The sequence below is a fragment of the Mytilus californianus genome, unplaced genomic scaffold (genome assembly GCF_021869535.1).
Source record: "Mytilus californianus isolate M0D057914Y unplaced genomic scaffold, xbMytCali1.0.p SCAF_8, whole genome shotgun sequence".
NCBI classification, from domain to species: domain Eukaryota; kingdom Metazoa; phylum Mollusca; class Bivalvia; order Mytilida; family Mytilidae; genus Mytilus; species Mytilus californianus.
Genome location: NW_026262734.1, coordinates 26,178,339 through 26,239,180, shown reverse-complemented (window position 1 = coordinate 26,239,180; position 60,842 = coordinate 26,178,339). Strand labels below are relative to the sequence as shown.

General features: G+C 32.3%; 2 protein-coding genes and 1 long non-coding RNA gene across 5 annotated transcripts; 2 read left to right on the top strand and 1 right to left on the bottom strand.

Annotated features, from left to right (window-relative positions):
• Positions 1–439: 439 nt before the first annotated feature.
• On the bottom strand, positions 440–31,197 carry LOC127711923 (inositol polyphosphate 5-phosphatase K-like). Of its 2 annotated transcripts, XM_052218082.1 has the most exons (12): positions 31,007–31,197; positions 26,679–26,783; positions 21,498–21,588; positions 16,965–17,081; positions 15,758–15,865; positions 15,153–15,220; positions 13,129–13,240; positions 12,000–12,109; positions 9,125–9,287; positions 4,122–4,283; positions 3,220–3,402; positions 440–2,030 (listed from the first exon to the last, which is right to left on the bottom strand). In XM_052218082.1, the coding sequence occupies exons 1-12, from the start codon at positions 31,045–31,047 to the stop codon at positions 2,019–2,021; spliced, it is 1,272 nt and encodes a 423-aa protein (XP_052074042.1). In that variant the 5' UTR covers positions 31,048–31,197; the 3' UTR covers positions 440–2,018. The 2 variants fall into 2 exon arrangements, with proteins under 2 accessions (XP_052074042.1, XP_052074043.1); XM_052218083.1 differs by lacking the exons at positions 21,498–21,588; positions 26,679–26,783; positions 31,007–31,197 and adding an exon at positions 21,228–21,307.
• A 22-nt stretch (positions 31,198–31,219) lies between these two features.
• On the top strand, positions 31,220–49,969 carry LOC127711924 (RPA-interacting protein B-like). Of its 2 annotated transcripts, none has more exons than XM_052218085.1 (8): positions 31,220–31,285; positions 34,599–34,692; positions 39,412–39,588; positions 40,123–40,204; positions 41,066–41,177; positions 45,816–45,879; positions 48,611–48,743; positions 49,665–49,969. In XM_052218085.1, exons 2-8 carry the CDS (start codon positions 34,609–34,611, stop codon positions 49,670–49,672), a joined length of 660 nt encoding a protein of 219 aa, XP_052074045.1. In that variant the 5' UTR covers positions 31,220–31,285; positions 34,599–34,608; the 3' UTR covers positions 49,673–49,969. The 2 variants fall into 2 exon arrangements, with proteins under 2 accessions (XP_052074045.1, XP_052074044.1); XM_052218084.1 differs by having other exon boundaries at positions 48,611–48,748.
• A 1,160-nt stretch (positions 49,970–51,129) lies between these two features.
• Positions 51,130–53,760, top strand: LOC127711928 (uncharacterized). The gene is made up of 2 exons (XR_007986914.1): positions 51,130–51,912; positions 52,566–53,760. It is a non-coding gene; the product is annotated as an uncharacterized LOC127711928 (long non-coding RNA).
• The last annotated feature ends 7,082 nt before the right edge of the window (positions 53,761–60,842 follow it).

Here is a 60,842-nt window from a genome sequence, read left to right as displayed (position 1 = left end):
TCCGATCAAAATAAATCTTTCTTATGCAAATAATTAAATAATTAAAGTTGCACTCTGGGATATGGCAATGAAGGTTCTCTGAGAAGTTCATTTTTATTCTCTAATTGTGGAGATTTGAGTTAAAAAACAAATGAAGTTCTTGATATGAAATTTACAGTGGATAAATGAGTGGATAAAAGGATCATTGTTTTAACAAGGCAAATAAGTTTAATAATTGAATTTTAAAAATTTTGAAACTTTAAAAAATCTAAAATTCTTATTTGAATTATTTTCAAATTATGAGATATAATAGAAAGATTGCACTTAAATATATAAAAAAAGAAAGGCATTTAATATTATAAGATAATAAAATTAATTGAACTTGGCTCATGAAAAGAACAAAAAGGCAAATGAAAATATATAAAATGCAAAAAATCAAAACATAACAGGAAAGACCCCTCCCTCCCCCCTAAATCATAAAAGCAATAGATCTATTATTGAAAGTGTTGAGAAATTTTCTTCGAACCTCTTGAAAAAGAAGAGAGGGTTGAGAATTAACATTTAAGAATGGTTTCTAACAGTTTCATCACATTCACAACACCATCATTAAATGTTTAGTTCACATAATTGTGGCCACTTATATATACTGTAAATTAAGAATGTTTGTGTGCCTGTAGTATTGCTTATGTTCAACAATGGACACTAATGTCAGATTTATTATTGCGATTTCAGAAAATACTGCATACATATAATGTTATTGAAATTTAAAATGAGAATTTTATTTTTGGTAATCATATCCTATAGCAACTATCATAATAATAAATACACTTAGCTGACTTAGCTTGATATTAACATTCATTATTTTACTTTTTCATTTTGTAAAGAAGGAAAATATGGGACAAAACTCTACGCTAAATTCGGCAGTGATAATTTTACATTTTGCTTAAATGGGCTAAAAATTTGGCACTAAAATGAGTTACACTTTGGTGCTAAAATGTCTCATTATTTTTGGCTTAAATATATTATCAATTTGCTAAATTGACGCCTGTCTTTCAAGGCATATCTAAAAATACTTACTAGTTTAGCCCATTAGAAAGATTTCCATATCAGGTAAATGAAAAATTGCTACCCAGAGAACATTTCTGCAAATTTCTCAAATATATATATGCAAATTAACAAATTGTTACTCAATACAATTTTAAAAATTTGATGTAACCTTATTGAAATTCAGCTGATAAATGACAACTTTGCCTTAATGTTGCAAAAAGTAGGTACCAATAATAGATAACTGCAGATAATAGAAGCCCCCTGATCAGTAAAGCAAAAGTTGTCCAATATCTAATTCCCCTTAAATTGAATAAATCCTATAAAAACAAATCATTGAGCAAGTTTGAGTGGTCTGATTTTGACATGGATTTGTATATAAAAATATTAGTCTAATAAAAAAGTAATATGTATATATAAATATTAATCAGCAGCACTCATTTTAAATCTTCTTTTAAATAGCAGAAACTATTCTAAAATAATTTGTATGTCAACATCTTCCTTAACCCAACATGCATGTTTTCCTAGCATACAGAAAACATATCTAGAGTATACTAATCAACATAAAAGTGACAAAATAGGTTTACAGGAAATAAAGGTATAAATCAACTTAAACAATATCACAGTCTGAACTGCCTTGGTAGAGTATGTGCTTTATACAGTATCAAAGCGAAGCAGCCAAGACTTTTAAAATATGTAAATTCTCAGATCATTAGGGTATAAAAGATAAGAAGATGTGGTATGATTGCCAATGAGACAACTCTCCACCAGAGACCAAATGACACAAATAACAACCAAAAGATATGTATGGCACCAATGAACTATATAAGGGATAATCAATGGAAGATTGCATAAATCAGACACTGATTCACAGAATTATAAAAAAATATTCAAAACATGTCCATTACGTGATGAATATTACTTTCTGGATTATGGAAGTTTTTGTATATATCATTGTACTTTTAAAGCATCAATCTCTTGTAAAATCTGTATGTTCATTTTACTACCTGAAAATACAGAAAATATATTTAAACCTTAAGCATGTCAAGTGAGGAAGGTCATCAAGAGTCTACCTACCAACAGTGAATACATCCAGTATTTTAAAGACGAAATTATATATACATGTAGTCCCTATATGAAAACTAAGAAACTGATCATTACAAAATTTTACTGTTTTAACCACAAGCAATCCTTTTGAAGAAATTAATTATAGCATGTAAAACAAAAATAACATTTTTAAATGACAAGGCATTTATCAAAATAACAAGGTAAAACATTTTTCAGTTTTGTCTGAACATAGTCAGGCTGATAAACAGATAAAAAAAGTATGGGGCTGACAATCTTGTCTCTGGATAATAACCAGGTCGATAGGTTATGTATTAACCTGTACTTCTCTTGTAGCTATGCTTTTGACATTTGTTTTACAAATATTTTGATTGTTTTCTTATATATCTGAACTGATTTTTATTGTGCATTTTTCTCTATATTTTGTTATTCCAATAATCAAGATAAAAAGGGGGAAGGTTAAATACAATGAAATAGTAAATCAGTGCAGGAAACTCATCTTATTTTATTGGTCTTTGAGGTTTCTTAACTTACTTAAGACTCTTGGAGATTTTGAGCAGACCTACAATATTGTCAAACTAGTTTATTGCTGACAATAGACTATTTTCATATTACCGACTTTTGACTCTGGAGTTTATATTTTTTCGACAGGTTACCTTCTCTCTGGTAAGACATCCTGGTACTCAGTCAACCAAGAGCAACGTAAAAAAGCAAAATCAAGCTTTCAATCGGTACAATTTTTTTGAGGAAATAAACTGTTTTATGTTTACAATATAGGACAAAATAATCAGAAACAGTAAAATTTCCCCCCAGAGTGCACAGATTATATGTTTGATTTTACTTCTTTTGGTTGCTCTTACTTGACCTAGTACCAGGATGTCCAACCACAGATTAGGAAACCTGTCGAAAAATTATACAATCCGGAGTCAAAAGTCGGTAATATGAAAAAAGTCTATTGTATGTTGACCTCTAGATGTTACTTTTGGTTGTCATTTTTGTTTTTTTTTGTCTTTATTACAGTAATGTATACACATATCTCTGTTTATATATAAAAATATCCCTCCCTCCACTTCTATCCTGCTCAGGCAAAACAAATCTTCGCCAACTTAAAACACATAACTATGAACTAACCTGAAATACTTCACTAATACCTAGCAATGTATCCTTTTTTTCACTGATGTATAACAGTCTGTATTTTCCAGAATCTAATGATAAGTTATGGAATGTAACAAATGAACAGCCATCTTTGTTCATTTTAGCTCCCTGTATAATATACACATAGGCAATCTGGTCTCGTATACATCTGAAATTTTCCTGTATAAATGTATAAATAATTAAATATACTAAAAGTTATTTCCTTGTTGTAAATTTCCTGTCATTTGATAAAATATAATGTCATTATAACAGTTTTAGACATTTAGAGAACAATAACAAATACATGTCCCTATCATGACTATCATATTTATAGAGAAATAAATTGAAGAACACCAAATTACGAGATGTGTGCAAGGTTATATACTTTCCTTAAAATTCTCATTTTAGAGATAGGTCTCCAAAATAAAAAGATTATTGAAAGATTTGATACTCTTCTGGAAATTTTCAATATTATGAGAAATAAAAATAAAGAACTCCAAATAAAGAGATGGGTAAAAAACATACTTTATTGGAATTTTTTACTAGTAAAAAATCATATACATTTGTATTTCTAAAAGAAAATATTTATTGAATGATAAGTCTTACATTGTAAAATTATGGACAATTTTGAGAAGTTATCTGTAATCTGGTCAAGTAACAACTGAATACTTTATGTGTGGAGAGAATACTTTTAACTAATTTGAGTATTCTTTTATCCATTGTTTAGTCTGAGCATGTATCTTGTAAAATTGGCACGTACGATACCTTAGTCTGAGTTCCTTACAATGGATACAGGATCCCTCCAATTAGCCATTACTAAAGGCTGCTGCCGGAATCAACATTCTAGAGATGCCCAAATGTCATCTTACCTCTCATTCTCTTAATATTTATATACCTACTTTATACAATCCTATCCAATCCCATTTGTCAGGATGGTATTCTAAGTTAGGACTAATCTCAAATTTATAATGAACATCTTCCTCTTGATTACTGGTCCATTTTGTAGATGAAGTTATATGTAGGAATCTGACTGGTAATGGGATGGGTGGAGATGGGTATACCTGAAATAAAATTGTAGATGAAGTTATATGTAGGGATCTGACTGGTAATGGAATGAGAGGAGATGGGTATACCTGAAATAACATTGTAGATGAAGTTATATGTAGGAATCTGACTGGTAATGGAATGAGAGGAGATGGGTATACCTGAAATAACATTGTAGATGAAGTTACTGTATAGCGGGTTATTTTCGCGGGTGTAAAATTTCGCGATTTAGGGGCAACAAAGTATACAAAAAATTTTGGCGGTTTTTATTTGGTTGATTCTTAAATCCCAATTAAATATTTTGGTGAATACTGAAATTGTTGCAGTTAAAAAGTTGTAAAACTTGACAAAGTGTCTATTGTTATGGTTAATTGATTTTTTTTTACCGCAATGACCTCTTATTCATTGATTAAATTCTGATACAGTTAATCATTAAAATACCGCTAACTTAACTATTTGTTACATGTATTCAAACGGCTTGTAAATTTTACGATTGATTAGTTACGAAATTTACCAGACCTTTGATGTACTTACTAATTAGGTTACAAAATTATCATGAGTGTTTACAACTCTTATATAGTTTGACACTAATTAATAAGGGCTATTACCTGATAAGAGTACCTTGCACTCTTATTCTAATTGACACTTATTAATAAGGGTATAGTCATTTTATAAAATACATTTATGTACAATGCCCTTTGGCATTTATCTTGTTAATAATTCGTTATTGACCTGCCGACAGGAAAAAAATAGATCGTTTACAAAATCCTTTAGCCATGTTAACTTCGAAACTACCCAACGTATGCATAAATTTTAGCGGAATTTATTTTCACAATTTTCGTTTATCCGCCAAAATAAGCGAAAATAAACACCCCGCGAAAATAACCCACTATACGGTATACATATAGATGAAGTTATATGTAGGAATCTGACTGGTAATGGGATGAGAGGAGATGGGTATACCTGAAATAACATTGTAGATGAAGTTATATGTAGGAATCTGACTGGTAATGAGATGGGTGGAGATGGGTATACCTGAAATAACATTGTAGATGAAGTTATATGTAGGGATCTGACTGGTAATGGAATGGGAGGATATGGGTATACCTGAAATAACATTGTAGATGAAGTTATATGTAGGAATCTGACTGGTAATGGAAAGAGAGGAGATGGGTATACCTGAAATAACATTGTAGAAGAAGTTATATGTAGGAATCTGACTGGTAATGGATTGAGAGGAGATGGGTATACCTGAAATAACATATAGATGAAGTTATATGTAGGAATCTGACTGGTAATGGGATGAGAGGAGATGGGTATACCTGAAATATCATTGTAGATGAAGTTATATGTAGGAATCTGACTGGTAATGGGATTGGTGGAGATTGGTATACCTGAAATAACATTGTAGATGAAGTTATATGTAGGAATCTGACTGGTAATGGAAAGGGAGGAGATGGGTATACCTGAAATCACATTGTAGATGAAGTTATATGTAGGAATCTGACTGGTAATGGAATGGGAGGATATGGGTATACCTGAAATAACATTGTAGATGAAGTTATATGTAGGAATCTGACTGGTAATGTGATGAGAGGAGATGGGTATACCTGAAATAACATTGTAGATGAAGTTATATGTAGGAATCTGACTGGTAATGGGATGGGTGGAGATGGGTATACCTGAAATAACATTGTAGATGAAGTTATATGTAGGAATCTGACTGGTAATGGGATGAGAGGAGATGGGTATACCTGAAATAACATTGTAGATGAAGTTATATGTAGGAATCTGACTGGTAATGGGATGGGTGGAGATGGGTATACCTGAAATAACATTGTAGATGAAGTTATATGTAGGAATCTGACTGGTAATGGAATGAGAGGATATGGGTATACCTGAAATAACATTGTCGATGAAGTTATATGTAGGGATCTGACTGGTAATGGAATGAGAGGAGATGGGTATACCTGAAATAACATTGTAGATGAAGTTATATGTAGGAATCTGACTGTAATGGGATGAGAGGAGATGGGTATACCTGAAATAACATTGTAGATGAAGTTATATGTAGGAATCTGACTGGTAATGGGATGAGAGGAGATGGGTATACCTGAAATAACATTGTAGATGAAGTTATATGTAGGAATCTGACTGGTAATGGAATGGGCGGAGATGGGTATACCTGAAATAACATTGTAGATGAAGTTATATGTAGAAATCTGACTGGTAATGGAATGGGCGGAGATGGGTATACCTGAAATAACATTGTAGATGAAGTTATATGTAGGAATCTGACTGGTAATGGAATGAGAGGATATGGGTATACCTGAAATAACATTGTAGATGAAGTTATTTGTAGGAATCTGACTGGTAATGGGATGAGAGGAGATGGGTATACCTGAAATAACATTGTAGATGAAGTTATATGTAGGAATCTGACTGGTAATGGGATGAGAGGAGATGGGTATACCTGGAATAACATTGTAGATGAAGTTATATGTAGGAATCTGACTGGTAATGGGATGGGTGGAGATGGGTATACCTGAAATAACATTGTAGATGAAGTTATATGTAGGAATCTGACTGGTAATGGGATGAGAGGAGATGGGTATACCTGAAATAACATTGTAGATGAAGTTATATGTAGGAATCTGACTGGTAATGGAATGAGAGGAGATGGGTATACCTGAAATAACATTGTAGATGAAGTTATATGTAGGAATCTGACTGGTAATGGGATGAGAGGAGATGGGTATACCTGAAATAACATTGTAGATGAAGTTATATGTAGGAATCTGACTGGTAATGGGATGAGAGGAGATGGGTATACCTGAAATAACATTGTAGATGAAGTTATATGTAGGAATCTGACTGATAATGGAAAGGGAGGAGATGGGTATACCTGAAATAACATTGTAGATGAAGTTATATGTAGGAATCTGACTGGTAATGGAATGAGAGGAGATGGGTATACCTGAAATAACATATAGATGAAGTTATATGTAGGAATCTGACTGGTAATGGAATGGGAGGATATGGGTATACCTGAAACAACATTGTAGATGAAGTTATATGTAGGAATCTGACTGGTAATGGAATGAGATGAGATGGGTATACCTGAAATAACATTGTAGATGAAGTTATATGTAGGAATCTGACTGGTAATGGAATGGGAGGAGATGGGTATACCTGAAATAACATTGTAGATGAAGTTATATGTAGGAATCTGACTGGTAATGGGATGAGAGGAGATGGGTATACCTGAAATAACATTGTAGATGAAGTTATATGTAGGAATCTGACTGGTAATGGAATGAGAGGAGATGGGTATACCTGAAATAACATTGTAGATGAAGTTATATGTAGGAATCTGACTGGTAATGGAATGAGAGGAGATGGGTATACCTGAAATAACATTGTAGATGAAGTTATATGTAGGAATCTGACTGGTAATGGAATGGGAGGAGATATGTATACCTGAAATAACATTATAGATGAAGTTATATGTAGGAATCTGACTGGTAATGGAATGAGAGGAGATGGGTATACCTGAAATAACATTGTAGATGAAGTTATATGTAGGAATCTGACTGGTAATGAAATGGGAGGATATGGGTATACCTGAAATAACAAACATTTTACTGTGATTATACATCTATTGATCTTTGTAACCTTTCACAGCATTTCCTATGTTACTGGAAGTTACCTCTGACCAATGAAAGCCAGAAAAATGGTATGGAATCAGCCGAAAAATTTAGTCCAGAAACATCAATATAAACAAATAAACTGTAAACCAACAGTATACATATCACACATTGTTTCATTTTTCAAACTTTTAACAACACATTTTTGTTTCATTTCTACATTTTACATACATTTATAGATAAAATTTACTATCTATGGAAACCATTATGAATTGTGACGTCATATAATATAGTTGAGGTATCTGAAATTAGTACTTCAGGGAAAAAAATTCTTGTATTTATCCTGATGACGGCTTTTAGATCACCGAAACATGTTGATTAAATAAATAATGCCTATGAACTGCTGTGTTGTTATCTGTTATTTGAATCTAGTAATCTTGTTCATCTACTTTTAGCGGGTTTGTGAGTGAACAGAGAATTATTAAAAGAATAATGGAGAACAGGCAATGATTTATTAACACCTTTTAATTTGTGATATTTGTTGATTTCCTAAATTTATATTATCTGTACTTTAATTACTATATGCTATAATAAAGTTGCTTTAGTATTAGATCTACAATTATGTTAATGTTATCATCAAACATCACAGCTTTAAATAATTAAGCTACATGTTTACTAGTCTAAGATTTCAAGAATGTTCACAATTAATATTATAAACACATACATTTTACTGTTTTCACATTTACATATTTTGAATTGCATTCCATGCAGAATAAACTGCTTCATTGCCAAGTACCCATAAAAGGTAAGTTCATGAAAGACAAGTTACCAGTAAATTAACAATTTCAGTGATTCATACAGTAAGTATCATATCTCACTGTTTTATAGTAGTAATATCAATGTTTTCAACTACCATTGCAGGGTTTTGATATTTTGGAGGTATATTTGTACCACAACAATAGCAAAACTTAATGCTCTGTGAAAATAATTAAATTTTGAGCAATAGCAGTGGTTGGGCCAGGATTTTCCAAAAGGTGACCAAGAGAGAAAAACCAACAAAATTTAGCCTATAATGGGGATAGTTTGGGGATAGTGATGGCAGTAAAAAATAAAATGTATTGAAAAAAAAATATTTAGCAATAAGCCCCTTCCCCAAATCCTTTATCTGCCGATTTTTCCTTCCATATATGTGCATACTTTGTGTTACTTACCTGAATTTCAAACAAAGATGATACTGGTTTATGATCACTAAGTTTGTATGACATGTGTGACTCGTATGATAATTGTTTAACATCTAATGCTATATTCTCAAATGAATCTTCATGTACATGCCACAAGATTCTATCACAGTATGCAGGTATTCTCCGTTTGGCACTGTAACATAAAGACAATATATTATAATGCAGAGGTGCATGCCACATATATATCTACCATTGTATATAGATATTGTATGTCACCATTATATACCAAGAATCAATTTTTACATCTGAAGTTAAATAAATATCTATCAGTAGCCTAATAATATATCATTTTTCTACATATTGGCAAAGAAGAGGTATGTACTGATAATCTAAAGGATCGGCAGAGACTTAATAGCTCACTAAGTAATAAACTAGTCCAGCTTTGACCTTAAACCGCGTTATATTATTATATTGAGTGCTAAAAAGAATAAATATTTTAGACTTAATTAAGGGTATATTTCCAGTAGGTCAAACTTTTTAATGCCAATGTTGAAAAGGGTGATCTTTTTGTTTAAAATAGCAGATTTTTGAAAAAAAACTTCATGGATTGAAGCAATCTACTCACATGCACATATTATGTATCAGGATCTAATATGCATTAAGTTTCATGTAAATCAATAACCATGTAAAAGGAATTAAAATGACAAGGTGGGTGCTGGAAAGGACAAAATTTCAACATTAAAAGAGGTATGGGCACAGAAAACTTTGATTGACAAGAACATCCTTCCCTCAAAGTCATACACATCTGCATATTAATATGGAATACAAATAAAACAAGATTTATCATAATATAATAATCTATGCAAGAAGAGGAGTAATGACAGGTTTAGTTCTGAACATGGTTACCGTATTCTCTTATGATAGTGGCCAGTTATCTATTTCTTGCATGAAGAGATATACCTCGTATCACACTGCAGGGAGTGTGATACCAAAAAGTGATACGAAAACTGGGTTTATTTTATTGCCTTATACAGCATCATGAGACAATATTATAACATTTTCATTGGCTATTTGTTAGGTCATTGATACTTTCAAAGATTAGACGTTGTACATTTTGTCCATGGCATCAGACATATCTGATTTCTTGAATAATCTACAAAACACTCACACTTTTCACATGTAAATTTTCTATTTGTAAAATTTTATTACATTCTGAGGCATACAAAAAATTTTAAAATGTCTGATGTTGAAGTTTGATTCCGGCAAAGGACATATGACGACAAACTGGTGCATGTGCAAAAGACTAGATCACCGATTCACAGAAATTTTAATTTAACAAAATAAGAGTGTTGACCATAAGAGAAACAGGTTTAACAGCTCTTTCAAATTGGATATCGCTTGATATCATCTCTCGTTATTTAATTTAGATAGTAATAACAAACTTGCCAAAGGCTCCTTTATTCTTATATTGAAATAAAATAACTTGAGTTGATATCAAGCGATAGTCAATTCTCACTTGTTATGAAACCTATAATTATTTGTTTTTTCAAAGGGGCATAATTCTGGAACTCAATAGATTAGACCATCCAATTCTAATGCATTTTTATATTTTTAAACTGCCAAGAAGTAGCATTCCCAGGTACTTAATGTTGATAAAACACATCAGTCTACTCCACATTTCTTTTTTATTTATAACTAGGCAAAAATATATATGGACTGATTTATAGTACACTTGCTGTTTCTAGAATACACTAGATAACGTAAATAAAACACAAATCCTGGTGATGGTTATTCACATAACTTTCATATTTTTGTGCTAAAAATGGATACATGTCCAACTATTTTGACTTATTACAGGATTTAACTGTTAACACCAATGGTTGCTTTATGTGTAAAGGAAGTACTCAACATTCTGACAAGCTCAATTAAGTTTTTACTTGGATTGGTGTCATGCATTTTTTTTTTCTCTCCTGAATGTTTGTTTTTCTTTGTTTGGTTGCTATTGTTCATGGCATTATCTATCTGTTTTTTCCCTTAATTTCTCCTTTTTTTTTGCAGCTGAAAAGTGTGAAATTAGGATTTTTGGAAAAGTATAAGAAGGTGTTATGGGTGTATGTTTTGTAGTGTACATATATATATAGATTCTACCACTGCATCGAGTGTGATACGATATTTATCCACTCGAGACAGTTAAATTTTCAAATTTAAAATGCGAGGCTCGTCGAGCGTTTTAAATATTTAAAATTTAACTGTCGAGAGTGGATAAATATCGTATTACACGAGATTTGGTTGTGGAATCTGTTTCTCTAATGATTTTCAAACAATACACAGGCAAACTTATTCCTTCTTTTCGAATGATCTGCAAAAAGACGTGTTCTTTCTATGTGACGTCATCAGGCATGGTCGCCTTTTTTCATGCCATCACAATAGGAAATTCAGAGGAAAGCAAGAAAATTCGATGTCATAATCGGATTTTAACCAATGAAGAACTGAGATCAAACGAACCACACGTTGATTAAATTTTTTTTATACAATGGGTGCAGAAAGGGATAAATTGACAAAGAATTAGAGAAATACTTGTATATGCATTTAGGTATTATAACCATAACTGACCACATAACTTTTAAATAAAAATGGATGTTCTATGAAGGCAAATAATTATGACTTTAGAAAACACTGGAAAAACTTTAGAAATATTATTCATCTGGTAAATTCTATGCGAGAGTTTACACATGCTTTTAAGGTTTTAGTTGCCCATGAACATTGCATTTATCCAAAAAAATATATACAACTTAACTGTTTTTGTTTTTCAAAATTATACATATTTAAACACCATTTTGATTATGGTCTGAATACCTGAAAACCTGTATTAATACTATCTAACAGCATGAATATATATAATTACCTTGTGTCATAATTATCTGTTCCAGGATCAAACTTGTAAGTCGGAGGAAATGTTATTTGACCTTCTACAAAGTCTACAAATATCAGATCTTCTTCCATACATTTTAGTAGCTAGAAAGATTTAAATTTATCCAAATAAATATAAATATTACAGTGAAACCTGCTTTAAAGGTCAACTCTATTAAGTAAATACCTGTCATGTCAGGTCAACAAGCTCTTGTCTTGCTGTAGTAATAACTATGCATATGTCTACTTAATTCAGGGGTCACCAGTTATCTTTTGTCTAAGTGAGTGAAGGGTGAATTTTACATACAGCTATGACTGATTAGAAAAAATCTTACTGGTATGATTTTTTAAAAATATATTAGCGGTTGAGATAATTTAAAAAAAGTTTACTTTAGTACAAAAGTCTTAAATAAGAATGAGAGCAAAATAATGCTCTGTATGATTTTTCAACAAAATTTTAAACAATAAACTGTTGACAGAGAGATATGTCCTACTGGTCGGCAGAAAATTCAGAAAAAGACAATCTGATGGACAGCAACATTGCTAATTAATTCAAAGTTGCTGGAACATGACATAGAGGGCAGCACATCAAAATCATTGTCAAACTGAGATGTGAATGTAATGCAACTTTACAGAAAATATCATTGATCTATCACAAGTAGTTCCTTTCAAACTAACTTAAGAAGAAAACTTAACATTGAAAATTGCTAATTAATTCAAAGTTACTTGACCATAACCCAGGGGGCATGGTCTCGAAATAGTCGTCAAACTGATATGTACTGATAGTTATGCAACTTCATAATAAACATTGATGATCTATCACAAGTTGTTCCTATCAAACTGACTTAAGCAGAAAACTTAACAATTTTTTATGCCTTCACCAACCGTAAAACTACACCTATGTCGCGGAAGCTTCCGAGACATACGTAGCTAGGGAGACAAAGACCTTCAGTCAAATAAATTTTTAAACAGAGCATCTCATTGTTTATTTACACATTTGTTGACACTAGAACTCTGAAAATTCAATTATGTTTAAATTCAAACACAGACTGTAAGTTTTACAAATTTGTTTATAAAAGCTGCTTAAATTCACTAAGAATACTGATTAACTACTGTATAATAACCTGATCATACTCCATTAAAGCTTTGTAGTCCCCATATCTGATAGCTCTCTCTACATAAGTACTTGTTACTTTCTGTAGTCGGAAGTTCAAGTCTCCCATAAAAAATATGTAGCTGAAAAAAAAATATATATGACATTAAGAAAACTTATATCAATATATTAAATGTTATTGCTTTATGTCCGGTAGCAAATATTATTGATTAGAAGAGAGAAAAATAATACCTTTATTTCAAACTTTCATGCAGGTGTCTGAAAAATATTAATAATTATGGTAATATAAGGGAAATATATGAAGCATATGTTAGCTTACTTTGCCGATATATAATTATAATTTGTAGATATTACCCCCACAGATGTGTTTTTCAATTCACAGTTGAAGCATAATTAACATCTATCAAAGAATTCTGCTTAAATTTGCCGTTTCAGAATCTAATGCATTCTGGGTAATATTTTCAAAAGCGTACACCAAAACGTTGTGATTGGTTTAAAATGTCCTAAACAATGGAAAATCAACCAATGATGTAACTTTATTTTCATTTTGGTGTACTAACAATGAGTTTATCCATAGTCCTTTATATTCTGAAAAGGCGAATTAGGGCTAGGGGTTGTCTTGAACTTTCAGTGAGGGGAGATTTTTTGCTCCATGTTAAAAACTTCACTTTGACTTTGAGATGAAGAACAGGAATAAAAACGCTGTTCCTTTGATTTTGTTTTTTTTTTTCAAGTGCATGTAGTGATTTGTGTCATGAATTAAATACATAGAGTTAAGCATATTTCTGAAGTTTGCTGAGAAACGTTTTTTTTTAATTTATTTATAAGTGCAAAAACACTAGGTGTACCATTTAACAAGACTGCAAATTCTATCTTGAAACTAGTGATTGTATATGTTAGTACTACTTCAACTTCAATAAAAATTTTTAAAAGTCTAACTTCATATGTCCATTTCATACAACCAACATATAGTACATAGAATTTGGGGTTTTGTTTTGTGAAACAGGTAATAAGTTAAATATCATGTTAAAGAAAAAAACAGAAGAAAAACCATGTTTGTTTCTTTTAATCTTGACCTAGTGCAAGACAGAAAAATCTCAGGATTAAAAAAAATTAAATGTCATGAATTCTGAATTCACGATGAAAGCAGTCTATAAAATTAACAGATTATGTAGTGAATTTAAGCTATATCATCCAATTAAAATTCAAAATCTAATAAGTTAAACTCCGTTTGGTGAACCAACGCCTGTGTGAATCCTTTCGGTAGAGCCCATGAAGTGGATACCTTTGGTATGCCGGGTTGTCAAATAATGCAAATGAATGCAACACTTAAGTAATACTCAAAATTAACAACACTTTAGATGGTCTGCAACTTTATTTGCTATGGTCTACATGTTTCGCCTGCAAGACAGGCGTCATCAGGACAATTTACATACAGAAATTATTTACTGAAGTACCCAAACTGGTATCTTGAATTTGACGTCACAATGTGTGTTGTCAAGGTGAGAGAAACAATGAAAAGTGAAAGTAGCAATAAAAAGTTATAAATAGATAAGATAAATATAGAAAAATAAAGTTTGTTTACAATGTAACTTGAGTTCGTTTTACTGTTATATGATACATGACATTGTTCTAAAGGCTTGGTATCTAAATGGATGAACTTCTCATGGTTCCTACCACTTCGCAAGGCTTCTCTTCCAACCTGGCCATTGTTGGTTGTTACTACTTCCTGGCGCGTCGGTAACAATGGGAAGATTATGATCGCCGCTAATGGAAAATATAATTGTCAGAAATCATTCCCTTGTTAATTATTTGGTATATATATATAGTTTTTTTTATCGTCTGCTGTAGTTATAATCCGTTTACCGGCCTGGTTGTAAATTTCAAGATCCAATAAGGTTCTGTTTAAATAGGTTTTACTGTATAATAATATGCCTCTGACTGGTTGAAGTGTCAAAAACATGTGAAAAGTTTAAGGGGTTCCTTTTTCTAACATAATAACAGACAAACAAGATATGACACAAACTGACTTACTCATGGTCAAGAATATGGTCCACATCTTTATCCCTGAATTTCTGTGTCCTCAAAATAGTATGAAAATCCTTGAAATCAGAAATCATATTATGATAAAATTATCACGAGACGCCCCAGCCTATTTACTTAGCAATATTATTCTGTATCTATCTACAGCGATCAGCGAAACAGATTTTGGCTGATGGAAAATATCTTATTCCGAGTTTTCTTAAAATAAACCCTTTCAAGTAAGCTAAAGGTGGCTCCACTTCTGTCAAAGCTCATGTTATTTAATTCTAGTGATGAGAGTAAAAATTGAAAACCTTGAACAAAGACAGCGACCTTTTTTAACAATTAAAACTTCATTTTAAAAAGTCAAAACAAACTTTAAGCATGCAGCTGACAATTTCCATCCAATTTTGGATGTATAAGATTTTCCAGTTATTGTGTAATCAGAATTAGGCTTCATAATTTTTTTGTAGAAATAAATATATGGGTTACAAAAAGTCAAATTTAAAAAACACTGATACAAATTGATTATGAGTTTTGGTATATTTTTCAGAGATATAAATAAAAGGAGACAGTAAAATGCATTCTTATTTTACTTTTACTAGTACCTATTATACCTCTATTCTTTCACGGACATTATCCATATGTGCTGCCAGATGAGCGTTGACAATGATCATATTTACACCATTTACATCAAATCTTACACTCACTGCACCTTTGTTTCCCTATAGAGATAAATAGATGTGTAGTAAAACATTGTACACATATACACATTTCAAAAAATGTACAACATTTGAGTATTAATATTTTTTACCCACTTGAGGAACATTTGATTTAGCCCATGTTTATGATATACAATCTTAATTGAAACCATGAAGATGGATAAAACCATCATAATTTTATTTTAGATATGTGACATTTTTTCTTAACTGACACTGTTTATAGAGCAACTCTGTACCAATATTAAATTCATTCACGATCAAGTTCATTGTAGGTTTAGTGTGACTGTCCTGAATTCCTGTGAAGGCAAATAATTACAAAAAGGTAAAACATTTAATATATTGTTGCAGATGTAAGCTGCCATATTGGTAAGTTAGATGCATACACAATTCACTCATGTTTATCGTAGGTATCTCTGATTTCATGTCTGAATGCAACCTACAAGACAATCAACCATCAAGGTCTAAATAGCCTATATATCTATATTCAATACCAGATTTGTACTAGCCATACTTTCTAAGACATTTATGAATCTATGTGCTGTACCTAACTGACATCTGAATGTAACTGCCCTTGTTTTCTCTGATACTATATGAGTACCTATGCTAGATCCACCCACATCTTTCTGTGATATCTCTGATACTATATGAGTACCTATGCTAGATCCACCCACATCTTTCTGTGATATCTCTGATACTATATGAGTACCTATGCTAGATCCACCCACATCTTTCTGTGATATCTCTGATACTATATGAGTACCTATGCTAGATCCACCCACATCTTTCTGTGATATCTCTGATACTATATGAGTACCTATGCTAGATCCACCCACATCTTTCTGTGATATCTCTGATACTATATGAGTACCTATGCTAGATCCACCCATGACTTTCTGTGATATCTCTGATACCATGTGAGTACCTATGCTAGATCCACCCATGACTTTCTGTGATATCTCTGATACCATGTGAGTACCTATGCTAGATCCACCCATGACTTTCTGTGATATCTCTGATACCATGTGTACCTACTCACATTCATTCGTCCTTGCCCTGTTTGTCATAGATATCCCTCATACCATGAACCTATACATGTACCTACCCACCATCCACCCATGCCTGCCCTGGATATCTCTGATTCTATATGTGTGAAGCTCAGTATGTCTTCCCTCTTCACAAAGACTACCAGTAAAATAGCTTGCATTCTTACAGATTTAACCTGTTGGAAAAAAAAATATATGTACATTAATGTCATTTGCAAATTTTAGAAAAGGTTGGTTTCATTCATAAATAGTGAGTGCCTTCAAATAATTATTTGACATAAAATAAATGGGGAATGTGTCCATGGGACACAGATGATGCCCCCACTTGCATATAACATTATAAAGGGACATAACTCAAGAATGGTAAAAGTGACGCTTCCCAAATATGTACTTGATCTGAGTTTCGTGGTAATAGGCAAACTCAAAGTAGAGAATGGAAACAAAAAAATCAACAATTTTCCTTTTGTAAAGGAGCACAACTCTAGAACGGTAAAAGTGACACCACTAGAATTCAAAATTGATCTGTGTTTTGTGGTAATAAGCATTGTGTATAAGATTCATAACATTTGGTTGAGGCAAACTTAAGTTAAAGAATGGAAACAAAAAATTCAGCAATTTTTCAAGTTGTAAAGGGGCATAACTCTAGAAAGGTAAAAGTGACGCCACCCAAATTCAAACTAGATCTGTGTTTTGTGGTAATAAGCATTTTAAATAAGTTTCATAACATTTGCTTGAGGCAAACTAAAGTTAGAGAACAGAAACCAATTTTTGGGCGTACGGACGAACATACAGACGGACAAGAGTAAAACTTAATGCCCCTCTGCTACGGCAGGGGCATAAAAAATACTGTCACTAAAAATAGGTTAACCACTGACATTAAGAAAGTCTTAACCAGTCATTCCAAGGTCCCATTGGACAATGCCAAATGACTGGTAAAATTGCTTTTTGTCCATTAAAGGTTGTTGCTCAAGTGAACTAAATGTCCAGTAAATATTCAGAATTTTTTATATGAAAAATAACAAAATGACTGGTAAAAATGGTCTTCAGTCAAGTGAAATCCCTATATTAACTGGACGGAATGTCTGGTGAGGTTTGAAAGACTTTGGGAAACACTGCTAAACCTATATTAGAAAATACAGCTGAAAGACCTACCCGGTAATAACTCCTGCAGGCATGTTAGCGAGAATTATAATAAAATGTTTTATTCAGTTTCGATTTTAATAACTTACCCTTAAATGGTCCGTGTAACACTTATCAATTCAAAATTTTAAAAAGTTTTCAAATTTTAGGTTTTTTTTGGAATTTTGATCAAAGTTTTAAAATATGAAAAATTCCAAATTTTTGAAAAATTTTGAAATTTTGAAATTTTAACCAAATAATTAAAGTTTAAAACTCAAAAAATCATTTTAAAATTTGATAGTTTAGATATTTGATCAAACTTTAAAAGTACTAAACTTAACGTGCAGTTTTGATAATTTGGCTTTTTGAAAGTTAGATTTTTTAGATTTTTGATTAAGATATATTAAAAATAGAAAACAGGCGAAAAAGGAACGTACGTATCATTATTGCGTTTGGGGTACCTGTAAAGTGTGAAACGAACAAGAATGAAAAGAAACAAAACAAAATGAAATGAAGAGTTTCTGTTACTTAAATGTTATCTATTTAACACTGCTACCCGCTATACATGCTGAATTTAAGAGTAATATCAGATATTAGTAGCTTGGAGCCAGGATAATGTTGAAAGGTAGAACGTTAACATCCAACTCAGCATGCTGGTCTTGTAAAAGCTGAATACATTCATTCCATATAAACATATAACATAAATATTATTTTCAGCCTGCATATTTATGTAATAGTTGCCGCTGTACATTAAGTGCCCATCTATTCATGTGTCATGTGTGTCGGCATTTTGATAAATGCGTGTCGTCAGTTTAATATATGAGCAACACCATGTTAATTTTTTTATTGATTCAGTTGTGAGGAAGTTTTGATAATGAAATATGTTTTTGTGTTGTCATTATAATTGTCTTCTTCCCTAGACAACGGTTACAATCAAGTCCCCTCCTCTCCAAGGGACTGGATCATAACCCTTGACTAGCAAAGATGTAAAATTGTATATACCTTGTTTTTTCTCTCTTGGAGGGGGCTTGCAAATGCTTAAAATTCAATATATTTTGAAGTAAAAAAAGAACACTGTTTAAAAAAATGGCAATCTATTTAAATTGGGTTTTTTTTTGTCATATTTACTTTTTGATTTATTATTTTAGCATAATTTAGGTTGTTGGTTGTCTCATTTTATCATGTCATGTAACACAGTAAGTAAAGTGTCCGGCTGAGATCGTGTCTTTTGGGTGAATCAGTCAACCTCTTTGGAGTGAAATCAAATGCGACTAGATCGATTTACTTCTATTTCGCAAGTATGATAGTTTTATTCATGACTGTTCATCTTCTTCTGAATACTATATATATTTATATTAAGCCCAAACAATGCACAATTTACATGAATTTCACTCAAAATTCAGCGTTTTACATTTGGCAAGGGTTTTAATGCCGGTCAGGACAGGACCTTAGTGAGAATATTTCTATTTCCGATTCCCAAATAGATTACCATTTAGATTGGTCACTTCAACTTACTCATATGTTTATCGTTGATATGAAATTTTAAAAATCATTTCAAATTATAATTTCAAAATGCTGACACCTACATATGGATAGATGGGTGCTTAATGTTCAGCGGCAACTATTACATAAATATGCAGGCTGAAAATAATGTTTATGTTATATGTCTATACGGTATGAATGTATTCAGCTTTTACAAGACCAGCACGCTGAGTTGGATGTTAACGTTCTACCTTTTAATATTATTCTAGCTCCAAACTACTAATATTTGATCTAATTCTTAAATTCAGCATGTATAGCAGATATCAGTGTAAAATAGATAAAAACAACATCCCACTTTCCAGGCTAGCACAATGTTCATTGCGACACCATGTATTCAGTATTCCTACAGTACCAATACTTAGAACTGAAATCAACGATAAAAGGAATATATGATCGTCATGCAATCGATAAAAAATGAAAACAACACGTCTAAGAATTGCCTACGTCCAAAGCGCTTTTCTGGATTTACCTTCACCAGGAACGCTCAAAAGCCGTATATTTGAAGGCCAATGATTTATAAGAACCGAAATAGTTGATTAAAGGTTAAAGATGATCATTCAAAATGTACCTTCAATAATCTCATCTGCCGACATGATTGCAGATAGTAAGAAGTCGTAAAGCAAAACAAAACAATCTGAAATCAAATTTGAGGGAATACACTTGTATTGAACCATTTTATTGCTTAAGGTACAGTAGAAAATATATACTCAACCCTACTATACTATTTGGCTTACTGCGGGTTGGTCAGTTTTCACTGTTACTCCTATATGATGGGCGCTTGGAAAACCAAATAGTTCTGAATTTTCTGAAACTCTAAGCTTATGTTAGAGATTTTTAAAATTAAATCAATCTGTTTGATGCAGTTTTAAATAGGTTTAAAAATTGGTTTTTTTTTCAATAGATCCAAAACCTTAAAAATTTCAGGATACTGTTATCTCATGTGATGTCCAATTTGTTTAAAGAAAAACGACTTCTTCTTCCAATTATTCTTTTTGCAATTAAAAATAATTTGGTATATTTCGTGCTATTTACTCCTAAGAATGATCATAATCAGAGCAGTGTTTTTATGTTTTAAAATGAATTCTCTGCTTTCGAGAAATATTCATTTTGTTATTCAATTTTTCACCACTTACAACTGTCTGCCTCTTGTTTTATTTTATACATTAACATTTAAGTAACAGACACTGTTCATTTCATTTTGTTTCGTTTCTTTTCGTTTTGTTCGTTTCGTTCCGCTTTTATTCCTTTTCGCACTTTACAGGTACCCCAAAAGCGATAATGATACATATGTTCTCTTTTCACCCGGTTTGTATTGTTTTCAATATCTTAATCAAAAATAAAAAAAATCAAACTTTCAAAAAGCGAAATAATCAAAACTGCACGTTAAGTTTAGTACTTTCAAAGTTTGATCAAATATCTAAACTATCAAATTAGAAATGATTTTTAGAGTTTTAAAATTTTAATTATTTGGTGAAAATTTCAAAATTTAAAAATTTTAAAAAAATTTGGGAATTTTGATATTTTAAAACTATCAAAATTCAAAAAAAATAAAATTTGAAAACTTTTTTAAATTTTGAATTGATAAGTGTTACAAGGACCTTAAATATACCTTATCAGAGAGAATTTTTGTGAGATGTTTTGTCCAGTCATTGTAAACCTACCCTGAAATATCCCTTTTCAGAAAGAATTTCTGTGAGACGTTTTGTCCAGACTCCAGTCATTGTAAACCTACCCTGAAATACCCCCTATCAGAGAGAATTTCTGTAAGATGTTTTGTCCAGTCATTGTAAACCTACCCTGAAATTTCCCCTATCAGTGAGAATTTCTGTGAGATGTTTTGTCCAGACTCCAGTCATTGTAAACCTACCCTGAAATACCCCCTATCAGAGAGAATTTCTGTAAGATGTTTTGTCCAGTCATTGTAAACCTACCCTGAAATATCCCCTATCAGTGAGAATTTCTGTGAGATGTTTTGTCCAGTCATTGTAAACATGGTCATCACCCCCTGTCATTTCCTGTAACCTGAAACAAAGAGGTCAATCATTCAGCTCCAAGCAAAGATAGATGCTGGTTTTTTATTTTTTATATCATTTGGTGTTTGGAATAGTTGTTCCAATGCATATGCATGTATCTTGCCTCACTGGAAATATTTGCTTTGGAAATGCACAGAATTGCTGAGCTTGCTTTTAAGCAACTGATGTTTATATAGTTTAATACCCTTACACTTGAAAGGAAAACTAGAGGCTCTCAAGAGCCTGTGTCGCTCACCTGTATTTACTGATGCTTTGGAAATCATGTAAAATAAGGTTAAAATCATAATTAATAGTATTAGATATTAGATATTATAATGATATCTAAGATAAAAACAAAAAACTGAAAAATTTCTGTAAAATTACTAACTCAGGGGCAGCAACCCAAAAACAGGTTGTTGGATTCGTCTGAAAATTTCAGGGCAGATAAATCTAAATCTGATGAACAGATTTGCTCTAAATGCTTTAGTTTCAGAGATATAAACCAATCAAAGAGCTGAAAGCTCTGAGGAAAAATGACGCCACTGTCTCTAATATTGTGATATATTTTATGCAAGTCTTGATTTTCACATACCGTAATTAGTTTAACATTCCAACATGTCTCATAAGCATATAATTGATATTCGTATATGTGTGTGTTATGTGAAGATGACAACTGGCTGTTTTTTTAGTACAAATGTATAGGTCAAGACTACCTGAATGATCTACAGTATCCAATGACTACTGGCTGTTTTTTTCTATAAATAAATAGGTCAAGACTACCACAATGATCTACAATATCCAATGACTACTGGCTGTTCTTTTGTACTAATAAATAGGTCAAGACTATTTGAATGATCTACAATATCCAATGACTACTGGCTGTTCTTTTGTACATATAAATAAAGACTACTTGAATGATCTAAAGTATTCTAAGTAATGTGATTTTTGTCTTGCAATTACATTTTTCTAAATCAAGAATATAGACTACTAGTATCCTTTTCAAACCAAATGATTATGAAGAGCCTGTTGTTATCAAGCTCTTATACCCCACATACTCATTAAATAAGTTACTAGTGACCTAGTTATTTCTGTTACTTGAAGCAAATTATATTTCTGTAGATTTAGACAATAGTATAATATTGTTTTACTAGTTTTATTTCACCTTGAAGATTAGACAAATAGGGATACTCCTTTGATTTTTTATTTCATGTCAGTCAGGTCGCTTTATATGAAACTTGAAACCACTTCTCTGCCATATTGTTATTTCATAACAACTCTGCCCTTGACCATATTGACCCATGTAATTGATATTCATTCTTTAACCATATATCATAGTCAGTTAGTTTTTGATTTTGCACTCCCACACCACCTTTCAGGTCAAATGTCTGTCTCCATTTAAGTTAATGACATTGAACAATCATGGTATTAAACACAATTCCAATAGTGATAATGCTGTTCTAGTAGGTCACCATATATTCAACTCGGGTAGCATTCCAGTTATTGAAATTTGTGTCAGATTAGAACAATGATCTAGACCTTTAGGAATGGATCTTACAATTTAATATGGAGCCATAGTATGGGACCCCTACACGGTAACAAAAAAAAACAAGCTTGAAAAGATACAACGTCAAGCGGCAAAATCTATCACCAGAAATTACAAGTCAAGAGAGGATGGACGGGATACGTCTCTAAAATGCTTGCCTAACTGGAACTACAACAAGATCTCCAGACAAGATGAACAAGGAGTTGAAGCCAGAAGTTAATATTTATGTAAAAAGTAGTTGAGGGGCTGATTCCCGCTATTGAACCATACTGTCATTCTATAATATTATTGCGCAAGTATTTCTGTATTGTCCTTGTTATTGGTCCATGTCTTGGTGTATTGGTCTGAGGCGAAGCCGAAGGCCAATACTGCTGGCCGAGGACCAACAATAAGGCCAATACAGAAATACATGTAACAGTATCTTTATTAATTAACTACAGTGTTACAATATTTTTTTATTTCATTTCACAAGAGATAAACATTTTTACCTTGAAGTGGAACTATCCAAATCTCAGTTTCTTTTTATAAGATGCAATATCTAATGATTTGGTGCCGTTTCCATGCATCTTCAGCCTTTTCTCATCTGATGAATTTTTCTACCCTTTCCAGTCACTATAAAGTGTTACAACTTTAATTTAGACACAACACATAAATAGTAATTGGAAAGGTACTGCCATTGCATGTGTAATGCAAATATATTTAAAAAAAATAATAATGTAAGAGTTGAAATTGATACAACTATCCATACGCCAATTGACCAAAGAACGAAGATTTGCGCAATTACAGAATGCATATGCCTGGTTCGGGTTTAAAAATAAAAGACCGTTTACAAAACATGAGAAGAGAAAGTGAACAGTAAAAATCGACATGATGAAATTATGAGGTCGTCAAGAAATGAACTTTGTGATAATTTACTCGTTCCCTAAACCTGAAATATTTCCATCGTCTACTTTCAAAATGCTTTTCAAATGAATGGGACCGTCTTTAACCTAAAATATATGCCATACTGAACGTTTCAGCTTGTTTATGGTGAGTAAATAAAAACTGCGTCGTACAAACAACTGTTTACTTTCAGTTTGAGTTTATCGTGACTTACGATCTAAAAACTAGAGACGTTCCGAAATCCTGTTTTGGCCGGATCAGAACTCGGCCAATACGAAAAAAAAACCGGTATTGGCCGAGTTGACATCTTATATTGCATATGCAGTTTTCATCATTTTAAGTACAATAACAGTGTAGTTAATTAATAATGATACAGTTACAGACTCTGCTGCTATAACTTTGTGAACAAAGATTCATACGCACCGCGTGGGTATAACCGTATTACTAATTTCCGATTATTAAAATCTTCGTAAATCTTGATAAAGACCAGTTTCTATCCAATGGATATCAAAATGATTCCGATTATTACTTTTTTAATGATTGTAAAGTTGAAATGGCATGAAAGGCTGACATTATTTAGGAGAACTATTTTGTCTAGCGATTGCTGATCATTGGAGGGTAAAAAGTCCAACACCATAACAAAACGGATCTATTTATCATGTATACATACCGATTGTTTACGATTGTAAGACATGTGCATAAAAGTGAAAGCTTGAATAAATATGAAAAATATAACAAAGGGATAGCTCCAAATACCATTTAATAACAAAAAACATATGGACAGGTCAAGATATCTTTTTGGTAAATAAAATAACGTATGTAAACTGGTTCCCGTCCGACTACAACACTTTAACAAAGACTTTGTTCGAGTGTAGCGTAATACAAGCAGATTCCAGTTAGTATGTAAAATAGTAAATATGAAACCGAGTGCGGTAGGCGGAGGCATAATCAACTTCCGTTAGTTCTGGTCAATGGTATCGGAAACATGCCGCTGATAGCGTCATTTTCCAAAAACTGCATTTTACCCCTATGTTCTATTTTTAACCATGTCGGCCATGATGGTTGGAAGGCGGGGTCATCGGACAAATTTTTTAAACTAGATACCCTAATAATGATTATGGCCAGGTATGGTTAAATTTGTCTCAGTAATTTCAGAGAAGATTTTTGTAAAAGATTACAAAAATTTACGAAAAATTGTTAAAAATTGACTATAAAGAGCAATAACTCCTAAAGGGGTCGACTGACAATTTTGGTCATGGCGACTTATTTGTAGATCTTACTTTGCTGAACATTATTACTGTTTACAGTTTATCTCTATCTATAATAATATTCAAGATAATAACCAAAAACTGCAAAATTTCCTTAAAATTACCAATTCATGGGCAGCAACCCAACAACGGGTTGTCAGATTTGTCTGAAAATAAGCAGATAGATCTTGACCTGATAATCAGTTTGACCCTATGTCAGATTTACTCTAAATGCTTTGGTTTCAGAGATATAAGCCAAAGTCTACATTTTACCCCTATATTCTATTTTTAGCCATGGCGGCCATCTTGGTTGGTTGGCGGGGTCATCGGACACATTTTTTAAACTAGATACCCTAATGATGATTGTGGCCAAGTTTGGTTAAATTTGGCCAAGTGGTTTCAGAGGAGAAGATTTTTGTAAAAGCTAACGACGACGAAGGACGACGGACGCCAAGTGATGAGAAAAGCTCACTTGGCCCTTCTGGCCAGGTGAGCTAAAAAATGTGAAACATTTGGATTTGAGATATTTTACAAGATGTTAAATATCTTTACATTATAATTTAATTCAACATATATATATATATCTACCTTCAATTTTTAAACAGAAACAAAATCAAATGAAGTTTCGCAAACAATTTATTTTTGCAACTATCACTAGTAGTAAAATAACTAGGTTTAAATAGTCGTGAATATATGAAATACTTGGATCTTCCCATATATGTAACATGTATATAAACATATACTTCAAGAAAATTAGAAAAATTGTAATTACAAATAACCACAAAATTGGCTGGAAAGAGGTAAACATGAAATAAAGTATTCACGAAAAATAAGTTTGGCCTGTTAACTTTCCTGATTCAAGCATCACTGATGAGTCTGGTGTACAACATTGTAAGCCTGGTATCTTTGATCAGTTCTTTTGTTTTTACTATATTCATGATATTCTCAAGTTTTTTGAAATTATTAGAAATGACTGATAATTATTTTCTCCTACAGTTTTCATAAAGTTGAATAGAGAGATAACTGCCTGAAATATGCAAGTAATAATTACATGCCTCAATCTATTATTTCACTGATAAATAAAAGTATAAATGAAACTGTTTACATGTTTACTGCATCTGATAATGTTGCTTGTATAAGCTAAATTTGTTGGTTCCATCAAATGTTTGAATGATGTTCATGATTTTGGCAAATATTGAAATACAATACAGAGATGTAAAAGTTCCAAAATCAATGAGACTAAAGGGAGGTGGTGTGTATGCAAATGAACAATTTATAAAGAGGGTTTAGTTACAATTTTGTACTTAAAGTGTAAACTTTAAAGATATAAAATACTCAAATATGCACTAATTTGGTTTTGTGTAATAATAAGTTGTCAGCATGGATAAATCTCAGTTTAGGTTGCTTATCTCTTCAAAATAAAATTACCCAACAGCATAAATATTTGGCAATTGATCCTGATCCAATTTTAACAGTTCTGTGAAATCTGTGGGTGCATTTCTGTCTCCTACATTCCATGTCACCATGTACAGCCTGCATGAAAATATCAATAAAAGTTATCTTAATAAAACTTTCCATGTCACCATGCACATCCTGCATGAAAATATCAATATAAGTTATCTTAATAAAACATTCCATGTCATCATGTACAGCATGCATTAACATATCAATATAAGTTATCTTAATAAAACTTTCCATGTCACCATGTACAGCCGGCATGAACATATCAATATAAGTTATCTTAATAAAACTTTCCATGTCACCATGTACAGCATGCATGAACATATCAATAAAGTTATCTTAATAAAACTTTCCATGTCACCATGTTCAACCTGCATGAAAATATCAATAAAAGTTATCTTAATAAAACTTTCCATGTCACAATGTACAGCCTGCATGAAAATATCAATATGAGTTGTCTTAAAAATATCAATGTAACATGTATAAGTTGTCTTAATAAAGCTTTCCATGTCACCATGTACAGCCTGCATGAAAATATCAACATGATCAATATAAGTTATCATGATAAAACTTTCCATGTCACCATGTACAACCTGCATGAAAATATCAACATGATCATATATGATAAGTTATCTTAATAAAACTTTCCATGTCACCATGTACAGCCTGCATGAAAATATCAATATAAGTTGTCTTAAAAATATCAATATAAGTTGTCTTAATAAAAATTTCCATGTCACCATGTACAGCCTGCATGAAAATATCAATATAAGTTGTCTTAAAAATATCAATATAAGTTGTCTTAATAAAAATTTCCATGTCACCATGTACAGCCTGCATGAAATTATCAATATAAGTTATCTTAATAAAACATTCCATGTCATCATGTACAGCCTGCATGAAAATATTAATATTAGTTATCTTAATTGATATTTCAATTTATATTTTATTGTGTCTTTTTATGTTGTACTGTTACACTGCTGTCTCAGTTTAGGGTGAAGGTTGGTGTCTGTTAAAACATTCAAACCCACTGCATTTTTATGCACCTGTCCTAAGTCAGGAGCCTGGAGTTCAGTGGTTGTCGTTCGTTGGTATTGTTCATAGGTGTTTCTGGTTTTTTATATACTAGATGAGACTGTTGGTTGTCCTGTTTGAATGGTTTTACACTAGTCATTTTGGGGGCTTTTATAGCTTACTGTTCGGTGTGAGCCAAGGCTCCGTGCTGAAGGCCGTACTTAGACCTATAATTGTTAACTTTTTATACATTGTGACTTGGATGGAGAGTTGTCTCATTGGCACTCATACCACATCTTCTTATTTATATATATATTAATAAATAATTCAACTGGAGGAAATAGCTGGAGGAAATAGCTCGTAATGCTCATCTTCTCTTCAACAGTTGTTCAACAAACCTTCAAGACACAGAAGATTACATTGTTAGTGGGCATGTGTGATATTCAAACCAATGGTAGTTTATCCATGTGATTGACAATGAGTAGTGTATTATTCAACAGTACCTATATGTATATTAAAAAAGTGAATACATATTTTTTGTGGTAAAATCAACTTTATCAATATCTGGTTTAATTCAGTTAATAGAGCACACTTGGTATAAGGTGTTTAATTCCTTAAGCTGTCAAAGTGGTTGACTATTCTCTAGCAAAATATATCAATCTGGATTTGAGTAGCTTTCAGCTAGTAAAGTTAATATTGGAGGTTATTTACAAATTATCATAATTGTAACACTATTGTTGATATGATCATGATGATAGTAACATATTATACATATATGAATCTAGCTTTTCTGTAACATTTCTTTTTTTTGTGATATATTTTGAGTAAGGGCCCCTTTGTGTATTTAAATACTGTCACAAGCAAACATAAACTAATTATATATAATCACTAGTATTACCATTTTATAAATTATTAAGCATTATCCATTAAAAAAGGCATGGACTATTCATCAAACAAAGATTATATATATATTTATTCAAGATAAAAGGCATGAAATTTGACAGACACAATAAATTAAAATGACATACAGATTATAGCACTAGAGTCGTGACTAGACACAAATAAAATTATGAAAATTATGAAAATTGCCTCACAGGGGTTAAACAATCCACTACCCCGACATCCGGGACTAAAATATTTACACCACAGGCAATCAAAACTTGTCATCAATATGCCCGACAGACTAGTTAGAGAAGTTCTTGGCGTTACCAAAATTGAAATAGAAAATCCCTTCTGCCATCCCTTCCCCACTATTTTTATCCTGGGAACAGTATATCTAACGGGAAATGAATCTGATAGGCTTTTCAGTATAAAATTGATAAAATCTCGGACTTTACGAGACTTCTCGTGATTTATGGATTTTGGTAGCGTCTGACTGAAAAACTATCCATGCTATCGGAACTGCTCAATTAATTAACCACATAATTCTAATCGTAAATAAATACAAGTTTTATCATAAAATATATATATTTTGTCATATGAAATGACCAAAATAAGTGTGATTTATTTGATGTAAAGTGTTTTATAATGGTTTGTGAATTTGTGAATGCAATTGACACCATTTTTTTATTACCCTGTTTGCATTCTGTACCCTTCTGTGATAAAATGAATGCGATTATAATAAATTTGAAGTGACAGATTACAATTTTCGATACACTGGTATCACTTTAAAACTTAGTTTGAATGACATTTTATTGATATTATCAGAAATTATTAGTATAAGAGTGAGTACATTTTTAACACGTCCGTTTCCGTATCATGTCTTTATTAGCTATGACCCGACAATGAAATCGGCTACAATTAGGTAGTGTCAAGTCCCGTCAATATATATGTTCCTGTTTTATCTTAGCCGATCACATTCAATTACAAGTCAGGGGTACTACTTAAACAAGTGATTTCATTATCACCTATTTCAGTGATTTGATAAATTCAGTAATCACCTATTTAAGTGATTTTGGTGTTTCCTTTGATCTTCAAATGCTAATTTCATTGATTTTCCATATTTTGACAAACTTTTCAATAATTTTCCTACATAGAACTAATTATCCCTTTCTTTTGTATATCAATTTCACCAGTGCGCTTGGACAGTAAGTTAGTGCGCTAAAGCTTTTAAAAGTACCCTTGGGAATTTTTCTATAATCAAATATTCATTAATTACTCTTACTATCAAACAAAGGTCAACAATATAAGGTAACCTGATTGGTTTTCTTTAGAGTTATAATGATCTACTTCAAGGTTATGTCCTGATCTACAAATTATTCCAGTTTTTGCATATTTTAAATAAACTGTAAAAACTGACAGGCTAATCAAGCAAAAGACAATTTCTGCATGTACATAGTTGTTTTTTCAATGGCATTCTTGTCTTTTTACCAATAAAAAAGGCAAGCTTGTGGGAGAAATATCAAGAAAATGTTATAAACACTTGTTGAAGTGATTACATTTTAACTTCTCAAATTACTTGTTTCAGTGATTTTAAAAAGTCTGTGTCTATTTTTGTGAAAATTTTTAATATTTCACAGCCAAAATCACTTGAAGAAGTGATTCTGAAATCACTTGTTTAAGTAGTACCCATGACTGATTACTTCATTCAGAATTCCAGGAATTTGAATGTTCTGATTTCTTACATGTTTCAAAAATAGAAAGAATAACTGTGGGTGGACCGGTATCATGTATTGATCACAATTCCTGTAGTTTCATTATCAATTTCCCAGTACTGAGGGATATTGTACATTGCTCAAGTGGAGACTGTACTTTGAGGGGGGGTCTGATCCCGAATCCCGCTTATTGTTTTGTCAGAATCCCGTATCCCGCTTGTCGTTGCCATAATAGCGCATGTAATTTCCCGCGTCCCGCACGACTTCGTTTCCCGTTTTCACGCTAAATTATTCGACTTTCACATGTCACGCTTAAAAAAAATCGGCCAATCCCGGATCCCGCTTACTGTTTAGTCAGATTCCCGTATCCCGCTTACACTATGTACGTAAGCAATTCTCATTTTTTTGTAATTTCCTGTGTCCAGCTAGATTTCATTTCCCGTTTTCACGGCACAATAATTTGACTTTCACGTGTCACGCTTACAAAAAATCGGCAATCCCGGGTCACACTTAGACCCCAATGAGACCCACTAAAGGCTGACTATGATGCATTGATTGATATGACCTATTACTTAGTAAAAAAAAAAATTATTTCAAAGATCATATGTATGAGATTTTATAATTATTTTGATTATAGAATATAGTGGCATATTGATATTATGATAAGGAAATGTGTATTGGATGTACCTGAAATTTTTTGTCTTGGTTTTTATTTTTTGTGCAGACATTTTACAATAAATGGATGATGTATCTCATGGAAAGACGTGCATTCTTCTGTAAATCCTTCTCATCATAACCAGTTGTAGAGAAAGAGCTTTTTAAAATACTAAAACTGTTTTACAATCAAGTCCTCAGGTCATTTTTAGACACCTGTTGTGGTTTACGTCACAATATTTGTGTTCAGGGGAAAGAACTCCACTTCCTTATTTTGACAAGACACTTTCGCGGGAAATTTACATTTCTGTGGTAGGGCAAAGAATTTTATTGTGTATCCCCTTACAGTAGCCATTGCTGTTTAACTGTCATTCAATGTGACATTTATTATATCCACAAGCTGTCAAGCTCAAATTTTAATACAATGTATGTGTACTAGTGTCGACCTGTCACACTCTCAGTCAACTAAATCACAGGCACTTGTTTTCTATCCATGGCAAGATCTACTATCCCTATATACTCGTAATATATAGGGATAGTAGAGCTTGCTATGGATAGAAAAAAAGTGCCTGTATAGCTTATTCCTTAAACATGTTGGGAAGATGATGATCCTTATAAATGGGTGTTATTAGTGTTTCCTACAGCCGAGTACAGGAGGTGTTGGCGTGGTATGGTGCCCTGCCATGTTTTCTTGATGCCCTGCCCTTTTTAGGAAAAAAGTTGGCGCCATGCCCCTTTTCCGTTGTATTTTAGAACACCCTGCCGTAATTGAATATCAGTTCTGCAATTCATCTTTTAGCAAAACCGTTTCAATTATTTCCCTTGGAACAAAATAAAAATTTTAATAGCCGACATTTTAATGAATTGAATTTCGTAATATTATGTTTGAACAGTTTTGAAGCGACAGAGTACAAATATGGTTCATGATTGATCTTATAGGGACAGCATGGATTTGTACAGGTCTTTACGAATTTAAAATGTAGACAATTTAAAAGGGATCATTTGAGTTATAATTTTACGATGCATGGGATGAACATTGATTATGTAAACAATCTGATGTTTGTTTATATTTTCTATTTATATTATTTAGTGGGTTGAGACGTCGGATTGGGTGTGAATTTACGACGGCTATATGTTGTTATATAAATAAAATTAAAGTTAAGAATATAACTGATATTATAGTTTTGAAAAGTACGAAAAATCATCAATGTTTCAATAAAAATAACAACAAAAAACACAGAATTAGATGGAAAAAAGATCAATAGCACCAGACTATGTATAGCAGTCAGGGGTACTACTTGTACAAGTAATTTTTATTAACTTGAAGAAGTAAATATTAATATACTTATATAAGTAAATTTGTAGGATACTTATACAAGTGTATTTTATTTACTTGTATAGGTAAATAATTTTTTGGCTTAGTTATGTCCCTTAGACATTCAGACTTTTTTACTTATACAAGTAAAAAAGTCATCCTATCTTCTTTTCTTGAATTCTTAGGACTTCTTTGCTCTAATAGAATTTTTAATTGTCTGTCCTTTGCAGATATCTTTACTAATCATTTAAGTGTAATTTCATGGACAATGAAAATCTCATTTGTCTGTTATCTTCAGAACACTGCTCATTTACAAACCCCAAAGGGGCAATTTTTGCGCAAATACTTAAGATCTTTGCACAATCAGTTTCTTTGTTGAATTAATTAGATGAAACATTGAACTCTAATCAAAAATTGTTAAAGGCATATTTTTACATCTCAAAACTTGAGAATTTTTGTGTGATTGTAAAATAAATATTACTTATACAAGTAAATTTTTGAAAAAATTAAGGGGAGATTATTCAAACATTATAATTAACTTATATAAGTATATTTTATTTACTTCAAGTAAATAAAGATTACTTGTTCAAGTAGTACCCCTGACTGTATAGTAAGTCTTGCTAAACAAATCTTTGAATATCCTTAAACTATTTGTACAGTTAATTGTTATGAGCCAAGGTAGCTTTGATTGTTATAAACCTGAGATCCAAAAGGTATATTTAGCACTTCTTTTGTGCATCTAAAAAGCATGCATTGCATATGCTCTTGGTCATGCAAAGTCAACTTTCACAACACATCCTTAGACAATCAATCTCAGTGATCCAGTATTAAAGTTTATAACTGGAGTTATTGGTTGAAATGAGGCAGTTGCACAATGAACATGCTCAAGATTCTATTAGCTGAGTCTAGAAGTGATAATTTTATTACAAAAAGGAATGAAATAAACAACCTTATATGCATATCTTTATTTCTTACCAATAAGTATGAAACAATGGTATATTTGGATTAAATTCCTATCCATTACAGTGCCTTTATATCTATGTAAAGAGTGCCCTAAAATTGTAGTCCTACATGCAAAGGGTGCCCTTAAAGTATAGCCAATCGTGCCAAAAGTGCCCTCTGAGAAAAAAATTACCCTGCCCTTTTCAAAAGCTGGAGGAACACTAATTATTTCCTTTTATGGGATCACATCATCACGTATCAGTCCTTTCAACAGAAAGGACGTGCTCGATCAACACCTCATTACCTGCTAACTACAAGATGTTGTGCTGGATTTATAGTTCAACAAAATGTAAATAAAAAGAAGAAAAAGGCTTAATAGGTCATCATCAGTATACCATAAGAAAAAAAAGATGAGATATGACACTATTTCTAATGTAAAAATACACTGCGGCTGTGCACTAAAAACCCCATGGAGATTTTCAAAAGCTGGCTTGAATACAGGGTTTCCAAAAAATATTTGAGCTGGACATTTTTTTTAATCGTGATTTTATTCCCTTAAGACTAAGTACAAAAAGCAATCATGGTAATCAGTTGGGCATTATATACAATTTCGCTTAAAATCTTTATTACTACCTTTTTTTTTTCATCAAATCATATGTATTTCTGATAATCTAAATCAATTTGACTATATAATTATTAATTAGATGCAAATCGTTGAAATTTAAGACATTAACTTTAGATAGACCAGCAATGTCTGGTAAAAAATAGTTTACCTGTCGCCTGAACAGTTAAATTTCAACTGTAAGACAATTAACTAACCTTGATTGTAATGAGGGGGTATTAAAGTAGGGTTTGTTTTGATAGTGCGGTACTTATTCATAATGTCACTTTTATGACCGGAAATGTGTTGCTTTTTAACGCAAAAGGTCAGGTCAATAAGATTGCATTAACATGATTAAGTACAGTTATTTTTCTTATGTTAAAATGGCAAACCTACATTATATATGTTATGTCAGGTGCAGGCCCTGCACAACAAATCAAGATAATAATTCATCAGTCAAGTCTGGACAATATGACCATTTTGGAAGCCCGGCTCAAATGCCACATATCCAGTTTCAATTTACAGCAATAAAAAACAAATATTGTATTCTTTGTAAGAATTGTTATGGGGCACACATCCATGAAATGACAATGCTTTCCCCTTTAAAAGGTTGGGGAAGATCCTCTAAAATGGGTATTATCTCCATTTATTGGTATTATATCCATGTTCAATTTCAAACACACACACACACACATACATTAAAGATGCCTTATAATTTATATGTTGTAAATATGTAAAGCTTAAATGTATTTTATTTATTTTGCCAGATATAGAAGTATGTCAGGAAGTGAAAAGACAAAAAAGAACCACAGGGACATGTACAAAGCTAAAACACCACCATGGAAAGAAACTTATAGAAAGGTACTTAAATAAGTCTTTGATCTAAATGCCTACATGTATGAGAAAATTGATATTGTGGGGCAAAAAGACTATATTCTGTGATAAATACGTCGGTCCTATTTGATGGTGTAACTTAAATAAGTTATTAGAGAAAAATAACATACATGTGTTATTACAGATACTTTTATGAGTTGTCTACTCTATTTTTATACGACCGCAAAAAAATTTTGTGGTCGTATATTGGTATGACGTTGGCGTCGTCGTCGTCGTCGTCGTCGTCGTCCGGCGTCGTCGTCCGAATACATATTGGTTTTCGCACTCTTACTTTAGTTTAAGTGAATGGATCTTTTTGAAATTTGACCATAAGGTTAAATACCACAAAAGGAAGGTTGGGATTAATTTTGGGGGTTATGGTACCAACAGTTAAGGAATTAGGGGCCAAAAAGGGGCCAAAAATGAGCATTTTCTAGTTTCCAGACAATAACTGTGGAACGGTGTATGGATCTCTCTGAAATTATACTACAAGTTTCCATACCACAAAGGGATGGTTAGGATTTGCTTTGGGGGGTTATGGCTCAAACCGTTTAGGAATTAGGGGCAAAAAAGTGGGAAAAACAAGGTTGTCCTGGTTAATGGACAAATACTTTAGTACAAAACATAATTTAAAGCAGTGTAAGGGAGATAAATCAAATACATCATTGAAATTATCTCCCTTACACTGCTTTTAAATTATGTATAAAGTAATGGTTAATGAACAATAAAGATAATCTAAAACAGTGTAAGGGAGGTAATCCAAATACAACATTTTGGTTACTTCCCTTACACTGCTTTTAAATTATGTTTAAAGAAATGCATATTTATAAAGGAAGACCAGTAAAAATATCTGCAAATGTTTTCATCTTTTTTTTTTACAAAAAAATCCATATGAAAGATTTGACACTATATTTTTATTAATTCTATTATAAAATAGATTAAGTTAGCACTATGGTAAATTTAAATGGGTAATTATGGTTGCCAACTCCATTGGAAATTTGAATTGAGATTATGACCATATCTTGAGGGAAAGAATTTTTTTGGGGGAAAAAGGGGGGGGGGGGATAAAAAGAAATTGTGGGGGGCCAATTTTTTCTCATTTCAGATTTCAGAAATTAAAAAGAATTATTCTTCAAATATTATTTTTTTTTCAAATTTCAAATATTGAAAAATTTCAAGAAGTAATCTTTAATTGCACAGTATGGCGCATTAGATTTGTAAAATCTTTGATCACATTTATTTATTTGTTATGCCAAATCTAACAGTGTATTTAGATTTTTAATTTTGGGTCCAGTTTTCAAATTGGTCTACATTAATGTCCAAAGGGTCCAAAATTAAACTTTGTTTGATTTTAGCAAAAATTGAATATATGAGGTTCTTTGATATGCTGAATCTAAACATGTATTTAGATTTTTGATTTTTGGCCCAGTTTTCAAGTTGGTCCGAATTGGGGTCCAAAATTAAACTTTGTTTGATTTCAACAAAAATTGAATATATGGGGTTCTTTGATATGCTGAATCTAACCATGTATTTAGATTTTTTATTTGTGGACCCCGTTATCTAATTGGGTCATATTGAGGTCAAAAGGGTCCAAAATTAAACTTTGTTTGATTTCATCTAAAATTGAATTATTGGGGTTCTTTGATATTCCAAATCTAACCGTGTATTTAGGTTTTTAATTTTGGGTCCTGTTTTTTAAATTGGTCTACATTGAGGTCCAAAGGGTCCAAAATTAAACTTAGTTTGATTTTGACAAAAATTGAATTCTTTGGGTTCTTTGATTTGCTGAATCTAAACATGTGTTTAGATTTTTGATTATGGGCCCAGTTTTCAAGTTGGTCCAAGATAGGGTCCAGTATTTAAACTTTGTTTGATTTCAACAAAAATTGAATATATGGGGTTCTTTGATATGCTGAATCTAAACATATATTTAGATTTTTGATTATGGGCCCAGTTTTCAAGTTGGTCCAAATTGGGGTCCAAAATTAAACTTTGTTTGATTTCAACAAAAATTGAATATATGAGGTTCTTTGATATGCTGAATCTAACCATGTATTTAGATTTTTTATTTGTAGGCCCCGCTATCAAATTGGTTCATATTGAGGTCAAAAGGGTCCAAAATTAAACTTTGTTTGATTTCATCGAAAATTGAATTATTGGGGTTCTTTGATATGCCAAATCTAACCGTATTTTTAATTTGGGTCCCGTTTTTTAAATTGGTCTTCATTGAGGTCCAAAGGGTCCAAAATTAAACTTTGTTTGATTTTAACAAAAATTGAATTCTTGGGGTTCTTTGATATGCTGAATCTAAACATGTGTTTAGATTTTTGATTATGGGCCCAGTTTTCAAGTTGGTCCAAGTTGGGGTCAAAAATTAAACTTTTTTTTGAATTCAACAAAAATTGAATATATGGGGTTCTTTGATATGCTGAATCTAACCATGAATTTAGATTTTTTATTTGTGGGCCCCGCTATCAAATTGGTTCATATTGAGGTCAAAAGGGTCCAAAATTAAACTTTGTTTGATTTCATCAAAAATTGAATTATTGGGGTTCTTTGATATTCCAAATCTAACCGTGTATTTAGATTTTTAATTTTAAGTCCCGTTTTTTAAATTGGTCTACATTAAGGTCCAAAGGGTCCAAAATTAAACTTAGTTTGATTTTAGCAAAAATTGAATTCTTGGGGTTCTTTGATATGCTGAATCTAAACATGTGTTTAGATTTTTGATTATGGGCCCAGTTTTCAAGTTTGACCAAGTTGGGGTCCAAAATTAAACTTTGTTTGATTTTAACAAAAATTGAATATATGGGGTTCTTTGATATGCTGAATCTAACCATGTATTTTGATTTTGGACATTGGACCATAATAGGTAAATTAAAAAAATTCAAGTTCTTAGACCACATTCTTTCTGTGTCAGAAACCTATGCTGTGTCAAATATTTAATAACAATCCAAATTCAGAGCTGTATCAAGCTTGAATGTTGTGTCCATACTTGCCCCAACTGTTCAGGGTTCGACCTCTGCGGTCGTATCAAGCTGCGCCCCAGCGAAGCATTTTATTCTTAATCTGTAGTAACATATGTTTGTTATTAGTCAAATATATCATATTTTTATTTTTAGTGGGCACTTGGGAATTCTTGAAACTTTGCGCATTAACTTAATACATAACCTTAATAACTAGTTTTCCTATTCAATTAATACATTTTTGATCAAGCATGGTAAATCAATGAGACAAGGCTTTTAAGGGATAAACTAAGCTGTAATAACAAGGCTTAGTTATTACAGGCATATAACTAATTATTATATGAGACACTTGGAATCTTGCACAGAACATCATTACATGCTCTGATCATTATTTCTTACAATAAATTAAAATAGATTGTGACAATGCCTGAGCAAAGGCATTGAAGAGATGTAGAGAAGCTGTAATAACAACCTTTAGTTATTACAGGCATATATTTTCTGTAATAACATAGGTGTACTATGCATGATTGACAACTATGAACTGTTATATCTTTCTAAAGTTTAGTATACACAAAGACAATGATAATATCAATAGAACTTGTATACAATTTAACAAAATAAGAAATGTATATTGCCCCTTTGAAACATGTAAAATACATATGTTATCACAGTTTTTTTGATTATTTAGTCCACAATAACAAATGTATGTTATTTTTCTCTAATAACTTATTAAAGTTACAACCTTGGCTGTTAATAGAAACGTAGCAAAGCCAATCTGACCAAACCAAAATATTTGCCTGACATAGAAAGGCAGGCAGCTTCCAGACCTTTGCTCATTCCATTTAATGGGTTGGGTCTAAATGAAAAAAATACTTGTGTTTAGGGATTCCTTACTTGCTGTATTTTTTATGCCTACCCTAAAGTTTTTATTGGCATTCTTTTTTTTGTAGTGAATCGTGACACAACTCTCTTACTTTGACAGTTTTGTTTCAGCACAATTTAAGAACAAACTAAAAAAAAAACCAGCTGAATTACAAATTATTTGCAAGATTGATATTAAAATAAAAACAAGTATCAAAAAAACAAAAGACTCAAAGTCACACTTTAAGAGTAAATAAGTTATTGAAGGCTAGTTCAAAGACCAATTGTAGCTAAAATTAATAGACCATCCTTTTCCAAAATTGAATATCAATCAAAACACACTCATTTTTAAGAAACACTTTCGAACTGAAAAATGCCAAGAGTCTTAATGCTTTGGAGAAGTTACAAATGCTATGGAAAAATACCAGAAATATGCATTATAAAACCTTATATTATCAGGCTATTATCCATAAAGTTTTCACTACTTTTTAATACTTTTGCAAACATTTTGGGTACAAGCATACTTCATGCTAAGTGGCTTTGCCTACAGCATAACAAATAAACATTAGAGAAAAGAACAGACAGTCATAAAACCTTTTATGTACCAAAATTGATAAATTTTCTCACAAAACTAACAAATGAATCAATGATTTTACTTTTAATTGACTCTGAAGGCTAGGCCTCTCTGTCATAAAAACTTAACTAGCTCAGTACTCGGAGCTCAAATTTGGTGCTCAAAACACCAAATCCAATATTTTGATTGGTTGATTTCCGAGTCGCAGTTCGATAATTGAACTAGAAAGTTTTATGGCAGTAAGCCCCAGCCAATCTGTTATTCACATTGTAAAAGGGAGATAACTACATATTGTACTCAATTCAGAGATGTTTGGACAGATTGAGACAAAGCAGGTCGAAGTTTCAAGACCGATTCCGTGGTATAAACAGTAAAGAAATGGAGAAGGATGCTAATGATAACTTTATACATGAGTTAATGAGAGAGGAACTGAAGATAATACAAAGGTCATTTCAGGGGTCACCTACATTTGATGATAATGAGGTAAACGTATTTATTTCAAGGATTTCATTGAATAAGGCTACAGATGAATAAGATATTTGTAACTTTCTTTTACAGATGTTTATTGAATAGCCATTAACTCAGTTTTTCTTGAATATTTTCGTTTTTTAACATGTTTAAGTAATGGTTGAGGAATAATAAGAGATGTGGGTATTATGATAGCAACTTAATGATAACACAAATGACCAAACGACAGAAGTCAACATGCAGTATTCAACAAATATGTTAATCTCTAAATCGTTTCGAGTTTTAAAATAAATCCCCAAAATATAAATAGAAACTTTAAAAGATTTTCATTAACAAACAACAAAAAACATTATAATATGACAAAAGAAAATCTTAAACATCACTGATGATATTCCTGATATGGGATGTGCACATTTATATGTAGTACAGATAAATGCTTGTATTAAACATCTACATAAAAACATAAAACCAAATTTACTTTTTTGTGTAATTACATTGTATGTATATATGTGAAATGAGCTAGATTCAAAACCATTTACCTCTTTATAGATGGAAACAGACAAATTAGACTTTGATATTGATGAATATGTAACATATTTTGATGACATTCAACAAGAGCTGATTCAAGAAGGTATGTGGAATATTGTGGCATTTATGTGCGAAATTTTTGTATCTAGGGTTTTCATAACACAGAACAAGAGGTTAACTTCTTTTGATTAAATCTATTAAATATCACTACAAATTTGGTTAAAAGGTCACAAAGTTTACAGGTTATTGGAGCTAAGTATTGATAAGATCAACAAACAGACAGTTTTTTTTTACAGAGCATCGTCTGCAGAAAGTTAAATGGTGGTTGGAATCAAGTTCAGCTTGTCACTGATAATTTTTTTTTTTGAAATGTGAAAGGAACTTATATATGTACTTCATTACTGATTATCAAAAGTATGTTGAAATGTAATAAGGCACTTGTTACATTGATTGCACACAAATTCTTTGATGTTTAGCAAACAACAATCAATCAAAATTATACTATACAGAAACCAATTATTAAAATAAACATTGTACAACCTTTTCACAAATGTTTGTACTGTAGACTCCACCTCATCGGATATCGGCTAAATGAATATATCGGCTATTGTAATATTATTTGAAAACACCAAACCCTTCCCTTTATGTTGAATGTTAATTTTATCGTATAATCGAATATCGGATAAAAGAATATATCGGCAATTGGATAAGAATATTCAGAAAATTTTGTTCAAAACCATGCACAATCGGATATTTTCAATGACTTTCTGACAGGAAATGTATTGGTGAAATGGAATGGAAAATTGTGACTTATTGTGCTGGGAAGCATTTTGATATCCAATTTTTTTTTAATTCTGCTTGGTTGATTACAGAACTTACCAATTTTTTTTAATTCCCTATACTATAAGCCAACAGTATTATCTATTGAAAATTTATAAAGTTTCTTCTATTTTTTGTTTTGCAGAGAAAAGAATGATTGACGAATATGAAAATAGTTTACAACAAGAAGAGAAATCATTATGTACAGCCATAGAGAGACTATGTACAGATGAAGTTATATGTCCTCTTTGTCAAAAGTTAGTTTGTCATTAATAGTATGTCACATATATATTTCTCGAATTTTTACCTGATTTATCCTTTTCCTGACCTGTTGATTATTTTTATTCAATCAACGTGTGGTTCCTTTCATCTCAGTTTTTCAATGGTCAAAGTTTAATTAATTATCTCAAGATGGATACTGCTCTAGAGATTTTTGGGCTTTTGAACAAACATGTATGCAATCATATTGTCAATAATGTTTCTAACTATACAAAATTGTTTAAAAGTATTTTATTGAATCATATTTTACATTTTCATTTATCTGATTCTTTGGCAATTTAACCCTTTCTGAACCCATTGTTTAAAAAAATTTAATCAACATGTGGTTACCAATGATCTTAGTAGATTGTTGCAGGGACAGTCTATACTAACAGGACTGGTCACTTATAACAATATCTATCAAATTTTGCAGACAGAACTGTGCCGTTGGTGATGTCACGTGACTTCATAGCAAATCATTTCACATTTACAAAGTGTTCTTCATAACTATATGTTCAAGTTTAATGAAGTAACATTTTTATGAAATAGTATACATTTTGTCATTGCAAAATGCTGTTTTTGAAAAGATTTCACGGATAGTTTTTTAAATATAGATCTTTGAACTTTGAGGTATTTTGTTAATAAATTTCGAGTGGCCGCCATCTTGTTCGATATGTAATCCCCCTTTGTACGACTGCAGTGTTCTTCAAAACGATATGTCTCAGTTTAATAATTTGACATTCTTTTAAAATCTTATATTTTTTGTCATGGTAAATGGCTATTAATCAGATTTTATACATTTGTATTAACAATTATTAAATTACAATGTACCTTGAAATACGCAAATAACTACTAGCTTCTTATATCAGAGATACGAAACTAAGTTTATTGTTGGGTGATAGCTTTACACGGGAGGCTTAGTTCTTAATCAAAATCAATAGAGACGAGTCCTATTAGTATAGACTGTCCCTGATTGTTGGATGAGTTAAAAGGTCATAACCTTTATCAGCTCTCCTGATGAATCAAAATGTGCTTACATGTGTTAGAGATATTGACAATGTTATAAAAACTTTTACTACAGGTAAATAGTTAGATGTTCAGAAATTTTTGTTGAAGTTGTTTACTCTTATATATAAATATATTTTTCATTCAATGCAATGTTCTTGAATAAAAGTGATATTTTATTCATGCTGGCTTCCATTTGACCCAGAGATGCATAAATGAAGTGTTTGCTCATCAATGTCATGTATGACGTAGAAATCAGTAATATGGAGGCACTCTAAGGGGATATTTGTATATCAATAATGAAAATTTATTTGATAATCAATAGAGAAACAGATTCTTACTCATGGATTACCACATTTATCCAATTTTGATAGTTAAATTATTGAAATTTAAAGTCCATGCCTTTTTTAGCTCACCTGACCTGAAGGGTCAAGTGAGCTTTTCTCATCACTTGGCGTCCGTCGTCCGTCGTCGTCGTCTGTCGTCGTTAGCTTTTTACAAAAATCTTCTCCTCTGAAACCACTGGGCCAAATTTAACCAAACTTGGCCACAATCATCATTAGGGTATCTAGTTTTAAAAATGTGTCCGATGACCCTGGCAACTAACCAAGATGGCCGCCATGGCTAAAAATAGAACATGGGGGTAAAATGTAGATTTTGGCTTATATCTCTGAAACCAAAGCATTTAGAGTAAATCTGACATAGGGTAAAACTGATTATCAGGTCAAGATCTATCTGCCCTGAAATTTTCAGACAAATCTGACAACCTGTTGTTAGGTTGCTGCCCCTGAATTGGTAATTTTAAGGAAATTTTGCAGTTTTTGGTTATTATCTTGAATATTATTATAGATAGAGATAAACTGTAAACAGCAATAATGTTCAGCAAAGTAAGATCTACAAATAAGTTGTCATGACCAAAATTGTCAGTCGTCCCCTTTAGGAGTTATTGCCCTTAACAGTCAATTTTTAACAATTTTTCGTAAATTTTTGTAATCTTTTACAAAAATCTTCTTCTCTGAAACTACTGAGACAAATTTAACCATACTTGGCCATAATCATTATTAGGGTATCTAGTTTAAAAAATTTGTCCGATGACCCCGACTTCCAACCATCATGGCCAACTTAGTTAAAAATAGAACATAGGGGTAAAATGCAGTTTTTAGCTCACCTGACCTGAAAGGTCAAGTGAGCTTTTCTCATCACTTTGCGTCCGTCGTCCGTCGTCCGTAAACTTTTACAAAAATCTTCTCCTCTGAAACTACTGGGCCAAATTTGACCAAACTTGGCCACAATCATCATTGGGGTATCTAGTTTAAAAAATGTGTCCGATGACCCCGCCAACCAACCAAGATGGCCGCCATGGCTAAAAATAGAACATGGGGGTAAAATGTAGATTTTGGCTTATATCTCTGAAACCAAAGCATTTAGAGCAAATCTGACATGGGGTAAAATTGTTTATCAGGTCAAGATCTATCTGCCCTGAAATTTTCAGATGAATCGGACAACCCGTTGTTGGGTTGCTGCCCCTAAATTGGTAATTTTAAGGAAATTTTGCTGTTTTTGGTTATTATCTTGAATATTATTATAGATAGAGATAAACTGTAAACAACAATAATGTTCAGCAAAGTATGATCTACAAATAAGTCAACTTGACCAAAATGGTCAGTTGACCCCTTAAGGAGTTATTGCCCTTTATAGTCAATTTTTAACCATTTTTCGTAAATTTTTGTAATCTTTTACAAAAATCTTCTCCTCTGAAACTACTAAGACAAATTTAACCAAAATTGTCCACAATCATCATTAGGGTATCTAGTTTAAAAAATGTGTCCGATGACCCTGCCCGCAAACCAAGATGGCCGACATGGCAAAAAAATAATACATAGGGTAAAATGCAGTTTTTGGCTCATATCTCTGAAACCAAAGCATTTAGAGCAAATCTGATGGTATAAAATTGTTCATTAGGTCAAGATCTATCTGCCCTGAAATTTTCAGATGAATCGGACAACCCGTTGTTGGGTTGCTGCCCCTGAATTGGTAATTTTAAGAAAATTTTGCAGCTTTTGGTTATTATCTTGAATATTATTATAGATAGAGATAAACTGTAAACAGCAATAATGTACAGCAAAGTTAGATCTACAAATAAGTCAACATGACCAAAATTGTCAATTGACCCCTGAAGGAGTTATTGCCCTTTATAGTCAATTTTTTACAATTTTCATAAATTTTGTAAATTTTTGTAAATTTTTACAAAATATTTTCCACTGCAACTACTGGGCCAAGTTCATTATAGATAGAGATAATAGTAAGGAGCAAGAATGTTCAGTAAAGTAAGATCTACAAACACATCACCATCACCAAAACACAATTTTGTCATGAATCCATCTGTGTCCATTGTTTAATATGCACATAGACCAAGGTGAGCGACACAGGCTCTTTAGAGCCTCTAGTTGGTTTATATCTCTGAAACTAAAGTATTTAGAGCAAATCTGACAGGTGGCAAAAATGTTCATCAGATTTAGATTTATTTGCCCTGAAATTTCAGACAAATCCAACGACCCGTTGTTGGGTTGCTGCCCCTGAGTTAGTAATTTTACAAAAATTTTGCAGTTTTTTGTTATTATCTTAGATATCATTATAATATCTAATATCTAATACTATTAATTATGATTTTAACCTTATTTTACATGATTTCCAAAGCATCAGTAAATACAGGTGAGCGACACAGGCTCTTCAGAGCCTCTAGTTTTATCTTGTTTGGATAAATACGATAATCCACTTGTACCAATTTAAGAATTTATAGTTCTCAAACCATTATGAAATGATTCTATGTGATTTAAGCTTTATGACAAAAGATATTGTCATGAGTGTAGTGACCTCACTTTGATAAAGATACAATGTGAGTCATTTTAAATGGCATTCATTTAATTTAGTCCCATGATGATGATGAGGCTAAATAAAAGTATATGTGTAGTTCCAGTTACCCAACCGACCCTAGTTTAAACCCCCGACCCTAGAACTTTTTTTTCATTTCTGAGAAATAAATTTTCAAACGATCAAATTTTGAGGAATGTGAATTTAAATAATTAAATTCACAGACTTCTATCATCTGAATTTCCATTAGAAGTATCCACTATGGCTAAAATGCAACAAATTCTCAACAGAATGCAACAAAATTAACTAAAAACATAACATATTTGTTTATTTTACAACCAAACACATGGAAAATGGCGAACTTCCGGTAGGGATGTGTATAATACCGGAATTTGACTCGGTAAACACACGATTTTTTTCCGGATTTTGACAATCCAAAATAAAAATTGAAAAAAGATAAAATAAAATTGCCGACCTACCAACCCTATTTTTTTACGGATGTAACTGGAACCACACATATACTTTTATTTTGCCTGAACAGTGGGAAGGAAGGTTTTAACAAAAACTTAGAAAATAGTTAACTTTTGGAAGCATGAACCAAAAGATAAGGATAAATGAGGCAGCAATCGAACAACACCACTAACCAAAAGATGTCTAGAGTTTCTTGTCTATATATCTTGTTAAACATAATAATTATAGCCAAACTAGATAAAATATTGAACAAAATTACTGCAAACTCACTAGTATTTTTTTCTCTCCAGAAGTCAGTTGTTACAGAACAAAGGTGTAATATTTTGCCGATGTGGGTTGAGAATAGATACAGAGGTAAGCAAAACTTTTGAGTTATTAGAATTTTTGACTCAAGTCTTTTTGAACTTATTGTGACTTGACTGTATGGGTTGTTTTCCACCTATTGCAATTTATTCAAAATTCTGTCCAAATAGCCATTTGATTTATAAAACCACTGTTCAACTGGTCAGAAATTTGAACAAACTGCTGTAGAAAACTACAGTCAAGTCATGAAAGTGCCAGGTGATAAAATAAAGCATACTTACAACCCTATAAGACTTAAATTTCCACTTCAGTGATATTATGAAAAATCAGTCTAACCATTTGTATACAAATTGTATTGGAATTGTCATGCTAAAGGTGATAGGTAGTAATTTTGAAATGCTATGAAAATTTCCAGATTAAGCTTTCATACAATTTTAAAAAGTCTTCTATATTCGTAAGAATCAAACATCATTTGAATTAAAACATCTTATATTCAGTAAAATATGTGTGAAATTACAATATGTTGTTTATAAGTTTCCATGGGAGATAACCTAAAATTATTGTTCTTTTGAATATAGAAGACTTTTCAAAAGAAAAATTTATTATCTCCCATGGAAACTTCCTAACAACATATTGCAATTTCACACATATTTTACTTAATATAAGATGTTTTAATTCAAATGATGTAATATTCTTATGTATATAGAAGACTCTTATCAAGAAAATTTGTATGAAAACTTAGTTTGGACATTTTTACAGAAATTCAAAATTACTATCTAATATCACCTTTAGCATAACAATTCCTTTAAAATTTGTATACAAATGGTTAGACTGATTTTTCATAATATCATTGAAGTGGAATTAAAGTCTTCTATGATTGTAAGTATGCTTTATTATACCCCACGCAACGAGTTGCGGAGGGTATAATGTTTTTGACCCGTCCATCCGTCAGTCCGTCAGTCCTGTTTCTTGTCATCGCAACTCCTCTCAAACCACACAACAGAATTTCATGAAACCTTTTTAGATAATAAGGACATACTATGTAGTTGTGCATATCGACAGGAAATTGAGATTCAATTTTTTTTCTAGGAGTTACGCCCCTTTGAACTTATTTACTTTAATGTACTACTGCAACAGTTTGTCATCACAACTCCTCTGAAACCACACAACAGAATTTCATGAAACTTTGTAGATAATAAGGACATACTATGTAGATGTGCATATCGACAGGAAATTATGATTCAATTTTTTTTTCTTATACAATTTTTTTTTCTTGCACATACATTTTTGTATTTTATTTCTCCAATGACAATGTGAGGACGTGGGGTATGTGAGCGCACTCACTAAGGTTCTTTAATTTTATTACCTTACACTATCATGACTTGACCGTGGTTTTCTACAGCAATTTGTTCAAATTTCTGACCAGTTGAACAGTTTGGTTTTATAAAACAAATTGCAATTTGGTCAGAATTTTGAATAAGTTGCAATAGGTGGAGAGCAACACTTGCAGGCAAGTCACAGTAATTAGTGAAGTTAAGAATAGTTGCAAAAACAAGTCATGTTAGCTATAGGCAATGTTTTAAAACATTTGGTTTTATTCTTTAAAAAAATTTGAAGATACCGGAGTCTACTGTACCAAATATCATTAGCCCAGGAAGGTTTGACATCAACATCTTATTCAAAGAAATGAGAAAGAATTCACTTCAGTCCACACAAAATAACACAGAAAACTTTGTGCAACACAAACCTTACTACATGTATAATAAGGGGATGAACTTATATGCTATGAAAGGACACATAAAGGATAAAAATGTCCTTTTCGACAAGTGACACATGTCCCCTTAAAAGCTAAAGATACTAGTCTGCAAGTGCTAGTTATGCAGGTTATCATCAGCTTGGGAATGAATCTTTGTTTTTATTTAAAAGTGACAAGAAATAGATTGCAGATAAGAATAAATAACACTTTCATAAATTGAGATATTGATCAAACTCGAGCTCTTAGATTTGAGATTCCCTTGTGGTCTTGTGGTAGTGTGTTGGACTCCATGTGCTGAAAATGAAATGACAAATGCTGACTGACTGATTCTTTTTGAATGAATTAGTGTTGAAGATCATTAATGACCCATCCAATAAACGAATTACCTGTAACAACAGATTATGACACCTGTTTGTACCAGTTGATTAGCTTGGGGTCGTAAACAAAGTCTTAAACTTGTAGCCAGGTAAAATATCGTACAATTTATTTTTTTATCTTTACCAATTTAAATGATGATCGATAATATTACCATTACAGTCAAGAAATGAAAATTTTGATATAGGAAAATGTTGGCGCCAGAAATATTGCCAGCAGGCTTATTTTGTCGCTAGATGAAAAAAAAATCGCAATTAGCGACATTGGCAAAGCCCAGTGCGGACCTTGCTTCCTGTGGACTGTTACCTTGTGAACTAGCATGTATACATATCCAGCTTAGTGTGATTATCCTAGCACAAAGCAGGGATCGATATTCATATTACATTAACATGTTCTCATCCTGAATATGGATTTTATTTGCCGCTGGACGTGAAACATATGCACAGCCACCTCAGATTTGAGAAATTTTTATAGTTTAATTTTTTTGTGTGACTGTTAATGTTTGCTTATTTTAATAGAATCAAGATGCACTTACTTTAGCTTTTTGCAAGCTCAGTACTTAAACCGTAAGGTGGTTTAGCCAGGATGTGAAAAACTGTGAAATTATTTCTCAGGTGATATTTCAATTATGTGCTGTGTTTCCTTTTGTAGCAAGACTGCATAACCTTAGCTAATGTTAAATCTTCCTTAGAAGAAGGTATAAACCAGCATAGTACTACCTGTGAAGGAGAGTCTGTGTTTTCTTCTGTTCAGGATTATGGCAGTAACAACTTACTCATGTCCTGTAAGGTTTGTACTTTTGTTTAATTTGATTACACACATCTACCGTAAGCTGTGTGTATGCCTCATCTAGGAGAGTAGGGTGGCATTATGCTATAAGACCATCTGTTCTTTCCTCAGCAGAGAATCTTTTTAGAGTAAAAAAATTGGTGTAAGGTAGTTCTCCAAGACATTATAAAAAAAACACATGGGGTGTACTATTAAAAACTACTGCCAAATAGTTCTTTCCTACATTTCACAGTCCACTAATCAGGTTAAAAGAGAGGTTACATGATAGATACTAAAGGGACATTCAAAGTGTTAAGTCAAAGATCTAACAATGCAAAATACGAAAATGTCCAATAGACAAACAACAGTCTCTTGAAACACAACATAGAAAACTAAAGACGGAGCAACTCAAACCCCACTCAAAACGGTGATTTTAAAGCTTCGGTTAAAAAAAGAGTTTACAATGAGGTTGTGGTCACAATTAGATGGTGAATTTTCTCAATAACCATGTCTTAGTTTCTCTGCTGTGTTTTTGCATGGTTTGTTTGCCTTTTTAATGTTTATCTTATGAGAAACATTCTTATTAATATAACAATAATACATTTTACTCTAGGAATTTGCTTTGACCAAAAGTATGTAAAGTGGTCTAAATAGTTCATCTACAGTGATCCCTAGCATATCAACACTGAAGTTGTGAGTTTGAAACCTGCTTAAGCAAGGTGCATTTGACTCCGATTTTAATAATTACTAGGATTGCTTGTTTTCCTGCCGAAGGTCAAGATTCTCTCAGGGTACACACTGCTTCCTACTTCAATAAAAACTTGCTGCCACATGGTATAGCCAATAGCGCTGAAAGTGACTTAAACACCAACAATCAATCAATCAATGCATCTGTTAAAAACATTTAAACCTACAATTTATTATCTTGTTCTTTCAGACCTGTGATTGGATGTACATTGTGATTTAGACCAGAAGTAACTGGATTGAAGACGTGATCAAATACCAAAAGGATATTATTGGAGGCACTGGCTTCTTACAATGTTTTCTCTGTTTAGAAACAAGAAGCAAAAAGCAAGATAACTCAACTGGTTCTTGTTCTAGAAAGCTCCTGTGTGTACTGAAAAAATGTGAAACATTGAGAATATGGGAAAATATATAAAATGCTAAACTTGATAATGAAATATTCTATGTTTGTGTGCAGGTACATGAATGTGATTGTAAATAAATTGTTATGTTAAAGTATTTTATCATTTAAATTTACAAAAGGATAACAGGAAACACCAAAAACATTGGACAGAACAGCAGACTAAACAACGCACTAACACCCAACTTCTCTGAAAATAAGATGATTGCTTACTAACACTTCATTTTAACTGTTGTTGATACAGAATTCAGGCTTGTATAGTCCACGGTTATATTCTCCAAAATTGAACCTGGCAGACAGGGGTGGGGATTAAGCAAGAAATAAGAGAAAAATTTGATTTTGCGAGGTTTGTTTACGTTCCGCCATGTTTGTTATTTAAATTGTAGAGGGCACTCATCATTTTCAAAACTAATAATTTACCTAATCCATATTAATATGCAATTTTTATTCAATATCTAATATAAACTGATAAATTTCAAAATTAAATGCTTCATTACAAATTTCGGGTTTCTTTTTATTGCATTGCATAAAATAATCCGCTTGAATTTAACGGAACGAAAAAAGCATATAAGTCAGCAGAGAACCAGCTTATGCATAACTATGTTTCTCTAATTCTTAGCCAATTTATCCCTTTATGCACCCATTGTATAAAAAAAATTTAATCAACGTGTGGTTCGTTTTATCTCAGTTCTTCATTGGTTAAAATCCGATTATGACGTCGAATTTACTTGCTTTCCTCTGAATTTCCTATTGTGAAAAAGAAAGAACACATCTTTTTGCAGATCATTCGAAAAGAAGGAATAAACTTGCCTGCGTATTGTTTGAAAATCATTAGAGAAACAGATTCCACCACCAAATCTCGTGTAATACGATATTTATCCACTCTCGGCAGTTAAATTTTAAATATTTAAAACGCTCGGCAAGCCTCGCGTTTTAAATTTGAAAATTTAACTGTCTCGAGTGGATAAATATCGTATCACACTCGATGCAGTGGTAGAATCTATATATAAACTACCAAGCGTTATCTTTTATTTGTTCCGTTTTTGGTGTTTCATACTGATGCATGTGTTTTGTTTTAGCTTAAGATCCTTCAAACATTAATGTGATGGATATGTTAAACATTATTTTACTTACAGATTGAACTGTTTTACTTTCAAAGTCATATTCTAGTGATATCTATTATTGTACGGATTTTCCATACACTACATGCTATTTGAACTTCCGGTTGAATCAAAAACAAGTTTCTCAATTTGTTTTTAAAGGCAGTGCTTTAATGCCTTTCTAGTTGCCGTGTTAATCTTTCTTTCCGCGATATCCAACTTATCTACGTGGGGGGTCATTAGGCTCCAAGTAGATCCGGAAAATGTTGATTCTCTCTTCTTCTTATTGTGATATAAAATGTTTTTTGTTTCATTTCATTTACATTGGGAAATAGATAAACGATCATTGTGTTTTGTTAGCTTTAAAAACTTTTGATATATTTGTATTTTACATTATAAGCAGTCAACCGATTGACAAACAAGAATTATTTGAATTCCGTGTGGAAAGAGGTCGGGTTAATTTCGAGTGTTATCTGCAATCTAGATGTTTATAAATCATTTCAGTCGTTGATATAATAATTAAAGGTCGACTGAACATGAATTATATTATACAATTTAAAGCGCATTTATGTTTATGCACGCGAACCCGTCTAACGTAATTGTTATTTCGCGGTTATATAAAGTAGCAAATTATCGTTCCTGAATAGGTGGCGCCGTGGTAGCCGATCCTGTTCTTCAACTTCCGGTTTCTGCACTGTGCAACTATTACAGTTGCATTTTTAATTAACGATGCCAAGTACATGTTGTTGTGTACCTGGATGTCATTTAAGAGGAGGACATGCATTTCCAAATGACTTAAAAAGAATGAAAAGTTGGATCAACGCCATGGCCCATACGCAGATTGGACAAGAACAAGATGAAATCGTGGAGTCCATCTCAATCAGCTGTTGTTTGCAAGGCACATTTTACTGAAAAAGACTACGTGCAGGAAACTATTCATGGTAAAACTCTATTTTCTTTTTAAAATATATAGTTATATATGTAATCGCCATGCGAATAAACCAAAGTTTGTTTACAACCGCAATTATCGTTTTAGAATAAAAGGGGGTGGTTAATTCAAGACGTCATAATTTTTTGGATTACGATTCAATGTGATCTGTTTGAGATTTTTTGGTGCTTGCTACAATTATAATGATTTCTTACAAGAGGTATATCATACTGAGAATTATTTTAGCAGTAATTATGCTAATGTAGTAATGACAGGAATGCATAAGCTATGCCTCATAGACTTTCTTGAAAAATATCAATGACAATGTTAACAGGAACAAAACAATGACATGCTCTCATCTATAGTATAGTTATTTAGGTACAAACAATGTATGTTTGTTGCATACGTCTCTCATTGTTTGTCCTCATTAGAGCTTATGTTTGTATGTTTGTCAATGCCGAATCAAAATAAAGTTTTACTTACTTACTTACTTACTTTGGATTTACATAACATACATTTTGATGTACATTGATTCAGGCTAACATAGTTTTATCCAGATTGTAATGAATAAATCTAGTTAATATTTTGCCAGGTAGTACAAAGTATGCATTGCTAATGGAAGTTCATTTAATTATCAAACAACTAATGTTTTATAACCTTTTTCAGGGCGCAAACCCACCATACAGAGACTTAAGTCTACTGCCATTCCCAGCCTATTTTCCTGGATTAAGCAAGAGACTGAATCGTCCGCAAAAAGAAAAATCAGGGCAGTTTCCTGTGAAAACAAAAGAACTAAACTTGATGAATATTGTAGTAGAAATCTAGAGGAAAGTTTTGATTGTAAAGTTGGTTTTCCTGAAGAAGTCATTCATACTGCAGACAGGATTTATGACTGTCCACCACCAACTGCCGAGCTCAGCCTAAATGTTGAGCTTCACAGATGGAATTACGCAAACACCATCAATGCCTATATTTTCAGCAGAGAATTTTGAAATGAAGACACGTGACACAGCCATGCATTTTTATACCTGTTTAGAGTTGTACATGTATACTAAATTTTTATTTGTTTTCACCACACTTGGTCCAGCAGCACATTGTTTGAGATACATATATTTTCAAATTGATAGGGTGTCATTTGAAAATCAGTTTTTTTATGACTTTGATGAAATTGAGGCATTATACAACCAACTTTGAACTGTCTAGATTCTAGATTGAAACTAGTGTTAAGAATATTGTGTAAACATGGATTGTTTTTATGTCTAAACAGTGGCGTGAGGCTAACACTTGGCCATTAAGTGGTTTAGTCAGGTATTTTTCGCCATCCAACTTCAAATTAAAGTTTCCTACAACTTGGATTATTATTGACAGCACAGAATATCCCGTGATAAAACCTAAAGCTCCTAGAGCTCAGGCAACCTTTTCATCATATAAAAACAGAAACACTGAAAATACTTGTATGTTCGACACCTGGTGGTTTAGTCAACTATGTCTCTAATGCATATGTTGGTTGTACCAGTGACTGTGAAATAGTTGAAAGATGTAGAATAGTTCAATTATGTGATCCAGGTGACAGTGTGATGGCAGACAAAGGTTTAAATGTGCAAGATTTGTTTGCTCACTTTTATCAAAAAAAGAAACAGAATTAGTTCCAAAACTCTTATACGGGATAGAAAAGTCTCCAATTAACACGTGCACATAGAGCTAATTATTGGACTTGGCAAAACATACAAAATTCTAATAAATCCTATGAATGGAACTGAAACAAAAGTTTCATCTGAAATAACATTTAGTTGTTTAATGTTGTGTAATTTTAGAACTTGTATTGTGCCAAAGGATGCATAAATAAAAGTGACACAATGAAGTTTGTTCTGATATATATATATAAATATTATTTACAATTACATGCACATGTAAATTGTAATGCATATAAAAATAAGGAGATGTGGTATGATATTCAGTGAGTTTATCGAACCAAAGTGCATAAGAAATGGGTTATGCAGTTACAGGTGTTACTGTCACCGTACAATCTCCAACAATTAGAAAAACTTGTGCCGTGTAAAAAATTTCAGAGATCTTACAACTAAGTTTGACTTTGGTGAATTGTTTATATCTGTTGATGTAAATATAAAAAAGAAGATGTGGTATGATTGCCAATGAGACAACTCTCCACAAGAGACCAAATGACACAGAAATTAACAGCTATAGGTCACAGTATGGCCTTCAATAATGAGCAAAGCACATACCGCACAGTGAGCTATAAAAGGCCCCGAAATGACAATGTAAAACAATTCAAACAAGAAAACTAACGGCCTAATTTATGTACAAAAAATGAACAAATAACAAACGACAACCACTGAATTACAGGCTCCTGACTTGGGACAGGCACATACATGTACATACAGAATGAGGCGGGGTTAAACATGTTAGCGGGATCCCAACCCACCCCTTAACCTGGGACAGTGGTGTAACAGTACAATATGAGAACGAACGATAAAAAATCAGTTGTAAGAGGCTTAACTCATTAGATCGATAAATACAAATACAAGTGGACGTGGCCGGGTAGTTGTACATCCAAACAACAAAAAGACACTAAGTACAGATCTGAGAGTACTCACATTTACTGACAGCTAGTTCAAAGCCACTAACAACTGATAAAAAAATCTTGCATCTAAGACTAAATTATCAATCCGTAAGCTCCCTTTAGAATTTTATAAATTTTAGATTTTACATTTCTGAGTTATGGGGTTTTATTCATTAAAAAAGGGGGGATTTTCCAGTTTTTGGACAACAACTCAAAAAATGCTTTAAGCAGTTCGCATGAAACTTTGGTGAATTATTTATAGCTATTGATGTAATCTCCCTATTGATTTTCCTAAATTTCAAATATGACATTGAGAAGAAATTGAACTTTATTTGTTTATAGTCTGGCAACAGATTTATTAAGTATTGCGCAACAGCACAGTATTGCACAACAGCAAGAAATCTTGAATTGAATATAAATTCAATTCATATAACCAATTTCAAGTTCTTTGACTACATTAATTCAGAAACTATAATATGTCAAATATTTAATTACAATCCAAATTCAGACTTGTATCAAGCTTGAATATTGTGTCCATTTTTGCCCCAACTGTTCAGGGTTGGACCTCTGCAGGTGTATCTAGCTGCGCTCAGCAAATCAGTTTATTTCTTAATTAAGAACTCCTTTTTGTCGAGCCTGTGACTTTTAACGCAGAAAGCTCGACATAGGGATAGTGATCCGGCGGCGGCGTTAGCTAACTTCTTAAAAGCTTTATATTTTAGAAGGTGGAAGGTCTGGATGCTTCATACTTTGTATATGGATGCCTCATGTTACGAAGTTTCCGTCAGTCACATGTCCAATGTCCTTGACCTCATTTTCATGGTTCAGTGACTACTTGAAAAAAAAGTTGAGATTTTTTGTAATGTTAAATTCTCTCTTATTATAAGTAATAGGATAACTATATTTGGTATGTGCGTACCTTGCAAGGTCCTCATGCCCGTCAGACAGTTTTCACTTGACCTCGACCTCATTTCATGGATCAGTGAACAAGTTTAAGTTTTGGTGGTCAAGTCCATATCTCAGATACTATAAGCAATAGGTCTAGTATATTCGGTGTATGGAAGGACTGTCCAACTGGCAGGTGTTATCTGACCTTGACCTCATTTTCATGGTTCAGTGGTTATAGTTAAGTTTTTGTGTTTTGGTCTGTTTTTCTTATACTGTATGCAATAGGTCTACTATATTTGGTGTATGGAATGATTGTAAGGTGTACATGTCTAACTGGCAGGTGTCATCTGACTTGACCTCATTTTCATGGTTCAGTGGTCAAAGTTAAGTTTTTGAGTTTTGGTCTTTTTTTCTAATACTATATGCAATAGTTCAACTATATTTGGTGTATGGAAATATTTTATGATCTATTTGTCAGTCACGCAGGTTTTTTTTTACCTTGACCTCATTTTCAAGGTTCATTGCTCAGTTTTAAGTTTTTGTGTTTTGGTCTGTTTTTCTTAAACTATAAGCAATAGGTCAACTATATTTGTTGTATGGAAGAATTGTTAGCTGTACATGCCTGCCTAGCATGGTTCATCTGACCTTGACATCATTTTCTTGGTTCATTGGTCAATGTTTAGTTTACTTGGTTAATGCTAAGTTTATGTGACAGTTGTAATAAAGCTTTATATTTAGGACTATCAACATAATATCAATGATTAGTAAAGATGGCGAGACATTTCAGCGTGTGCACTCTTGTTTCATTCATAAATTACTTTATACTTGGAAATATAATTTTGCTTGGAGTTATAGTTTCTAAAAAAAGTATTGTCATTGAAAGAGTTGACATGTTGCAATGTACATTTATTCTACATAGTTCTATGGTACCAAATCAAAAGTTTATATAACAGAAAGAAGTCAAAGGTTTCCCATCATAGTTTAGTTACATACATTTTTTTTTACCTGAGGTCGTTGAAAATTGATCATTTTATATAAATAAGGAGATGTGTTATGATTGCCAATGAAACAACTATCATCCATACATTGTACCTACCAGTAACAAACCACATTTGCGAAGTTGAATAAAATACAGTTGATAACATTTACTTATTACTAAAAAGAAAATGCCAAACTATTTTAAACAGTATTTGACTATAAACATAGATAAAAAAAGGTACAAAGTGGACATAATGCACTAGTTCATAAACAAGTGAGAACAATCGCCTTCATATAGAGCTCAGAATATGACATTCATAAAACTTGTTCAATATCATTAAAGAACTCTAAATCTTAAATACTGAAAGCCACCTCTGATAAGTACAATGTACTATGCAAGATAATGATACAACTGGACTAAAAATACACACAACCTGTAATTAACTGCCTTTACAGTGCTTTCGCACTTTGATTTTTTTGTGATTTTGACTTATTTTAACACTCGTGAAGTGTTCTAAAATTATTTACAAGAGTTTTCAACTTCCATTTAATGATGGAAAATGTGTTTTACTGGAGGTTCATTAGAAGTTTTACGACTAGTTGCAAAAAGTTTATTAGCTGAATTCTTTTGGCGAGAAGGGGGTGCGGACAATGTACCAGTGCGAGCTATACAAGGCCCATTACGGTAGTCATCTCATTGACATTAATACCACATCACCTTATTTTTATATGTACAAACAAAAGATAACAACCAACAATGCATGTTCCAGATAGCCTGACTTGGAACAAGCCCAAAATTTGATGGGGACAAACTAGTTTTATAAGCACACAAACTCCCCCTATCTAGACCATATGTCATAAAAGTAAGCATGGATTAGTAAAACTACACAGTCCAGCTATCAACAGGATGACCAATAACTTCAATAAGGAAGTAATAGCACATAATTTAGAAAGCAGAGTCAAAATGTGCTTTCTACTACAGGACTTAAGTTGCATAACAAAAGCTTAACTGATAACTGACCTGTCAAATGTAGTAAATAATACATATTTTTATGTCACTCAAACTTTCTTTCAATATCTTATTCTTTCCAAAAAAATCATACAACAAAAAATTGTGGCAGTTTAAAATGCAAAAAGTGAACAATGGGCCACATGACCATTTCTGTCTTGCCTGCTACAAAAGTTGCAGAATGCGAGCCGTAGGGATTACAATGCGGCAGGGGTGTATACTATTTGCATATACATATATATCAGAAGGTAGAAGACCTGGGTGCTGCTTACTTTATATGCAGATACCTTATGTGATCAAGTTTCTGTCTGTCATATGTCCATTATCCCATACCTCATTTGTATGGTTCAATGACTGCTTGAAAAAAAATAGTTTGTCAGTGAAATACTCACTTATTATGAGTAATTGGATATATGGTATATGACATCCTTACAAAGTCTACATGTTTGTCAGACAGGGTCCACCTGACCTTGACCTCATTTTATGGATCATTGATCAAAGTTAACTTTATGTGGTGAAGTCTGTATCTTAGATAATATAAGCAATAGGTCAACTATATTTGGTGTATGGAATGATTGTTAGGTGTATATGTCCAACTGACAGGTTTCATATGACCTTGACCTCATTTTCATGGTTCATTGGACAATTTTAGTTTTTGGGGTTTGGTCTATTTCTCATATACTATATGCAATAGAGCCACTATATTTATACCCCATGGAACAAAGTTCTGTAGGGTATATTGTTTTTGACACGTCCATCAGTCAGTCAGTTCTGTTCTTGTCAACTCCTCTGAAACCACGCACCAGAATTTCATGAAACTTTGTAGATAATTCAAAACCAATTGTTCAGAGAACAATTGAAGGTCTTTCCACATTAAATTTCAGAATAATTGATGAGATGCTACTTTTGGTTTACTCAAAGTTACTATTGGCGTTTAAATATGTTTCTTCATACTGATTAAAAATATATGGTTTCTATATACTATTGTCTGAAATAAGGAAATAATTTGCAACTTCCAGTTTAGAAAATATCACTTACAGCCTCATATGATATCTTGCTACACACTTGATTCCTAAAATATGTGGTTTCTATATACTTTTATTTCAAATAAGGGAGATAATTTGCTACTTCCTTTTTACAGAAGGTGACTTCTGGTGTCAATGAAAGGTTGTTTTATGCTGATCTAAACATATATAGTTTCTATGTATTTTTCCCTTCAATCAGTGCAAAATTAGCTAATTCCAGTTAGCACAAGGTCACTTCCGGTTGACTTTTTTCAAGATCATGAGTCACAAAACGTTTTGCAAAAGACATTATGGCTTTATCATGTATCAAAATGAAGTTATATTTGATTTACTTTTAATTTTAACATTTAAGGGGCAATAACTCCTAAAAGATATCCTTTGGACTGAATGTACCATTTCTTTGTATCAACAAAACAAACATTTAACATTAGTTCTTTTGTATCTAGCTTTTATAGTATAAAATAAGATGCACACACAAGCAAAGGGCAAAAATAAGAAAATGACCTTGATCTTTGACCTTGACACCATTTTCGTTTTGGTGGACCAAGGACCTCAAATCAGGATACCCTAGGTCTCTATCATTTTCGGTTCATGAGTTACATTTATATACCACTCATGTCAAATACAAAAGGGGAAATAACTCTCATATGGAGTCTCAGTATCACTTTGGTTAAAATTAACTGAAGAATCCTGAGGATTAAACGAGCCATTTGGAAAAGTAAATTTGTCGATTTCTTTTACGGTTGTGAAGGAGATGTACAAACAGAAAAACAGTGTTTGGGGAGATAACTCTTACAAAGAATAGTGTTCAGTTAAGCAGGGTCAAAATTAAAAGTGCATAAACTGTACGATAACATATACCAAATATTTAAGCGACATGTTGTGAAACAAAAATTACACGCAAGAACAAAATTTGGCGGAAAAAAAAAAAAATAAGCAGAACAAATACAATTGGTCATTTCAACTCCTCTGAAACCACACAACAGAATTTCATGAAACTTTCGACTTACTATGTAGATGCGCATATCGACAGGAAGTTATGATTATATTTTTTTTAGGAGTTATGCCCCTTTTAACCTACAATTTTGGACTAAATTTACTACAGCAGCAGTTTGTCATCGCAACTCCTCTGAAACCATACAACAGAATTTCATGAAACTTTGTAGATAATAAGGACATAATATGTGCATGTAGATTTGCATATCCACAAAAAAATTTCACCTTTGACTTTTGTAGGAGTTATTAGTCTTTGAACATAGAAATCAGGTGAGATTTCTTTTACCCAGTGACAATGTGGAGGCATGGGGTATGTGAGCGTGCTCACAAAGGTTCTTTAATATGTGTATGGAATGATAGTAACGTGAACATGTCTTGTCCAGCCAGTTTCATATAACCTTGACCTCATTTTCATGGTCAATGTTAAGTTTTCTCAGTTTTGTTAGTTTATCAGATACTATAAGCAATATGTCAATTATATTTGGTGTACTGAATGATTGTAATGTGTACATGTATATCTGGCATATGACCTTAACCTCATTTTCATGGTTCATTGGTCAATGTTAAGTTTTTGTGCTTTGGTCTGTTTTCCAGATACTATTAGCAATAGGACTTCTATATTTGGTGTATGAAATGATTGTAAGGTGTACATGTCTTTGTGGCATGGTTCATCTGACCTTGAAATGCATGTGATACTTGTAGTAAAGCCTTCCTATTACAGACTTTCAACATTTATTCAATCATAAGTAAAGAAGGCAAGACATTTCAGTGTGTGCACTCTTGTTCCCAACATGTTTCTTTAACAATGTTGTAAAATGCACAATTATGTATATGTGGAACTATAAAATGTAAAAAATCAATAAATTAAACCCAAATGTAAGGTGAAATGGTACCAATAGTTTCTTACAAAAAAAAAGTTCCCAAGTCAGGAAAAATTGGGGAAAATTCCTAAGACAATTCCAACCTGTTAATACTATGCAGTAAGTGTCAGTATTCTTGGAGAGGCTTGATAGTTTTATGTTTCGAGTGTAAAATTGTGCTATACTCTGCTATGGATAAGCAATGACTTCAATGACTATAAACAATTTGTTGTCAACCATACTATTCAAAATAATTTCCTGTCAGTGGCGGATCCAGAGGGGGGGTTCCAGGGGTTGGAACCCCTCCCCCCCCTTTTTTTTGGATGATCAATGCATTTGAATTGGCACATATAGTTGGAACCCCCTTTTATCCTGGGTTGGGACCCCCCCCCCCCCCCCCCCCCCTTTTTAAAATGGCTGGAATCGCCCCTGCCTGTCCTGTAAAAACATTAACGGTACCAATTTTACAGTACCAGATGCACATTTCGACAATGTCTCTGCAGTGTATAATAATTGTTTCCTGGTAAAAAATATAAAATATGCAGAAACACAGACACTATAGCTAGTATAATTCCTCCCTCTTATTGAAATTGTAACAAGACAAGA

Excerpts from the sequence above, each read along its gene's own strand:
- LOC127711923 (XM_052218082.1), bottom strand. The coding sequence starts at position 31,047 with ATGTCTGCACAAAAAATAAAAACCAAGACAAAAAATTTCAG. Across the intron at positions 21,589-26,678 it reads CCAAATATTTATGCTGTTGG|GTTACAGGAAATGACAGGGG; the intron begins GTAATTTTATTT and ends TCTTTGTTTCAG. Across the intron at positions 13,241-15,152 it reads GACCATATTCTTGACCATGA|CTACATATTTTTTATGGGAG; the intron begins GTAAGTCAGTTT and ends TTTTTTTTTCAG.
- LOC127711924 (XM_052218084.1), top strand. The coding sequence starts at position 34,609 with ATGTCAGGAAGTGAAAAGACAAAAAAGAACCACAGGGACATGTACAAA. Across the intron at positions 34,693-39,411 it reads GGAAAGAAACTTATAGAAAG|AGATGTTTGGACAGATTGAG; the intron begins GTACTTAAATAA and ends TACTCAATTCAG. Across the intron at positions 40,205-41,065 it reads ACAAGAGCTGATTCAAGAAG|AGAAAAGAATGATTGACGAA; the intron begins GTATGTGGAATA and ends TTTGTTTTGCAG.